We start from the raw sequence: 72,089 nt of genomic DNA, 5'->3' as shown, positions 1-72,089 counted from the left end.
CCTTAGCACCTTCTTTTTCCTCCTCTTCCTTATTCTCTTCCATGAGTTGACTCAATGCAAGAGGTTTTTGTGCTTGTTCTTGTTCTTCCTCTTCATCCTCTTCTTCTTCCTCCTCTGCTCCTTCTCGAAATTTAGCTTTTAGCTTTTCGACCAACTTATCTTTCCTCTTGAGTGTGGAATTAGTTTTCAACTCCATGATAATATTTGATTTTATTCCATCATAATTCCCAAATATTTTAGTAGTTTTGCCTATTTCTTCTAGTAGTAGTGTTGTGATGGTTATTGAAGCTTCATCAACATTAATCTCATACCCAAGTGGCTATAACCATTTGACCCTTGGTGTGGTAGCTTTTACATATGTATAATCAATGTCAACAAGAAAATATATGTCATTATAATATTTTTCAACTAAGGAAATAGGTATCATGAGTCTCTTCTTCATTGACTTTTTAAAGTCTTCAAAATAACCTATCATGATGGTTTCAAATTTTTCTCCCATCTAGTCAATAAACTCATTTATCTATACTATGATAGATCTGTTGGTCTTCCATCCAACTATACCAAAAGAGGGAAATGTATTCTGCACATAAAAGAATATATAGACAAGAATTGAACCAAATTTGCATTAAGCACTCTTGGTCTTCCTAATTGCTCCAAGATTTTTCATCAATTGTTGTAGTTGAAGCTCAACCAGATCATAAGTATGATCTTTCTTCACAATCTTATAGCCAACATCCATATCAATACATGGTACACTATTCAATCTACTAGATTGATAGAATTTATGAGAAATTACCCTTACAAAAAAGTTCAACAACGGATAAACAATAGTATCTATTATAATGCCTCTTTTATTCCATTTTGCTCCAATTTTTTTCTCTATTACTTCCTTAGAATCACTCCTTAGAGTCTTGGGCTGATCTAGGGTTGGGTAACTAGTAACCCTATGAATTATTCTTTTGGTAAGCTTAATTAGTCCATGTAGGGCCCATTTTTCGTTGCACCAAAAGCCATGACTGATAGTGAACATGGAACACCACATAATTAACCACCTCTGGGAAAGGGAGCACATCACATCACCCAACAATCTCCCCCTCGACGTGCATACCAGGTGCTTATGTGGGTCGAGAAGGCACCAAGGAGATTTGAACCCATGACTAGGCCAAAACCAAGCTCTGATACCAATTGTAGGGCCCATTTTCCATTGCACCAAAAGCCACTATTCCATTAAATTTTAAATACACTAGGAAAATCTAGGGCATGCATTAAACCCTTCTCAACAATTTTATACTCCTCCTTCAAAACACCATTTTCACATAATCTATTATATTCTTCTCTGATTTTTGTGTCTCTAATACCTCCTATTTTTCAATTATAACATTTCCTAATATCTTGTGCCAAAATAACATTTGGTGAGATCATTGACAAAGCACTAGAAGGAACTTATTTATAGGAAATGTTAGGATTGGCCTTAAATATTGGTTGTTTCACTTTATAACTAACAATCTAAACATTCAAAACCTCTTTCCCTTCTACATTTTTTGAGTTAGATGCCATTCTATCAAACTAGCATTTTATGAAAAAGTAAATTGCGAAGCTTGGCTTGTGATAAATACCTTGTGAAATCTATATGCTGGTGTGAAATCATTGCTAAATTCTCTACAAATACCTTGAACAAGTTTTTGAATCACCTTTCACTTTGCTTGCTCTTGCTTGAATTTGAAATGATAAATAATGAGCATAAATCAATCAAATACTCTTCAAAAACCTTGCATTTAATGTTGAGTGCTTACATAGCTGTAAGCTCAACATCAACTCAATTTTAGAATCACTTGGCATCCATTGAAATTTCCATCACTTAGCAATTACTATGAGTTCAACATCAACTATATAGTTTGGCAGCTTGGCATACATATGAAACTTTTCATCCTCTGTGACATCATGAAAAATTTAAAGATTTAGCTTGAATTTTCAACAACATCTTGCATCTTTATTCATGCTAATGTAGTCTTTTTAGTACTATCTCCTTTGGAATTGATGTATGATATTACACTTGAATATCAATCCCACATACCTCTTGATTACTTTGTTTGATGAGGTGTGATCACTTGACCCATTGGGTGAAGTGATCCCTTCTTCATTTGATGTACTGCAACCATCTTTCTTTTTCCATGTCTTGTTCATCTCATCTTTGATGTGTCCAACATCTACCTTTCCTTTTCCTTTATCAAATTCACAACTTGGTGCCTTTGACCTAGTTGGACAATGCTTACTCATGTGACCAATCTTCAAGCAGCTAAAACATGTAGTTTGACTTAACCATATTTTTTAGTTGCCACTGAAGTGTGTTCTAATATAGTTCTTAGGGATATGTCCATATTATTGACAATAATGACAGCTATGTCTTGTGTTATAATCCCAATTATAGGTGTTTCCATTGTTTCTTACCTTTGTTTGCCTATTTTATGGCCACATGGGTTTGGATATGCATTCAAAAGCTCTATGTCCATACTTCTGACAATTGTAGCAATATCCTTCAAATCATGGTGCATGCATAGTCCTAGTTCTACATTCATGTGCCTAATCACCTTGCTTGTTGCACTTATGACCATGAGTCATGTTCTTAAGCTTGAGATTTTGGTTTGTATTCTTTCTCCTGCACACATTAGTGGCATGTCCTTTCTTACTAGAAAAATGACAAGTGGGTTTGGATTTCTTACCTTTATTATTTCTTTCTTATGTAGCTTTGGATGATTCTCCTTCTTCTATGCTTGTGTAGCCAAATCCTGATGTATCATTGGGATCTAGGGGATCTCAATAATTGCTCAAAGTATTTGATGGCTTCATTTGTCTTGTTGAGGATTTTATCAAATTCCTTTTCTATTTTTAGATCACTTTGAAATTGTTCATTCTGCAACTTCAATGTAGTTATCTCAATGTCTTTGACATTTAGTTCATAGTTGACTTTCATCATTTGACTTAGCGTATCCAAATGCATGTTAGAAATTTTGGTCAATTATGTTGACTTATCTTCCAATCTATTTGCTAGAATTCTTTTGTCTTCTTCAATCATGGCCTTGTCTTCTATGGCTTTCTTCTTTTGTTCAACCACTTCACATACTAGTATGGCTTGTGATTCTTGCTCTAGCTTTAGATTTCTAATTTCCTTAGCTCATACTCTATTTTTTCCATTAGATCTACAACTACTAGGTCACATTCATTGGAGTCTCCATCTTCAAATAGCTTGCTAGTGTCTATCTCTTTGTACAGTGTGTCATTCTCTACAATAGAAATTTCTTTCCTTCTCTTTAAAGATTTCTTTAGCTCCTCTCTTGTCTCATCCAATTGATGTAGAATGAGTTGTATCTTAATTCCTTAGTTCTTAATAGTCTTTGCTAGCTTGTAGACTTCCATTTTAAGATCTTTCCTCAAAGTTGCAGAGCTTCCCTTTTAGAGAACAAGGCTCTAATACCAATGTTTCAATTACAAATGGGAAGAGAGTAAACTTCTAAGAGGGGGAGAGGGGTTGGTGAATCAGGAGTTTAAACTTGAACCCATGAAATTTTCACCATTCATTCATCACATGCACTAATATACTGAAATAACATGTAAAGCATATGCATCAATCATGTAAACATGTAATCAAACACACACACAACACGAGATATGATTACGTAGAAACCCTCCATGTGAGAAGGTAAAACTAGGGTGGGAATGACACCCACAAATATTCACTATTGTAGCAATAAAGTGTATATAATTAAGGTTACAATGGTTTGATCATGAATCATGGTCTACCCTATAAAAGGCTTGCTTTTTAAAGGCTTACAAAGATTGTTAAGTCCCACCTTGTTAGAGGGTTTCAACACCCTATTAGAAGTGTGCCTGGTTAGAGGAATTTAACTTACAATTAAGTAAGCATCCTATTAAAGCATTTCATACAGCCTATTAGGACTACTCTATTAAGAGATTTAACTGAAATCACTTGTTAAAATGTCTCAACATAGATCCTAGGATTGGCACTTTCTTGCCTAATAATAGATCACCTCTACCCAATGTCCAATTGATCCTTCATGATCTAATGTATGAATGTTGTATTCTTCTCTATCCTCTATTCATCTCTAACTAATTCTACAATTCATTACTTCTAAGTCACCTTGAATGCTTTGCAAACTATCTTGTTCACTCCTCCAATTTGATCATTCATCCCTTGTACATTCTTAAAAATTTAGGGCTTCATCCTCCTTAACAAGACCTAGGTGGATTAAGGTTAGGTATGAATCTATGGATGAGATTCATCCATATTGTCACTTAAACCTTCCCATTTTTTTATTGGCTACATGTAATTACATTGGGAATCCACATATAGATTCAGCCTCATCTGCAAAAGATCATAATTTGTCCTTAAGTTAGCTTGGGAATAGTTTACATAGTTGTTTGTGCCATTACAAAAAAATATGTCAAAACTATGCCACTCAACATATGAAGTTATTGATGCTTGGCATGCACTATATTTTTACTTCTGACTTGACACCTACATTACTTGGCATCAATTGTTTAATTGACACTTGAATCACTCAGCATGGTCTATCTGCTCGGCACCTAAGTGACTCAACACTCATTGCAACTTAGCATGGTCTAATATTTATATGTTGTTCTCAACATGTAATACTAGTTTGGCATGAACTAAGTAAATGGTTAAAGTGTGCTGACACTGACTTGTCAAAACCAATCTAAGATCAACATCACCATGAAGGGAAATTCGAATTCAAACTTGACAGGGATTTTAGAGGGTCAATATGTGCTCCCAAAGTGCCATTTTTGTGAAAATAAGCTACCCATATGATAGCATAACATGTTAGGGGCCTAAATTTGACCATTTTATTACTTAGCTAGCCTACATGACCCTTTAACCAATGCATTCTTCCACCAATTCGAAATTGGAGTTGTCACATGACTTTAACCTTTTCTTCACACTTAGTCAAGGTCCTATGTTTAGATGGGACAATAGTGTAAGAGAAAGTGGGATTCATGTTTTTCCAAAAATGGAGATAATGGGGTTGGAGGTCTTTTTAAAGGAGTTTGGACAAACTAGTGGGTGTTAACCTACTCTCTAAGTTTAGAGATAACTAGGGTTTTTTTGAAAAGGAGGAAAGACTAAGGATAAGGTAGCTCTTCACTAACTGTCATTTCCTTTATCTTGGACCAAGGTTGGTACCCATGCCATAAATCTCATTGCACTTGCTCAATAATGTTGTTCATGTTAATTTGGTGTTAAATTTTATGTAATGTGTTTGTGTTGAGATTTTTGGTATGTGCCACTGTTGTGATGGATTCCTCTTGTAGATTTTATTTTTTCTTTTGTGTGTATAAATGTTAATGGGTGTGAAGGCTTCACTCACCCTTGGGAGGAAGAGATGCCTTAGGTGAAGGGGTTAGTTTTGCTCAACATTGAAGTTGAGAGATTTCCCTATTGGAGAGGGTTTTGTTTGTTCATGGTGTATGGGTTCCATTGAAGCCATATGCCTTGGTTGTAAGTATGAGAGGTATACGTGTATTTATGTGATGAGGAGGATGTATTTGGATAGCCTTGAAGAGGAATTATGCAATTGAAAATGTATATGTGCATATGGATATGGCATTCTCCTCTTTGGAGAACCCACCTTCAACCACTGTTTCATGATTCTAATGGTGAATCATTGTGTTAAGCATTGGAAGGGAGTTTATGTGTTGTAACTATATTTTGTATGCCTTGTTGGTGCTTGAGTCTAACCTATTTTAGCCTTTTTCCCCTACTCAGTGGGTGGCTTAATAGAAGCCTAGGATGGGAGGTGAGCCTCCATGGTTCTTGTGTATATGTATTTTGTAGCTTTTGTGCTCATTAGATCCATGAAGAAATTAGGGTTACTACCTTGTATAGACAAAGAAAAAGATATGCCAATATGAAATGTATTTGAAAGGAGAAATCTTCCTTCATGTCATTGTGTATCATGTTTTGATGACAAGACCTCATTGTGGTTTTGTGTAATGTGTGGTAGAGGAAGAGTTACTCTTCAATGTATAATATTGTGAATATGAAATTGTGAGAAAAATGAAGTTGGAACTTGGATATGAGTAGTTGCATTTTTAAGATTTGATGTATGCACACAGTCTGTATTTTGATAGAAAGATTTTTTCATCATCATAGTTGTAAATGGAAGAAAAGAAAGAGGCTCACGTATAGGAATGATTACTACTTGATACCCATGTAGATGAAGAATTGATTTCAATGTTGATTTATGAATCAAAATAATAGATACATTTTCATAGATTGCTTATGTGAGAGATTCATTGTAATAGTTATTCTATTTAAAACTTAATTGATTCCATTGTAAGATTTCATGTTATATATTTTAATACAATAGAAATAAAAATTCTTTTGTTGCAATAGTCATGTGTATGCATGAGAAATATTTTTTTATGCTTCAAGTTAATAAGAAACTCTATATATGACTTATTCATCAATTGGAAACATATCTTTGACCTTGTGTATATGTTGTGTGCTAAACTATTGATTTTTTAAGCATAACCCTATAGATTAGATATATGCAAAAAAAAGAAGCATAAAACCCATAAAAAGAGCATGTCTGTAAATGTACATTAGCTCTCTGGATTTTGTATGGGAGGTGGGAAATAATTCCCCTCCCATTTACAAACCAATAAAATATTGAAGAAAATATTTCTTGGGATCCTCTTAATAGGAGACAAAATAATAAAATATCCTAAAACTTCATCTTAATCCGAATCAAAGAGTTCACTATGTCTTAAGGGAAGAAAGACTTAAGATAATATGTATTAAACAAAAGAAAAATATTGGGCAATTCCCATTCACATGCACCTTGGGCTTGAGGAACTTGATGTATATAAAATAAATTTATGTGTGAGTTACCCCTTTTGAGTTGGTAGCAACTACCCATTGTACCACCTCATACCCCATTCCCATCATCCAATGTAAGGCCAAGTCAGGCACAAGGGTCTAAATTGACCCCACCTTAGAGACCATGTATCCTTGGGAAATGCCAACATCATGTAATAGCCCCTCCACTAATTGCATGAGTAGAGATAAGGTGGCACATGAGTTTGAGAAGATAACAACACGGGGGTAGTTAAGAGGCCCTTGGGAGAAGTGCCAGACATAGACATTTGGGTGGGAAGGTAAGCTTCTGTGTAGATAGTAGGAGTTAAGAGGAGGCAATAATGTTAAGGATCATATAGGTAGCATGGGAGGAATGTGACATAAATTGGCTAGGGTGTATTTAGGAATGTTTAAGGTAAATATGTAATGGTAGGAGAAGGCAGTGTAAGAAGTTATATGGTTAGTTGTTAGATAGTGATCATATAGAAATTAAAACTATTTGTGTAATTTAGTAATTAGATATAAGTATATCTATATTTTTACCTCTACTATGTATGTTAAGTAAGTACATGTTAGTTTTGATTACGTAAAAATAGGTTTTAAAGGACCCAAAACCTTTGACAAAGTATCAAATAGAAACCAACTAAAGAGTTCAAAAAATAAAAGGCCTCAATAAAAAGAAAAACTAATACAGAAACATGAGGCCAAGTATAGCTATGCACAAAAAAACAACAAAAGGAAAGCAAAAGGACAACACCTAGACAACTATAGAGTTCTCAATAGGTCCGCTACTTGGTTTCCTAGAATGTTCATATTTTTTGTAGTGGCTGTGAGAAATGATTTAGAATAACTAAGAGGGGGGGTTAATAAGTTATTCAAGGTCCAAATGTCCAATTAAAACTTTTTCATCAAGTAAAGTGAGCCTATTAAACTATTCATACATCCAAGCTTAAACTTTTGTACTTAGCAAGTTACTATAAATCAACATGCACACATAAGACACAAAAGATCAACACATAACACAATGATTTACATGGAAACCCAATTTAGGAAAACCACCAGTAACATGTTACTCAATTCTCACTCTTTTGAAGTGATGCCCTATGAAAGGCCTACCCTATTAAAGGCTACAACACACTGTTAAATGGGACCTAGTTAAAAGATTTATCCACCCTATTAGAAGTGGGCCTAGTTAGAGGACTTTAGAACATTCACTTGGAATGCCACCTTGTTAAACAATTTACAAATGGCTAGAGAGTAACAATGAGGGTTTTTGACTTGATTACAGTTTACAACTTATCTTACAAATTTTAGGTCTTTGTTCAGCTCATAACATTGCCTGGATTTCAATCTCTGCAGCTTTGACAACTTGTTTCACCTTTCAAGCTTTGTCTCCTTGAGTCTTCATGCTTGATATACCAGTGCAATATCCTCTATGACCACTAATCAAAGTAGGTTCTCAATGCTCTATTCTTCCTTCTCCTCTTGATGTCTACTCCTTGACACCCTTCAACCACTTCGCAATTTTGGCACACTAGTAGCTCTTACTTCTTGGCCTATGACTCCTTAAATAGAAGTTTGGAATTGCTTTTTCTACTTGATTCTTCCTTCCTTTAATTCTAGTTCAAATGGATTAGGTAGGATTCGTTGAATCTAACCCACATCTTGTTCCTTCTAAAAACATCATGAAGAATCCTCTTGAATTTTCTCAAAAATGGTTTACATAAAATTATGTGCTTCCAGCTCATCATCCTTATCCTTCAACTAGTTCACAAAATTCAAGGTAACAAACTTGTTGGCTCAAATTTGGAAAATCTTTGACATTTTCAAGAATGCAACAACTTGGCACTATTGAAATTTTGGTGCTCGGCACATACTGTGTTACTTGGCATCAACTTAAGTTTTACTGATGCTTGACACCTACTGTGGATTCACTCAACATCCACTAATTTTTTTTGATGCTCAGTACCTGTTACTTTTCTCAGAACTTGAATACACTTGACTCCTTTTGTATCACTTGGCACACACTAAATTTTTCTTTTTTTCGGCACCAACTAAAAAATTTGCTCAGCACTCACTAATGAACTTAGTTAAGCTTTGTAGTCAACCATGTTTCGACTCATTCCTCCAATGTTTCTAAGTGTGACCAACCTTTGTATCTTCAAATATGTTATCAATACATCATTTAACCATTTTCTTAATTGATCCTTACACTTCATTACAAAACCATAACTCAACCTTTCCCTAAGGTGCTCTTGTTACATCTTGTTGATTAAATCATCTTCATCAATTAACTAAGTGATAGTACTTGGATCTTATAAGAAATTTTCATTCCAATAAATAGAAGCTTTGACATCAATGACAAAACAATTATTGAAAGCATTCTTTATCAACCATCTTCCTTCTTTGTAACAATCTCCCTCTTTGATAGTATTCATTTTTCAATCAGATTTCCAACAATCTCCCTCTTTGGCATTGATGGCAAACCAAATTGATCAACCAAGTTATCAAAATGCTAACTAGTTTAAAATAGTAAATCAAATGCCAAAAAGAAAACTTTATTCAAAATTATTCCTTCTATGAGCAACATAAACTAGCTTATGAATCCCTTTGAATTCTTTTAGTGATTAACTATCTTCTCCTTCTTTGTTCTACTATTCCTCTAATTGGTTATTGTCTGTACTAATTTCTCCCTCTGATCTGCTATTTGCTTTTGCATATTCATACATTTTTTTCTTTCTTCCATACCTAACTCCCTCTTACATTATTTCTTCCTCTCCATGCATTAATCATGTTTTGGTATTAGCTACTTCTCTCTCTCTATCCATAAATCTGATTCCTTTTTCTTGTTACTTCTCCATCTATCCAATTGAATGTTGTTCATCAATTTTTATTCATTCTCCCTCTTTTGACAAAAATGCTAAAGATATATTATTTTAGCTTCTTAACATGTAGGTGCAGGTACTCCAATTTCTCCCTTTGTCACCTTTCTTGTAACTGATTTGGAACTTCAACATTTTGATTACTTCAGGCATAATCCTAAAGTAATTATCCTCTGCATCAATTTATAATATGCCAACAATTAACTCATTTGATGCAGGGCAATCTTGCTTTATCTTAGGTAGCCTTGGCTATGGGTATCACCCCTAACTTACCTCTAAGATACTCAAAATAATCTTTAGGTAGTGCTTTTTTAAAGATGTTAGCAATCTATTCCTTTGAACTAACATATTCCATCCTTGCTTGTCTTCCACCAATTCTCTTACATAGTGATATTCGATTGCAATATGCTTTGTTTTGGCATGCATCACAAGATTCTTTGATATGTTGATGGTAATTGTATTATCACAATATAGTATCACAAGTTCACTTACCTCTTCCTTCATGCCTTGCAGTAGAATTTTAATCCATACAATATTAGTGTGGTTAATAGTAGCAACAACATATTTAGCTTCTATTGTGGACTGTGAGGTACAACTTTTCTTTTTTCTAAGAAGAGTGCTCCTCTACTGGTGCTCTTTTTGTCATCAATATTAGCTCCCCAATCTACATCAGTGTGGGCTCTTAACTCAAACTTTTCACTCTTCTTGTAATACAAACCAAAGTCATTAGTTCCTTTTAGGTACCTCAGTATTCTCTTTACTTCCATCAGATGATTTTCTCTTGGGTTAGTAGAAAATCTTGCCACTATTCCAACAACTAATGCAATGTCTAGTCTACTATGTACAACACACTGCAACTTCCCAATCATTGATCTATACATTGTTTGATTCACTTCAGCCAACTCATCATTCTTAGATAACTTATGTCTTGTTACCATTGGTGTATTGACTAGTTTTGAGTCTTCTAATCCAAATTTCTTGAGTATCTCATTGATGTATTTTGATTGGGTCACAAATATACCATGTTTTAGTTGATGTACTTGTAATCCAACAAAGAATTTTATTTCTCCAAACATTGACATCTCAAATTCATGTTTCATTTGATTAGAAAAATCTTTGTATAGGGCATCTTTTCCTCCAAATATTATATCATCAACAAAGATTTCTAATATTAGAATATCTTTACCTTTTTCTATCTTGATGTATAGTTTTTTGTTGTCATTTATTCTCTCAAATCCTATCTTGACAAGATATTTTTGTAGTCTCTCATACCATTGTCTAGGTGCTTGCTTCAAACCATTGAGTTCTTTATGCAATTTAAAAACCATATCCTTATTGTTGTCATCAACAAATCCCTCTAGTCATTCTATGTAGACTTCCTCTTCTAGCATACCATTCAGAAAAGTCGACTTGACATCCATTTAGTAGACTCTAAAACCTTTGTAAGTAGCATATGCAAGTAGTGTTCTTAATCCTTCCATTCTTGCAATAGGAGAAAATGTTTCACCATAGTCTAGTCATTCTTCTTGTGCATAACCTTTGTAGACTAGTCTAGCCTTGTTTCTTGTTATCTCATCATTCTCATCAAGCTTTTTTGTAAAAACTCATTCGGTACCAATTAAATTCTTGTCAACTAGTCTTAGAACTAGAGTCCAGGTTTTGTTCTTCACAATTTGATCTATCTCCTCTTCCATAGCTTTATGCCAATTATCATCTTGTAGTGCATCTTTCACTATTTTGGGCTCAATCTTACTCAATAGACATGATTCATTCCTTAGTCTATTCCTTGTCATTGGTCCAACTTCCTTATCACTAATGATTTTTTCTATAGGGTGATGTCTTCTCACATATCTAGATGGTCTTAGTTCTATCATTCTTTCCATGTTTGTTTCTTTAGTTTTAGAATCACTTTGCACATCATTGTCTAGTATTTCATTATCTCTTCCATGTGTGCTAATTTCAGAATTAAAATATGTATTTTTTTCATTCTGCAACTCAGCTTCTAAATCCAACTCGACATTCATTGGTTTGACTCGGTTGATATTGAAAATTGTTGCTAATTCCCAACTTGATTGGTAGCATCATCTTCAATAGACATTCCTTCATAAAAGTATACAAAATATCTATAATCTTCTATTTTCCTAAATTCATCAACTTGGACTTCTATATGTTAATCAAAATTTACATTTGCACTCTCCACAATCTTTCTAGTGTTATTATTCAAAAACTTATCTGCTTTACTTCTAGTGGAGTATCCAAGGAATATCCCTTCATCACTTTTTGCATCAAACTTGCCATTTCTAGTATCTTTAAAAATATAGAATTCACTACTAAATACTTTGAGATGTTTTACATTAGGTGAGTGACCATACCATAATTCAAAAGATGTTATATTTGTACCTTTCTCGACTTGTCCTTGATTCAGGGTGTAAACAATAGTACTTACAACTTCTCTCCAATACTTTAGAGCAACATTTTTCTCCATCATCAATGTTCTAGCACAATCTATTACTGACCTATTCCTTCTTTCTACAATGCCATTTTGTGGTGGAGTTCTTGGTGCTGATTTTTGTCTCTTGATTCCTTTTTCATTGCAACCTCAAATTCTTTTGATGTAAACTCTCCTCCTCTATTTGATCTCAAGCACTTCAGACTCTTTGATGTCTCCTTCTCAACTCTGGCCAAATACCACTTAAATATTTGAAATGCATCATATTTTTTCTTCAAGAACATGACATTCATCATCTTGGAGTAGTCATCCAAGAATATCATTATGTATTTGTCTCCTTGGTAGCTTTGTACTTCTATTGGGCCAGATAAGTTAGTATGCACTAACTCTAGTACTTCTTTGGAAGTGTAGGATTTTCTTTTAAAGCTTGACTTGGTCATTTTTCCTAGTTGACATTGTTTGCACATTGTATTTTTAGGTTTCTTCAGCTTAGGAAAACCTCTGACTTTCTTCATTTTGCTAATGCTAATTAGATTATCAAAGTTAACATGACACAATCTTTTATGCCATAACCACACATCATCAAATATAGCAACAAGATAGGTTGCATCTACCATATCTAGGTAAAACAAGTTACTCCTAATTTGTTCACCTTTTTCCTATCATATTTTCATCAGTATCATAGACTTTGGCAATTTTGTTTCCAAATTCTACTTTGCAACCTACATTGCCTAACTATGATACACTCAACAAATTATAGTTCAGTCCTTCAACATAGTATGCATTATCACATGAAATTTTCTCTGTAAGTTTGATAGAACCTTTTCCTTTGATTTGACATGGAGCATCATTACCAAATATAACACTATTTCCATCATACTAGGTAAAGGTAATAAACTTACTTTTTTCTCCTGTCATGTGATGTGAGCATCCACTATCTATGATCCATTTTTCATTCTTGATTACATAGGTTACCAGTTTTTTTGCCTCATCTTCATCTGATTCATCATTCATGGCTACATAGACTACTTCATCATCATTCTCATCATAATCTTCTTCAACAATGTAGCATCTTTTACCTTTTGTCCTTGTAATCTCAGCTATCATCTTCTCTTTTGTTCTTGTATTTTTTCCCTTCTTTGTAGTTCTTTTGTGTACACCTTACAGAAATATGTCCTACTTCATTGCAATTAAAATAAATGATATGTAGTTGACCTTTGAATTTACCTTTTCCTTTGTGGAATCTTCTTGCCAATAATGCTTTCAATTGTTCCACATCTTCCTCATTTGTGTTGTTGTCACTAGATGTAAATTTTTCTTTTCTACTCTTCTTCTTTGCTTTCACCTTCTTAGTATCTTTTAGTGATATCTTAACCTTGAAAGTTGATTCAAGATTCTTAGATCTATAGTTATCATAAGTGGACAACTCAAAAGTAGTAAGTCTTCCCACTATACCTTCAAAGGGAAACTAATTTCTTGGGAAACACCTTAGCTCTTGGATGCCTGAAACTCTAATCGTATAGATAGGGAGCAAAGTTCTTAAATATTTTCTATTGATATTGTCATCTTCCAAATGACCACCTATAATCCTTATTGCACTCACCACTTCTTTCATTCTAGATGCATATTGAGCAACATTCTCACCTTCCTCCATTTTCATGTCATCAAACTTCCCTCTGAGGCTTTCTCTCTTTGCTCTTTGAACATTCTGATATCCTCCATAGATATTTGATAGGGCTTTACACATCTTGAATGTAGAATCACATCCTTTGATGTCATCAAATTTAGCATAGTTGAGTGTAGAGGTAATCTCCAACATTTCCTGATTGTGCTTCTTCCTTTTGTTGAAATCATCTATAGAGAGGGGTTTATCTGGATCTACATGTTCCACTCCAATTGAGGTTTTTGCATAATCACCTATTGATCCAAGGTGTAGTTAATGAGGCTTTTCCATTTAGCAAAGTTGTCTTTTTTGAGCTTGGGAACTTCTCTCTTGGACATCTTGATCTTCTTGCTTCTAGTACCTTTAAACTAAACTAGCAAATGGCTCTGATACCAATTGTTAGAAATGATTTAGAATAATTGAGAGTGGGGGGGGGGGGGGAAAGGGGGGCAGTGAATCAATTATTCAAGGTCCAAATGTCAAATTCAAACTTTTTCATCAAGTAAAATGAGCCTATTAAATTGTTCATTCATCCAAGCTTAAACTTTCCTACTCAGAAAGTTACTATAAATCTACATGCATGCACACATAACACACAAAAGATCAACACATAGCACAATGATTTATTTGGAAACCCAATTTCAGAAAAAACCACCAATAACATGCTACTCAATTGATTCTCACTCTTCTGAAGTGATGCCCTATTAAAGGCTACAACACATTGTTAAATGTGACCTAGTTAAAGGATTTATCCACCTTGTTAGAAGTGGGCATGGTTTGAGGACTTTAGAAAATTCACTTGGAATGCCACCTTGTTAAAGGATTTACAAATGGTTATTAAACCAACCTAAGTCCATAGGAATTTACCCTAACTAATACAATTGCTAGAGAGTAACAATGAGGGGTTTTGACTTGATTACAATTTACAACTTATCTTACAGATTTCAAGTCTCTATTTAGCTCATAACATTGCCTAGCTTTTAGTCTCTACAGCTTTGACAGCCTTCTCCCCTTTCAAACTTTATCTCCTTGAGTCTTCATGCTCAATATACCAATGCAATCTCCTCTATGACCACTAATTGAAGCAAAGTCTCTATGCTCTATTCTTCCTTCTCCTCCTAATGTCTACTCCTTGACACCCTTCAACCACTTCACAATTTTGGCAGACCAGTAGCTCTTACTTCTTGGCCTATGACTCCTTAAATAGAAGTCTAGAATTTCTTTTCCCATTTGATTCTTCCCTCCTTTAATTCTAGTTTGAATGGATTACATAGGATTCATTGAATCTAACCCACATCTTGTTCCTTCTAGAAACACCATGAAGAATCCTCTTGAATTCGCTCAAAAATAGTATACATAAAATTATGTGCTTCTAGCTTATCATCCTTATCCTCCAATTGGTTCACAAAATTCAAGGTAACAAACTTGTTGGCTTAGATTTGGTGAATCTTTGAATTTTCCAATAATGCAGTAGCTCGGCCCTATTGAATTTTTTGGTGCTCAACACATACTCTATTACTTGGTATCAACTTAAGTTTTACTGATGCTCGACACCTACTATGGATTCACTTGGCATCCACTAAGTTTTTGTGATGCTCAACACCTATTACTTTGCTTGACACTTGGACATGCTTGGCTCTTTTTGTATCACTTGGCACACAATAAATTTTTCTTTCGCTCAACACTAACTAAAAAATCTCCTTGGCTTGAACTAGCTTGCTCGACACTCACTAATGAACTTAGTTAATCTTTTTAGTCAACCATATTTCAACTTATTCGTCCAATGTTTCTAAGTGTGACCAACCTCTATATCTTCAAATATGTTATCAATACATCATTTAATCATTTTGCTTCATTATAAAATCATAACTCAACCTTTCTCTTAGGTGCTCTTGTTACATCTTGTTGATTAAATCCTCTTCATCAATCAACTAAGTGATAGTACTTGGATCTTATAAGAAATTCTCATTCCAACAAATAGCAGGTTTAAAATCAATGACAAAACAATGATTGAAAACATTCTTTATCAACCATCTTCCTTCTTTGTAATAATCTCCCTCTTTGACAGTATGCATTTTTCAATTAGATTTCCAATAGTGGCTTTCATTTCCTCTAGCATTTTTGCTCCCCCACCTGCATTCTTCTTGGAGTTGGCTCTAGTGCACTTGCTTGGCCCCTAATCCTCATTCACAACAAATGAGTCAAATCCTCTAGTCTAATCTATCTTATTCAACAATGTATTGAAATTATCAACCATAGTTTTTAGCATGTTAAAAAATTTATCACCTAAATTCTTGATCATTTTCTCCATATTGCTCACTTTGTCTTCTAGGCTCTCCATCCTTTTCTAGATATCTTTATTAACCTGTTCCAAATTCCTATTTTTGGTTTTAATTAGAGGCACCCATTTAATTAAGTTTTTAACCTCCTTTGCATTACCAATGACTTATGAAAGCCTGTAAATATGATGGCCCAGCATGCACTCTCCCCTTGTTGTCTTATTGAGCTGCTCAAAATCCTTTGAGATCACTTGTATTTGTTGTTTAAGGACCCCAATCTCCTTCAAAATTAACCCTAGATTACCCATGATTCCCTTTAGGAATCCCTTCTCAACCTCCTTCCTATTATAGTGTTCCTACTCCCCTAGTCTAATGATGCCCAAATGCACCTCTTTTGGGACATTGTCCTCACCCTCATGTTGAGTCAACACTAGTTTTCTTTTTCTTTCCATCCTTTGAATTAATAGTCCATCATTAGAGGGAATTGAGATCCTATCCACATTCAAATCCTTATCACCTGAGCCCTTCCCTAATTCCTTTCTTCTAAGAACTCTTTCTCAGTTCCTCCTCGTAGTCACTATCCTAATCCTGCTCACTCCCCTTTCCTTTCTTTTTATTTTTAGAACTACTTCCAAAATCCCCTTTCACACTCTGCTTAACATCCCCCTCATCCCCTTCATCCTCAATGTCCTTATCTAGGTTCTCCTTTGAATCACTTCCCTCCATCTCATAATCAATCACTTTCTTACTCTGTTTAGGCCTATCCACCTTTTTGGACTTTAGAAGGTTCATAATGAGAACCATTAACCTCTCACAACAATCATGACCACCATCTGGGTCATTTTGGAAAGCCATAATGAAATTACCTAAAGATTGTCTAAGATAAAAAGGCAGATTTATCCTAATCCCATGCCTAAAATGATTAACTAACATGAAATGGTGGCCATAATTTTTTGTGAACTAACCGTCTAGAGTGAGATATTCAATAATCACAAACACCACAAATTGCCATAGCATGAAATGGAAGCTAGGTTAAAGTAGGAATTACCTACTTGAACCAGTCTATTGTGTTCTTTGGTAGAATCCACAAACTCATTGACTGTCCTATTAGACAACTTTCTATCCCAATAAAGATTGATGCCCTCAATCTCTAGACCTTTAGCTTTGGCTATGATTTCTTCAATCATCTCCATTCTTTGATTTTCCACTAAAATTGTCCCATCTCTCCAAGTCTTAATGAAATATCAAGTTATTGCAAGGTTGTTTCCTTTTAACTTCTCCATATAACCAATAAAGTTTCCTTGCTCAAGAATTTCCTATATATCCTTCTTATTCCTCCATTCTTTATAGCTAGCTAGTTCAATTCTTTTGTGTTTTCCTCCCATCTTGTTGTTTCAAAGATGAAAATTTTTTCGTCTCCAAAAAACCTTCTACAACTGAATGCAAAAATCAATATCATAGCCAAAACACATGGTGGCAAATAAGACCCACAATCTGTGTGGAATTAAGTGAAAGAACTCTATCCTTCTCATAAAAGCCCACTACATCCCAAATCTATCAAAAAAATAATTACTATTTTCTGATATGGTAATCATTAATGGACCACTTTTTCTTACTTTGAACATTGTCATGTTAAATCAGTAAGCACCCCTCTATGGGTATTGTATCATTATTGTTCCATATTACCTTTTCCTCACTCCGATAAGCCACATTGGCAACGCAGTCAGCAACTTGATTGATTTCTCTAAAATTATGACTACAATACAATTTTCAAAGAGTTGATAGGATCTTTGGCTTGATAAATAATATTATTCCAAGAAGACTTAGTAACTCCATTAAGGCAATTGATAATATTAAGGGAGCCCCCCTCAAGCCATATATTATTCAAATTCAAACTCCTTGCATAGATGAGACCATAAAGGGCCACATTAGCCTTAGCCACATGATTATTTTGAATACCAATAGGGATGGCCATACCCCCTATTCTATCTCCATTCTCATTCCTAATAATGACTCTACAACCCACAATTCTTGGGTTGCTCTTCGAGGCCCCATCAAAATTTATCTTATACCTACTAGTTTGTGGTGACTGATTAGGGAAGTACTATACATACTTGATAAATTATTTGGGTCATGACTGAAGTATGGCCAACATTTGGTTGACATGCTATCACCCTAAAGCAAAAAAAAAAACTTGTATAAAAGGGCTTAGGGTTAGAGATTGTTTCATAGTGATGATGTAAAAATTGGTTCTTGCAACGACATTGAATTATAAGGGATTATGGATTGTAATCAGGTTGTAATCATTGGATCGTAATAATATTAAACTTGTTGTTTGGTGGACATAGCCTAGGGATTGGGTGAACCTGTTAGAATAATAGATGGATTAACTAAGGGAGGGGGGAATCAGTTACTACAAAAACAATTCATAGATCCCTTAGATGTCTTAAATAACTAGTTACTACTAATACTTGGTGATCACTTCACAAAATGCTATAACTAGGTAGATTGATTTGTTACTAGTCTCCAAGCATTTATTATTATTAACATGCATGCAAAATTAAATAACATGAACATAAAGGACACTAGATTTAACATGGAAACCCAATATGGAAAAAACCACCAAGTAACTAGCTACCAATTTTCACTCTTCTGAAGTGAGCCCTGTTAGGAGCCAACCCGGTTAAAGGTTACAAAACACATTGTTAGGTGTTACCCTATTAGAGGATTTAACCAACCTGTTAAGAGTGGCCTTCCTAGAGGTCTTTAGAATAATTCAACTAAATTGTCACCTTGTTAGAGGATTTACAAAATGGTTGTTAAACCAACTTTGTTAAGAGATTTGAAATCACTGCTACAATGGTTAGAAAGTAACAATTAATTGACTTGAATAAGATGCAACTGAATTTGTTGAATACAGATCTCTATTCTACACTATTAGATCATTCTCAATCAAACATAACTTTTTTTCTCCTCAATGATCTCTAATCATCCTTCAAAATCCACTCTCACAATAATTAGTCCTTCTTCTCATTCACATTACATCAAATCCATCACACACACTTAGAATTCATAGATTGACTTCATATATATACCATTCAGATTATCAAGTTGGCTCATCCACAAGTTACATTTACCAATAAACCATACATCAATTAGCTACATGTATTATATTGAACAAATAAACTTTATTTCATAAACAACGAAATCCTTCATTGGCCGACCCTGATTAGTAAGTACTACTCCAAAAATAATTTCCTAAGTTAACCATCTCAACTCAATTAATACTGCAAAATCCTTTGGCTACCAAGTTGACTCGGTAAGAATTAAGTTTTCTTTGCCAACCATGAGAGCTTGGTAAGAACTATCTTTGCCATAATTCCCTTTGATGACTGAGTGAGCTTGGTAACAACTGAATTTCCTTAATTAACCTTGAAAGCTCGATAACAACTGTCTGTACAAGGTAAAGCCTGAGAACACTCGATAGACACTGTAAACTCTCTTTGCTAACCTTTTTGAACTTGGTAAACTTTATCTTTTTCCTTGCTAACCAGCTAAGCTTGGTAGACATTGATTGATAGCTGATATGACATTTGTGTAACATCAAAAACAACACACAATTGAACAATTGTATCAACAATCTCCCTCTTTGTCATTGATGGCAACACAACATGTCATAGCAGAATGAAATTTGAAAACAAATCTTTTCTGACAAAATGCTTCTCCTTCTTACATTTCATTCCAAAAAACTATAGTAATCTTCCTCTTTCACAGTAATCTCTCCTTCTTACATTTCATTCCAAAAAACTATAGTAATCTTCCTCTTTCATATTAATCTCTCCTTCTTACATAAACTCTCTTTTTGTTGCAAATTTTAGAAAGATATGATAGTACACTCTCCCTCTTTGATAGCACATGTGAAAGACAACAGAACTTAAATGAAATTCAATGTACCTTAAGTATTGATTCATATGCGATGTCTTCATTACTTTTCTGCATCAACTAATAAATCTTCAATTTTGTGCCTATTGATGCATCACTAAAATTGTATTTTAGTGAGCTTCAAATAGGGGAATGACCCCTAACTTACCTCTTAGGTACAAGAATGCATCCTTAGGTAAAGGTTTTGTGAATATGTCAGCAATTTGTTCCTTTGTATGGACATATTCCAATTTGATTTTCTTATCCTGCACTAATCCTCTGACAAAGTGATATTTTATTACAATATGCTTGGTTTTAGAATGCATCATTGAATTTTTGGATATGTTAATTGCACTTGTATTGTCACAAAACATAACAATAGGTTCTTTTATTTCTTCTTTCATACCTTCCAATAATTTTTTGAACCAAAAAATGTTTGAGTAGTTTACTGCTACAGCAACATATTTAGCCTCTGCTATGGACTAGGAAGTATAGTTTTTCTTTTTACTTGTCCAAGAAACCAACCTCTTTCCAAGAAAGAAAGCTCCTCCACTTGTACTATTTTTTTCATCAATGTTCCCTACCCAATCTGCATCAGTAAACACTTTTAAATCCAGATTTCCTCCAAGTTTATACCATAATCCATAATCTTCAGTTCCTTTCAAGTATCTCATGATCCTTTTGATTGCCATCATGTGATTTTCTTTTGGTTTTTCTGAGAATCTTGACACAATTCCTACTACAAGTGCAATGTCTAGTCTTGTATGCACTACATACTGCAACTTTCCAATCATACATCTATACAATGTCTAATCCACTTCCTTTGATTCATCATCTTTGTTAAGTTTCAATCCAATACACATAGGAGTCCCAACTAGTTTGCAGTCTTCCATACCAAAAAAATTCATTATATCCTTGATATGTTTAGATTGAGTGATGTAGATGCCATTCTTATTCTACTAAATTTGAAGTCCAACAAAGAATTTGATCTCACCAAACATTGACATTTCACATTCCTTATTCATTTGTTTTGAATTTTTTTTGCAAAGATCATCATTTCCTGTGAACAAAGTATCATCTACAAATATTTCTACCAAAAAAATCTTATTATATAGTCCTTCCTTGATATACAAGCTACTATTATCATTAGTTCTTTGAAAACCAATCTAAATAAGATAGTTATGTAGTCTTTCATACCATGCTCTAGGGGCTTGTTTTAGACCATACAAAGCTTTATACAATTTTCAGACCATGTCCCCTTTTTTTGGATCAACAAAACCTTTAGGTTGTTCAATGTAAACCTCTTCATCTAGTATACCATTGAGAAATGTTGACTTGACATCCATTTGATAAACTTTGAATCCCTTGTATGCAGCATATGCAAGTAAGGTTCTGACACCTTCCAATCTTGCAACAGGAGCAAAAGTCTTTCCATAATCAACACCTTCTTCTTGAGAGTATCCTTTGCATACAAGTCTAGCTTTGTTCCTTGACACCTTACCATCTTCATTTAACTTGTTTTTGAATACCCACTTAGTTCCAATCACATTTTTGTCTTTAGGCCTAGGTACAAGAGTCCATGTTTTATTTTTCTCTATCTATTCTATTTCTTCATTCATAGCTTCAATCCAACTTTCATTTTCTAGTGCATCTTTGACATTTCTTGGTTCAAAATCAGCAAGTAAACAAGTGCCTTTCAACTTATTTCTTGTCATAGTTCCTTTAGATTTATATCCAATGATCTGATCTAGAGCATGATGCCTTCTAACATACTTGGCTAATACAAGTTCCTTGCCTTTTGAACACTTTGCATTTTCAACCTCTTGCATTTCATCTTTAGGTTCTGGTTGCTTGGGCTTGATAGCTAGTAATTTGGTAGCTTCTGATTGTAACTCGGGTTCTTGCAACTTAGTAGGTATTGGCTTGGTTTGAACTTCCTCCAACTCAGTTACTAAAGACTCGAGAGTTGAAGATTCCTGATTGACAAGTGCATTTGGTACTATATCAGGTTCAATGTAAACAAATCTCCTATAGTCTTTTGGTTCTCTTCTACTTTCTTTTTCAGTTCTTTCTACAAACTCATCAAATCTCACATGTGCACTTTCTATGACTTTATGAGTAGAAAAATTCAAACATCTATATGCTTTACTTTTGCAAGAATATCCCAAAAATATTCCTTCATCACCCTTTACATCAAATTTACCTTTTCTAGATTCTTTCAAAATGTAATATTTTCTTCCAAATACTTTTAGGTAGCTTACATTTGGTTTGTAGCCATACCATAACTCATATGGGGTTTTGAATGAGTTCTTCAGTTGTAATAGGTTCAAGGTATGAACTATAGTGCTAATAGCTTCATTCCAGTATTTGATAGCAATGCTCTTTTCAATCATTAAGGTTCTTGCATAGTCCATGATAGATCCATTCCTTCTTTAAGATATTCCATTTTGTTTAGGGGTTCCAAGTGCTGAAACCTATCTTGTGATTCCCCTTTCAATGAAAAATTTATTGAACTTATGTGAAATGAATTCACCACCTCTGTCTAACCTTAAACATTTTAGTCTTTTACCTATTTCCTTTTCTACTTTGGCCAAGTACCATTTAAACTTTTCAAATGCTTCTAATTTTTCTCTTAGGTATAGGACAGTAATCATTCTTGAGTAATCATCAACAAAAAGAATGAAGAACTTTTCACCAGTATAACTTTCAATTCCAATAGGTCCACATAAATAAGTATGCACAATTTCTAAAACTTCTTCAAACTGATAGTTTTTTCTTTTAAAGCTAGTCTTTCCCATCTTTCCAATTTGACAATTCTTGCATAGACTAACCTCAGTTTATTTATGTTAGGAATGCCTCTTACTTTCCTAAATTTACTTATTTTTACCAAGTTATCAAAGTTCATATGAAATAACCTCCTATTTCATAATCGACTTTCTTCAACTTGAGCAATAAAACATGAACATTCACCAAGTTCAAGATAAAACAAGTTACCTTTTGTTTGAGTGCCTGATCCAATTAGCTTTCCTTTGCCATCTAGTAGTCTTTCTTTTCCATGTATGAATTCCACTTTGAACCCATTATTGATTAGTTGTCTCACACTCAATAGATTGTATTTTAGTCCATCTACCCAATATGCATTATCACATACAAGTTCTTTGGTTAGAGAGATTCTTCCTTTTCCTTTTATGCAACAAGGTTCATTATTGCCAAATCTCACACTGCCACCATCATAATCTTCAAAATGTTCAAATTTAGTTTTATCACTAGTCATGTGATGAGAGAAACCACTATCTATAATCCATATATCATTTTTGCTCACATGAGAAATAAGTGTCATTTCCTCATCATTATCAGATTCATTCTTTACAACAATGTAAACAATTTCATCTTCTTCTTCATCATTAGAATCATTAGAATCTTTAGCCATGAAACATGTTTTCTTACCTTTATCTCTAAATGATTTGTAGTCTTTCTTGCCATTGCACTTATGACTTTTCTTCTCATCCTTGTTCTGCTTATTTGGGCACCTAGCAGCAATATATCCAATTTCTTCACAAACAAAATAGATTAGAGGTACCTTACCTTTGTATTTCCCTTTTCTTCTTGAATATTTCCTTGCTAGCAGAGCTTCAACCACCTCAAGATCATTGTTTGAACTTTGTTCTAGTTCTTCATCACTGTCTGCCTAAGGATCCTTTGTCTTCTTGCCTTTCTCCTTGAGTGAAAGCTTGGCTTCAAATGCTGATTCAACATTCTTGCTAGCTGGAACATAATTGTCATAGTTATGTAGCTCAAATGTAGTCAATCTTCCAACTATGGCTTCTAAATTTATCTTGTGATTTGCTTCACATCTTCTTTCTTGAATTGCAAAAAATTTGATTGTATAAATAGGAAGTAGAGTTCTAAGAACTTTACTTATAACTATTTCCTCCCTCATATCTCCTCCAAATGCTTTGATTGCACTAACACATGCTTTAACTCTTTCAACATATTTTGCAATGTTTTTATCCTTTCTCATCCTCATTTGATCAAATTGTCCTCTCAAACTTTATGCCTTGGCTCTTCTTACATTGTCATCACCTCCATAAATCTCTTTCAGCTTGTTCCACATTTAAAAACATTTTTGCAATCTTTGATATCATCAAATTTTTCATAACTTAGGGCAGAAGCAATATCTATCATCATGTTGTGAATCTTCTTTTCAGAAATATCATTGACAGATAATGTACCAGCAGGTTCTGCATATTTTTCATCAAGCTACTTTAGTCCTGTATCACCAATAGAACCTAGATGAAGTCTCATCAACCCCTGACATGCTGAGAAGTTGTCCCTGTTAAGTCTTGGAATTTCCCTCTTATAAGACATCCTGACCTTTGGCTTAGATCCTTGAAATCTTTTCCTACAAGCACCAAAAGCTCTGATACCAATTGTTGGAATTATAGATGGAGTAACTAGGGGGGGGGAATTAGTTACTACAAAAACAATTCACATATCCCTTAGATGTCTTCAATAACTAGTTACTACGGATACTCGGTAATCACTTCACAAAATGCTATAACTAGGTAGATTGATTTGTTACTAGTCTCCAAGCATTTTTTATTATTAACATGCATGCAAAATTAAATAACATGAACATAAAGGACACCAGATTTAACATGGAAACCCAATATGAGAAAAACCACCAAGTAACTAGCTACCAATTTTCACTCTTCTGAAGTGAGCCCTATTAGGAGCCAACCCGGTTAAAGGTTACAAAACACACTATTAGGTGTGACCTTGTTAGAGGATTTAATCACCCTGTTAAGAGTGGCCTTCTTAGAGGTATTTAGAACAATTCAACTAAACTATCACCTTGTTAGAGGATTTAAAAAATGGCTATTAAACCAACTTTGTTAAGAGATTTGAAATCATGGCTACAATGGTTAGAAACTAATAATGAATTGACTTGAATAAGATGGAATTGAATTTGCTGATTACAGATCTCTATTCTACACTATTAGATCCTTCTCGATCAAATATAGCTTTGTTTCTCCTCAATGATCTTTGATCATTCTTCAAAATTTGCTCTCACAATAATTAGTCCTTCTTCTCATTCAGATTACATCAAATCAATCACACATACTTAGAATTCATAGCTTGACCTCATATATATACCATTTAGATTATCAAGTTGGCTCATTCACAAGTTACATTTACCAATAAACCATAAATCAGTTGGCTACATGTATTATATTGAACAAATAAACTTTATTTCAGTAACAATGAAATCCTTCATTGGCTGACCCTACTTGGTAAGTACTGCTGTAGAAATAATTTCTTGAGTTAACCATCTCAACTTGGTTAATACTACAAAATCCTTTGGCTACCGAATTGACTTGATAAGAACTAAGTTTTCTTCGCTAACCATGAGAGCTTGGTAAGAACTATCTTTATCATAATTCCCTTTGATGATCAAGTGAGCTCGATAACAACTGAATTTCCTTGATTAACCTTGAAAGCTTGGTAACAACTTTCTATACAAGGTAAAGCCTGAGAACACTCGATAGACACTGTAAACTTTCTTTGCTAACCTTCTGAACTTGGTAAACTTTTTCTTTTGCCTTGCTAACCAACTAAGCTCAGTAGACACTAACTAATAACTGATATGACATTTGTGTAACATCAAATACAACACACAATTAAACAATTGTATCAATAGCACCATGTTAAATCTTGGTGTCTTGTGTTCTTTTTCTATGTAATCTTTTTTTTTTCTATTATTGGTTATAGTTGCATGTAATTGTTATTTCTATCTGAGGTTTAATCCTAACAATACCAATCCATTAGGGGACAATCCCATCTAACTAGATCCCTAAGGTTAGAACCAATAAGTGTCAAGATGATATCCTTAAGATTCCAATTCTAAATCACCAAATCTTCCCATTCATTCTAAGATTGTTGACCTTTCCCACTGGATCTAACATTCTTAATCACCAAATTCTTAATCTTATAGAAAACCTTATCAAGATTTGATTTGATTCCCCTAAATACCCTATCATTTTGTTCCTTCCAAAAACCCTAGCAAAGGAATGGGAGAATAAAATCCCACTATTGAAAAACTAAGGCATTATCCTACACCATTTTGGTAGTGCAAGGTCATATGGTTGACTAACTCAGCATCATTTTTTCAAAGGTAACATTTATTAACAATATTGAACCCTCTCTTCAATAAGTTATCAAAATTCAAAAAAAATTCCTACAAGAGTATCCAAAAAATATGTTAGTTAGTGTATATATATTCTTAGTAATAATAATATTATTTGTTACTTAATATATATAAATATATTAAATACTATATATTCTTTTAATTCTATGCTTAACAATGAATTATAATCTATACATTGAGAGTATATAAATATAGTCTTAATATATAATTCAAGCTATTCTTCAATTAGCAAGATAAGTAGAAAGTTTTTTCAAATTGAAATGAATTTGTAAGTTAGTTAATATATTTGAATGTGAATGAAAAGAAAGCTAGTGGTGGTTCCATGTTAATGAAGTGGTAAAATTTATTAGATTAGAGATACAATTAGGATGTTGAAATGATGTGGATATTTAAGGGAAATATATGAAAATAATAGGAAATCATCGTAAGAGGTTATTAGTACTTAGGAAATAATTGTTGCTTCATGTAATGTCCATTACCATGAAATGCACTAATGATTTAGGGTAGATTATCATTTGGTTAAAGAATAAAAATTTCATAATCATCATCAACATATGATGCTAAGGCTTAACTAGAATGGATTAGCATAAGGATATTTAGTGGTTTTTATATCATAATTTTGGATCATAATTTATCCATCTAATGGTTATACTTCACTAATGTCATATATACTTAAGTTTAAAATTCTAGGTTGATATATCCAAACTTTTATATTAATGGTCATTTGCGATATAGGTTCAACTATACCACACCCTCATAATAGGTGCATGTGCATCTTGTAATTATAAGGAACCTTAAGAAATGCCTATAACCAAGTACAATTTCCCCATCAATTTAATTATTATTGGAATCCAAAGTATTAAATGAATAAGGTATCAATTTATAACACCAACAATATTGAAGCATTCAACTAATCATACCTTTAGAGCTGACCAGCCTATAACATCAATTCCAAGGTAGTGGTTGAAGTTTTATTCCCCTATGGACACAACTATTACTCATAGACCCTAAGTAGATGTATGCTAACACCTAATTAATCATGGTTCGAGTTGCAACATGCATGCGACAATATGTGTTTCCCAAATGTTAGCTAAATAAAATAATATTAATATTAATTAATTAATTAAAAAATATATATAAAAATTAATTTTAAAAATTGTTGTGTTTTTTCCCTATAAATTTTGGGCATGAAAAGCTAGTCCTACTATCTCTACCATTGATTCTATTCCTAGAATGCAAATAATAAGTGCCAGGATAGTTGAGACCCAGCCTCAACTAAGTACAATTTTTTTGAATAAAGGCAAAGAGAAAGAAAAAGAAATTGATCTTGATGAGGAGATTATTATTTTGAATTGGGATGTCTCCAATCTTAACCCTAATTAAATGCAAATATTTGGATAGCTTCTTTAGAAGAAAGCTACGTAGTAGAGGCTTAGAGAAGAAAGAAATAAAGAATTTCAAATAATTGAAGATGTAAAGAATATTATAATAGAGGCGCTAAACATAGAGGTTGACACTTCCCAACCAATTTTGATTCATTTAGTAGAGGTAGTCCATAAATTCCATGAATATTTGAATGGATAGGAGAAATTGTTACAGAGAGCAGAGAAGAAATTTGAGAATAAAATTTTGGAACTTATTACTCAAAATATTGCTACATCAAGTAGATCTATCTACTATTCTAGGTTCATTAGAGACTTCTTGTAACAATGTAACTTCATTATTTGGTAAAATCTATGATACATCAAGTTTCACCAAGGAAATAAGAGATAAACTATCCAAAATTGATGAAAATCTTGTTGATGTTTGAAAATGTTACCCATTTCCAATTACCCTAATGAGAACAAAACACATCTAGGGACAACTAACTACCATTTTCAACATGCCCATTCAGACACTAGGCCATCTATAAGGTATGACCCTTCTTCTTCTTCAGGCTCTGCAAAACCTAGGCGGGTGGACCTATAGATTATTTATATGGTACCAGTTATCAAAGCATACACTGAATCTATTATGAAGCAGATAAAACCCTTATTTCTCCTGATAACTCATGAAATAATATCAATCTATAGTAGCTAAATGTAGATCTAGGAACCTCATAAGCTGAGTGAGGGCATTCTATTATAGCTCTTCAACATGAAAGGGAAAAGCATTGATTATTGATGTTGATGTTCAACAAATCCTCAAACATGCAAAAAAACCTAATGATCCTATCTATGATCAGTGCCTAATCCATTGGGAAATTTCATGAATTGAAAACATACATTTGTGACATCAAGACATATTCTGTATACCCAGACATCAGATTTATCTAATCACCTTGTGATTCAGACATCAATGTTCATTCAGATCTCATTCTTACAAAATATCCTTCTCAAGTAACCAGCAACCTTGTTAAACATATCAAGCATTTACTTGGCCCTTTGATCCAACAGCAAAATACATCAAACATACAACCTAAAAGGGATGCAAATGGGTCTCAGATCTTTGTTCCAAAACCACATAAGACTTATAGATTTTTGAGACAGAAGACAAGAAATAGAATGAAGCTAGTGAAACTATTGCTCATATGTATTCATTTTCTTTGAAAATATACATTCAGGTGCATGAAATCAAAATATGAAACAATCTAACATCTTAGAACTATCTGTATTATCTTTACACTTGCTGTTCACATGAGAGAAATTTGCTAAAGGAAAATGGTGTCACAGTCATGGGAATGTAACTAGAACTGGATCCATGACCTTGGTATCACAATAATGTGCAGATTTTTCTCCAAAAGACAAGAACCAACTGGTTTCTTAGTAACAAAAATTGGAACCCCTAGAAATAATGAAAATAGAAAGATATAGAAAAGGAAAGAATCTCGGATTTGATCTTCAAGTGACAAGTGTCCATTTGAAATGTAATCCTCTGTAACTGAATAACTTCTTCCTTCCATCTCTCATTCTGATCTGATCTTGTTTCATCATTTCTATTACTAATTTGCAAAATATCTCTATTGAAATGATGAAACCTTTTTCAGTCACCAAAATATTTGATCAGCCTCATGAAATGCTATCAAAATTTGAGATTTTACTGAGTGAACACTATCAGAATTTGACCCAAACTGCATTTTTACCGCCTTTTAACCATATTCAGGTCATTACTTCCCTAGGAATCAAATCTGAACTTCCATACTTGAATATCATTGCAAGATAAGTACCTGACATAAATCCTCATGTAGCAAGAACCAATGGCATGTTGTGCAAAAACTAACCTTAGAATCAAAAAATTCAGACTTCCCTAATTCCGACAATATATGATAAGGCATACTTTGCCTTCTGAAAATGCCCAAAAAGTTGATTTGAAAAATGCTCCTCTATTACATAGCCTAGGTTTGCACATCTTTGTTTTTTAAATTTATTTTTGAACAATAAAATTCTAAAGTTAAAACTTTAGAATTAATCCTTTTGAAATTAAAAAACTCTGACGTGCAACTAAAATTGAGAAAATGATTAAAATATTTAATTTTTACTCTTCAACATTTTCCTTATCTTTTCAATCCGTAGTCAACTCTCTATTTGACCGATGCCACATGGCGCTCCATGATTGGTTGACCTCTCAAATGCAGTGCCACATCATCACTGGGCAGGCCCATGCCACGTGGTGGAATCCCACTTTCTCATATTTTTTAAATCCCTCGCATCTTCATAATGTGGGATTGCGCCGACTGTCAGATAGTGACACATGTCACAATCTGACGCATCCTATCAAGTTGCTCCTCATCGCCACCTCGCCGCCAGTCGGAACCCAATTGCCACATGTCCTAATTCTGCTTTCCCACATTATTTAACAAGTGCACAACTTGATAATGTGGGAATGCGAGCTTCCCATGATCTAACACATGTCAACATCTCGTGCGTCTGCTCATCAACTTGCCATGTCATCAGCTTTTTTTTTCGTTTAAAATTTTGCATAGACCCCACATCTTGATGATGTCATCCATGTGTATAGGGCCTCCACCACGGATTGCTACCTTTACAAAAGGCCTTTTTCTTAAGACATTCTTCATACTATTTGAGTTTATATTTAAACACTGAAAAAGGTCAACCCACAACCAATGTGGGATTAACTGCTTTAACACTTTCTTCTTGTCTACATTTTCACTACATGGGCTCATCACGCATCCTTCTGGTGCGAATTGCTCCAGCCTTGTTTATGTATTTTCCTGATTTGCAAAAAATGTAAAATTTTCTCTAGCAATATCCTCCATGGTCCCTTTTTAAAGAGGCAGCTTTTATGCCTGCCACTTCTTTGCATTGCGTGCTCTTTAATGCATTTGGCTTCTCTGTTTCTTATATCCATTGCCTTCTCCTTGCTGCGGCTTAAACACTCTCCATTTTTTAACTACAAATTGTTGCTCATTTGATGTCATGGGTCACTCCACATTTGGCATTGACTGGCTTCATCTTTCAAAAATGTTGAATCTTCACTTCCTTTTATAGGCATGGGTTCCTTTGGTTTGATTGTGTGTTCTCTTTTGAAAAGGCGTGAGTACATTTCTTAATTGTCAAGGCGTGATATCCTCACATGCTGATTGCATGAGGTCTTCTCTAACTGGTCTTTGATAGTGGCTTGGATCTTCTCTGAAAGGTGTCTTTCATTGCTACGGATTCAACTGTGGTGTTCTCCTATCTCCATATGCAGAAATATGGAGGGCCCTTCTTCATATTGTAGCTATGGCTCTATAATCTGGGTCCCCTTTCACAGTGGCTTGTTTCTCTTTGAAATTATGTGAGCTGCTTCAATTATGAGATCCTTTTTTTAAAAACATGGCTCCTCTTTAGTTCACTACCTTTAGTATTGTCCACAGAATTGAAAATATTAATCTTGCTCTCTTTGCATGAGGTCTGCGACTTTCATTTAACTAGTGGATTCCTTGCTTTGTTTGGTGCTATTTTTCCTCATGTGGACTCTTTTCTCTGGTCTAATGGCCTTTACTTTGTGTGTGCTTGGTCCTCTACTCCTCCTCTATCATATATACAGCATGAGAAAGCTACCATGTCCTCTTCAAAACCGAAGATGAACATATATATATTTCCCATTATGCTTGGAACTTGCCTTAGTCATGCACTTTACTAACTTTTCTGCAAGCAAAGCAATGGGCTCAGAAAATTTCAATGCTTCATAATTGGCCAAACATTAGGGATGTTGTATGTTGGATGGGACCTCTGATGCCAATCAATTTGCAAATGGAGATATCCGGATCACACCAGTATCAAGTAATTTAGGAAGAATCTTTTGTAGGTAGTAATCAACAAAAGACCAAGCCTTAATCCTGAAATTTAAGATGTTGCTTGTATTGTAGCCAAACTTCTCCATTAAATCTTGTGGGAGCTCTCTCACTATTTGCACATAATCTTTCAAAGTTCTTATGAAATGTCCCTCGTCATATATATCACCAAACTTTCTTGGATCTCGCCAAATACTGTTAGAAGTGGAATGTGGGAATCACAAGTGTTGCATTCAAAAGGCCTGCCAGTGCTACTGCATTGCAGATTGATGTGTGTTGCTGATTTAGGCCACCATTTTCTTCAATAATTATATAACCAGTAGAAGGTGGTAGTCCTCTACTCAATGTACAGTTTATACAAGGTATACATTCTTTTCCCTACCTTGTATATTTTTCAGATGCTAAATATATCAATGTGTTATTATTAAATCCCATACCTCTAAGCATCATGCCCACCTCCAATGGAGAAAGAGGACATTTCCCATTCTTCCCATTTATCCCAGGCCTAATGATGTGACCATTTCTAATGAACTTTCCCTTCCATCCTCTTTCACATGCAACATTCATCTCAAGCTTCATTATTTTCAATTCTTAGGCTTACTTTGTCTGATGGAATCAGCCGGACCCCAAAGTGGGTCTGGCTAAAAAAAAATTTTGTTTCTGAACAACAGACTCACAGACTGATCCATTGACATCCTCAAACTGACTGGAAATTAATTTTGAGCATTAATTGATCATTAAAAGCTCATTTTATCATCAATCTGCACTTTGTCAAATTTGTGCCAGATGGTCCTTTGACTCGCCTCAAAAATTGACCAAAACCATTGACCAGGCCTTGAAATTGAACATATTGAATCTCTGCTCCACCTTCTTACACCCTATCAGATCTCATCTCATGATGAATTCCCAGTCAAAATAAATTCAATGTCAAATTCGTCCTCTCAGATTTACCTGCAAGAAAACACGTCAGAAAACAATAAACTAGGTTTGGATTTGGCTCGAAAAATTGGGCAAATGGGCACATGGAAAGATGAAAACTGGGGTGTTGGTTCTTTGTTATGGGGATATTATGGATATGTGATTTGGGCTTATGAAAAATCACAGCGTACAAATGTCAGACGTCCAAAGTGGGCTACTTGGATTTTGTCAATCGAAACAATGACTAAAAAGTGATTTTTTTGAAATGGAATTGACCCGAAAAAATGTGCAAACAGATTCATCATGACTTGCAAACTGACACACTTGGGAGTATTTTTAGAGGACAATATAGGGGTGCAATCCATTTGACTCAACCAATCATCGATCAAGAGATACGACATCACGAATAGGGGTATTGATCAATCTAGAAATGCTAACACCAGTAAAAAGTCATAAATTGCATTCGCAATTACGTTTGAAAACTGATCAAACGGATTCATCAAGACTTAAAAATTGAAACATAACAAGTCTCTGACATCTATGATGCATGCAAAAGGAATTTCCACATTTTAGTCAACTGGTCAAAAGTTATAACATGTCAAATAGGGCTTCCCAGAATTATGTACAAAGTGCAAATGAATGAAAACAATAACTAACCAATTTTGAGGGGTTCAAAACCTAGTCAAACGGACTCAAAATGACTCAAAATCTGAAACATAGGTTCTTAGGTATGGACACTCAAGAAATCTCAAAGTGTCAAGTTATGACACATTTTTGGGTTAAAGATATTCAAAGAAAAACTTAGCCTCCTGTCGTTGTTTGACACTTTGGGTAAAAAGCAGATTTGTAAAATGCTCAAAACAAGATTTCACGAAATGGCTTAGAATATTAGTTTATGACCATGGAACACTTATACACGTTGAATGAAAGGTGCTAGAAGCATTAAACACCTCTTAGGGCTCAGATTGATAGCCAGGTACAAACTCACCAAAAAGCATTTATGGGGCTTGATTTCTCAAATTTTCAAAATGTGACTAAAAATGAAGCATGCAATTTTTAGTCCCAATAGTGGCTCTGTCTAGGGATGCATGCCCCTTGCGGGCATGGAAAGATTCCAGATCTCTGGGTGAAGCAGACCACACACCTGAACTTCAAAAACTCTCTCAAACAACTTTATTGAAAGCAAGGAAACAACTACAACTACTATATACACATGATGACCTCGGGCCACCAAACTTCAGCAAAATTGTTTACCTCTATCATATACCTAATTTTCATTCCTTTTCTCATGAGGTAAACTAAAATTACATCTCATATCAGTTTCACCAATCAGATACACATCCTAAAACTCCATACTTAGTAAAAATGAATCAACACCTTCACTTTCATAATGCATGTAAAACTAGATTCATCTTCTACAACTTGCTCATTATGAAAGTTTTGATCAGCATGCTTATAACTATCAAACTCAAACTGAAAATCCTCTTTATTTAATAAATTTTGCATGCTATCAACTTTGAATATGAATGCATCATATTCAACATGGAGAAAAGGATCACTCATACCTTGAATTTGCATATCCTTATGCACCACCAGATGATACTCAAATGAATACTTTGACTTTTACTCACACATGTCATTAACGTTAGAATTTGAAGCTAATCCACAATCTTCAAATGGTTCTCCACAATCAGCAAATAGATTAGTCTTCACATCAGAGAGTTCATCATAAAACTCATTGCAAGGTGCATACTGATTTTCAAAAAAAACTTCCTCAAACACCTTGTCATCTATCTCATCAGATGCCACATAATCCTCAGTTTCACTATCAAACTCGAAAAAATAACATTCTAATCTCTTATATCAGCAAGACAAGGTACCATCATCAAACTCATTCTCAACTAAATCTGAATTGTCCATGTGTTCTTCAAAAAGAGGATTGATAACTCCATGCAAAGCGCCATTGTATGTAAGGAAACTCAGGTGTAGAAACAGCTTCCTACAGTAATCTCATAAGGAAAGTATGATGCAAATCCTATTATAATCTTCTACACTTACAGATTCAATATCATGTAAACAGTAATATTGCAGCCAACCATGCATACAGTAAATAGATAGAGAAATAAACACATAACACAAAGATTTTCCAGTGGGGAAAAAACTTTTGGTAAAACAACCCCACCCCTTCAAAACCTGCACAATGTATTATCTTCAACATGAGATTACAATACACTTGCAATGCAAGTTCAACATCAACAACAGAAGACTCCAATAGCTACTCGCAGTACCAACAATACACCTTTTTCACATCGCATCTCTTCACAACCCTAAACACGCTTATAACATGCACTTCACTTTAGGGCTACTCCCAAAGGTAAACCATATTAGAGTTTTACCATTCTCTGAGAAAATAGGAACCCCAAACCCAACTATTGGGGTAGAGTGTATAGTACTCAAATATCTTAGTTGCCACATGTCCTCACCTATCATTGAATCTTCCTAACATAGCTCTTACGTGTCATAGGAATCCATCATAACCGTTTTAGTCATGATCTCCTTACACACAATTCAAGATGTCAACACATCAACATTATTTGCAAGAAATACATTTTACAAAACAAATAATAAGAATAGGAATTATACAAGGTTGAGACACCTTATTCCTAATATTCTCCCACTTGTCGAACACCTTGTAAGAGCAACAAGAACATAACACGAACTAAACACTATAGGCCAAAAGGCCCATAGACTCCAAACACCATCTGAACTTCTCAGTGCCCACTAGTTTCGTTAATGCATTTGCAACATTCTTCATAGTATCTACCTTTTCCAAATTTACCTTTCCATCTTCCACCATATCTCTCACAAAGTGATACTATGTGCTTCATTTTGGCATGGAAAGTTGGATTCTTCACAAGGAAAATAGCACTCTGACTATCACACCAAATAGTAATCTATTCTGCATCAACACCAACATCAAAACACAATCTCTTAAGCCAAATGGCTTCCTTAAAAGCATGAGTAGCAGCCATGTACTCAGCTTCTGTAGTGGACAAAGCAACCATAGTTTGTCTCTTGCTCATCCAACTAATGGCACCACCAAACATAGTGAACACATAAGCACTGGTGGATCTCTTGCGGTCAATATCACCTGCCCAATCTGAATCCACAAACCCATGAATACAAACTAAATGCAGAGATCTAGAAGAGTTACCATGATAACATATGGAGTAATCTGATGTACCCCTCAAATATCTAAATACTCGCTTAACTGCATCCCAATGTATCTGTCTAGGATTAGCCATAAATCGACTCAGGATTCCCACTGCTTGGGCAATGTCTGGTCTAGTACAGACCATAGCATACATAAGACTACCAACTACACTAGCGTAAGGTACTCTACTCGTGTCCTCCACCTCACGAGGAGATTTTGGACAATCATCTACAGATAACTTTGTTCCCACAGGAATAGTAACACATATTGGTCTACAATCAGCCATGCTGAACCTGTCCAACACAGGCTTCACATACTTACTCTGACTCAACCAAAGTTTTCTGTTAGACCTGTCTCTACTGATTTCCATACCCAAGATGTACCTATCTGCCACAAGATCTTTCATCTCAAATTGCACTAACAACTGAGATTTAAAATCAAAAATCATACCCTTACCCTTCCCAAACAACAACATATCATCAACATATAATGCAACAATAAGAAGGCGATCATTTTCAATTTTGAAATAAACACAATGATCTGATTTTGATCTTACAAATCCAATTGACAACACAAAGGCATCAAACTTAAGGTACCACATCCTAGGAGATTGCTTCAAACCATATAGAGATTTCTTTAATTTGCAAACTAAGGATTCTTTACCTTTAACAATGTAGTGCTCAGGCTGTGACATATAAATCTCTTCCTCCAAATCACCATGAAGGAAAGCTATCTTCACATCCATCTGTTCTATCTCTAAATCATATGATGCAGCAAGAGATAACAAAAATCGAATGGATGTAAACTTGACAATAGGAGAGAATATTTCACCATAATCTATTCCCTCTACCTGTGAATACCCCTTTGCAACCAATCTAGCTTTGTACCTTTCAACATTGCCATTTGCACAGAATTTCTTCTTGAACACCCATTTACAGCCAACAAATTTTCTCCCTTTAGGAAAAGGTACAAGGTCCCATGTTTTTTTTTCTTTAATGAAGCCATCTCATCATCCATAGCCTCAATCTAGGAACTTGCATCTTCCATGCCCAAAGCCTCTTTCATAGATCTAGGCTCATCAGTGTTAGTAATCAAAGCAAAAGCACAACTGGAATCTAACATAGAATAACCAAACCTTTCTGGTTGCTTTCTTTCTCTTGTGGATCTCCTCAAGGGCTAAGGTTGAGGTTGTTCTTCCTCTTCTTCTGAACTATCAGAGCTACAAAAGCTCTCCTCATTATTAGACCCAACATGCTCTCTCTGTTCAGTCTTCTCAGGGGTAGGAGGCAACTGAACAACATCTTTTCCTTTTCTTTTTCATCTAGTTGTAGCACAATAGGAGAAGATGTTAGCTCTCTAAAAATAACATTTCTACTATACAACACCTTACTAGTCACATGATCCCAAAGCTTGTATCCTTTCACACCAGCACTGTACTCGATGAAAATACATTTAACAGCTTTGTTTTCCAACTTAGATCTTTTCTCCATTGGAACATGTGCATAAGCTTCACAACCAAAAACACGAAGATGTCTAATTGAAGGCTTCTTACCAGACCACACCTCCATGGGTGTCTTACCAACAAGGGCTAATGTAGGAGATCTATCAACCAGATAGCAAGCAGTGGCCATAGCTTCGGCCCAAAACCATTGTTCTAAACTAGCTCCACTAAGCATACTCCTAGCCTTCTCCATCAGTGTCCTATTCATTCTTTCTGCAACTCCATTTTTTTGTGGGGTATACGAAGTTGTCTTATGCCTCTCAATACCTTGTTCCTTATAGAACTGTTCAAACTCCGCTGAGCAAAAATCACCACCATTGTCAGTTCTCACACACTTAATCTTCTTACTAGTTTGATTCTCTACAAGGGCTTTAAATTCCTTGAATCAACTAAAGAATTGTGTCTTAATTTTAAGGAAATAAATCCATGTCCTTCTACTGTAATCATCTATGAAAGATACAAAAAATACTGACTTGGAGATTGAAGGAACTTTTACAGGACCAAATACATCAGAATGAATAAGATCCAAAACATCAGAAGATTTGTGAGAACTAGAGTAAAACTGAACACGATTTTGTTTACCATATACACAGTGTTCACAAAAGTCAAACTTGAGATTGCAATCATTTAACCCCTCAATGAGATTTTTGTTTTTCAAGGTTCTGAGACCCTTCTCACCAATGTGACCAAATCTCAAATGCCACAACATTGTCTTTTCTGCAAGAAGCTTTCCTTCCAAAGTGTTTGCACCCTTAGGTACACTAGTTGCACTACCATCAGAACCACTAACCACAGTCTTCTTTACTGCTCATTCAGATGGTGGGGATGAAGTGATAGCTACTCTCTTCTTTGAAATAGAAGAACTATTACACTGAGAAATGTATGCATCAAGCTGAAACAAAGTACCTCCCCTAGTACCCTTAGCGAGCACCATAGCTCCTCTCATCATCTTACATCCATCTTTAGAAAAAAACAACTTGCACACCTACATCATTCAGCATACTTACAGATAATAGGTTTTGTGCCAAACTTGGAATGTGCATAACTCCATTGATTCCCTTTACTCATCCATTAGGAAATTTGATAGTGACCCTTCCATGTCCAACTATCTTTAGGTGAGAATCATCACCCAAGTACACCTTTCAACCATCAAACTCTTCATATCTTGAGAACCAGTTTTGATGAGAGGTCATGTGAAAAGATGCACCCGAGTCAACCAACCACACATCATCAGATGCATGGGCTACCAAAGCTACGATGAATGCATCGCCATCTTCTTGACATTTTTCAGAACCAGAATCTGAGGCTTTCTTCTTCTTCTTAGGCTCTTTACAGTCTTTACAAAAGTGCCCAGTCTTATTATAGTTCCAACATTTTGCCTTGGACTTATTGGAAGTATTTGACTTCCCACAAGATTTGGATATACCCTTATTGTTAGGCTTATTGTCATTTTTCTTTCCTCTTTCCATGGATCTCCCATGAACAACAAGGGCTTCTTTTACCAAAACGGAAGCCTTTCTCTCCATCTCCTCTGATAGCAGTGAAGACACCACATCATCCATTTTGAAAGTGACTAATGTGCTTCTGAGAGCCATCACAAGATGGTCCCATGAATTTGATAAAGAACACAAAAGTGTGTAGCAACAATCCTCCTCCTCTAACTTGACACAAGCTAATGTCAACTGTGCAACCAGTAGATTAAATGCATTTAAATGATCCATTAAGGATCCACCTTCCTCCATTCATAGAGAATACAACTTCTTCCTTAGGAAAAATTTGTTCACCAAAGATTTGGCCTGATACCTGGCCCCAAGTCTCTCCCATAAACTATATGCGGTTTTCTCTTCTAGAACATTCAAAAGGACTGCATCGGTTAAACAGAGTCTTATGAGACCCTTAGCTTTATGGTCTTTGATATCCCAATCTGCTTGAGCTATAGTTGCTGGTCTTGTAGCACTTGTAGTCACTTCCCATAGGTCATGATCTTCCAACATTTCTTCCATTTTGAGTTTCCACAACTCGAAATTAGTGCCATTAAATTTCTCCACCTCCATTCTTCCATATGATGAACTCACCATCTCAATCTGCAAATAAGATTTAGGATTCTCTGCACAAGACTCCCACTCAACTTGAGATTAGCTCAAAAAACCCTACCCAACAACTAGGATCAAAAGTTGATCAAGCTCTGATACCACTTGTAAGGAAACTCAGGTGCAACAATAGCTTCCTACACTAATCTCATAAGGAAAGTATGATGCAAATCCCATTAAAATCTTCTACACTTACAGATTCAATATCATGTAAACAACAATATTGCAGCCAACCATATATACAGAAAATAGACAGAGAAAGAAACACATAAGACAAAGATTTTCCAATGGGGAAAAACCTTTCAATAAAACAACCCCACCCCTTCAGAACCTACACACTGTATTATCTTCAACACTAGATTACAATACACTTGCAATGCAAGTTCAACATCAACAATAGAAGACTCCAGTAGCTACTCACAGTACGAACAATACACCTTTTTCGCTTTGCATCTCTTTGCAACCCTAAAAATGCTTATAACATGTGCTTCACTTTAGGGCTACTCCCAAAGTTAAACCGTATTAGGGTTTTACCATTCTTCGAATATCTTAGTTGCCACATGTCCTCACCTATCATTGAATCTTCCTAACATAGCTCTTATGTGTCATAGGAATCCATCATAACCATTTTAGTCATGATCTCTTTACACACAATTCAAGATGTCGACATATCAACATTATTTCCAAGAAATACATTTTACAAAACAAATAATAAGAATAGGAATTATACAAGGTTGAGACACCTTATTCCTAACATTGTAGACATTAGGACAAATGATGTGCTGATCAATATCAAACTACTCACCATATAACAAATTAGTGAAAACTTCAAAACCATCTCTAAAATCACTGTCATGGACACTTTCAACATATGAAGAAGAAAAATCAGAATCATCATTCGAAGACACATTATTAATTCTATTAACGAAGCATGTAGAATATAAATCAAAGTTACTTTCATTGTCTTCATGTAGGTGATTCAAATGTCTTGCAAGCAAATCATCATTTATCTTACCAATAGGTGCTGATGTATTAACCTTAGAATCAATAGTATACTGATCATCATTGCACACATCTTCAAGAAATTCTTCTACATAGTTAGGTAATACTTCCTTATGGATAACCTCTTTATCTTCATATTGTGTAGACAACTCTTCTTCACAACTTTCAACCTCAAACTGATTTGCACAATTTTGAACTAGAGATTCACTTTCAGATTTAAGAAAAGAATTCATACCTTTACTGACATAAGAGCACTCACTTTCATCATTGCTCTCTTCTTCCCAATTAGCATCTGATTCACATGAAGACAAACATGTGCTAACACTATCCTCTTCTTGACTTGAATAACCATTTTTCCATTTGTAAGAATCCCAAATAGGCTCTACGCTGATCACTATTTGTTTCCTTGGGTGTAATGATTGTTTTTTGGTTTGTTTTTGAATGTTTTAAGCTATTTTTGAGTTTTTGAGTTGATGAAAAGAAAATACCAATATTGAGAACTAATCTACCTAAAATTATAACTCAAATCTGATTATAATGCTAATCAAATTCATTTATTTAGATGGCTCCTAATGTTTGTACAATACTTATTGCTAGAAGAATACATTAAAACATCATCATTAATAGTTGAAAAGAAAACTTGATTTTTGTCTCCAATACGCAACCATGCTGCTGGTTGCTTCCTCCTTGGACAACGCCTATCAAAAACTGCAATATTAAATCTCTGATTTTTAATTCACTGTAGCATTGTACTGTTCACAGCACTGTAGTGCACTATTCATGGCAGCATTGTAGCATGTTACTGTTTGCAGTACTGTAGCGCACTGTTATAACCCCTTCCAACCTATAAATAGATTCATCCAATTCTTTCCTACTAAAACACAATATTGACTCTAGAATGAAGCCAACTCACAGGAAAAATTCAAGTGATATTTCACACCCTCAAATTACATCAACTCTGAAGATACTACGTCCTCTACAGTCTGAATTCTTCTCAAACTTGTAGAAATCCTTGTTGCCACAACTTCAAGAAATTTCACAAGGCAAAGTTTTTAAGCAATTCTCATAATTTTCTCTTGAAGGAAGACAAGGTTTTTTTATAAGGACTCCTCAACTCCAGAATGAGTCTCCACGCTCAATGTGGGATAAAAGATATAATAATAACATAAAAAATGTTATTACATTAAAACTTAGAAAATCCCTTTTAATTTTTCCATAAGCTTGGAGCCACAATTAATTGAAACAATGACCCCTTTTATGATATCATGACCCTCACTTAAGTTATATATTATAACTTAACAATATAGGCTCAAAACCAATAATGTTTATTTTAACTAAATAAACATTAATATCTCCATTATTACTCAACATTTTTTAATGTCATTTGGACTAGAAGCTAACATGGTAGAACTAAATATGACCATACCCCTTTTCTAAAAATAGTAGGGGTCTATCTTTATAACTCCAAAACTGCTAAAAATAGCCTGACCAAGTCAAACTCAAAGCAAAACTCATCATAAACAAAATCTGGCAACCCAGAAGAGTACTCTGCTCTGGTCCTTGGAAGATCTCCACATCAAGGTGACCCTCTATCCAATCTTATTAGCCTACAAGGGTCTCTGATAGGCATATCACCAGCTAAAGTGATGTCTCTAGCTAGAAGGGGACATCACAGTCCACCCTCCCTGAAATTGCTTGTCCTCAAGAAATCTCAACTTTGGATGCTGTAAAATCTCCTCACTCTCCCAAGTAGCATCCTCTACTGGCAAATCCTTCCACTTCACCAAATATTCCCGGATGGTACATCTCCTCAAGTTCGTATCTCTAAAATCAGTGATAGCCTCCGGTATCAAAACAAGTTTTCCCTCATCATCCAGGGGTGGTAGTACTATAGAAGGCATAATATGATGTCCTAGCGCCTTCTTGAGGCGCGACACATGGAAAAAATTGTGTACCTTGCTCTCTGCCGGCAAGTCTAACTTAAAGCCACCTCTCCCACTTTCCTGATAATCCTAAATGGACCATAGTATCATGGCTTGAGTTTCTCGGCACCACTCTTCTTGAGAGTGGGTTGACGATAAGGTTGCAACATAAGATACACCATGTCTCCAACCTCAAAAGTCTGCTCAGTCCTCTTCTGATCTACATACTGCTTTTGCTGATTTTGTGCCTTAGCTAGATTATCCTTGAGAGTCTTAACAAGGTCTTGACTCTCCTATAACAAATCACCTGCACTGGGCACTCTACTATCACTCAAAAGCATATCCATAAAATTAGGTGCCTCATACCCATACAGGGCCATAAAGGGTGACATCTGAATAGACATGTGATAAGTGGTATTGTGGCAATACTCATAGAGATAAATCCACTTTACCCATGCCCTCTATTGCCCTGCTATATAATTTTTGAGATATCCCTCCACCCATTTGTTTACTATCTCTATTTGACCATCTATCTAAGGGTGGTAGCTAGTACTCGGAGTGAGCTCTGTCGCACACAACCTGAATAGCTCCTGCCAAAAGTGACTCATAAACCTATTGTCTTTGTCACTTACAATGCTTTGAGGTAAGCCATGTAATCTGAATATCTCTTTGAAGAACAACTTTGCCACTCGTGTAGCAATGTATGTAGCAGTAATCAGAAAGAAGTGTGCAAACTTCATAAGGTGATTCACAACCACATATATGCAGTCCCTGCCTTGGGCTCTAGGCAGTCTTGTGATGAAGTCCATAGACAAACACTCCCACTTCCTATCAAGAATCAAAAGTGGCTGAAGTAAACTAGTTGAATAGGAGTGTTCTTGCTTATTCTACTGGCAAGTGGGGCACTTCCTAACATACTAAAGTACCTCTGCTTTGAGCCCTTTCCATGTGAATTTCTCTCTAATCTGTCGGTATGTCCTGTAGAAACTAGGATGTCCTACCATAGGTGAATCATGAAAAGATTTCAAAACCACCCTCCTCACTACTGATCCTGAGACCAAAAATATTTGTCCTTTGTCAATGATGAGTTCATTCACAAGGGTGTATCTGCTGTCCTGAAGTCCCATCTATGAATCCAGCTACCCAAGTGTCCTTTGCATACTCTACAAGGATCAAGTGTCTCCAATCCTCCGATATGTCTGTCAATAAGCTCAAATGGGGCCTACATGATAAGGCATCAGCAACTACATTCAGTGTCCCCTTAAAATATGTAATGTCAAAGTCATAGGACTGTAACTTGCTCACCCACTTTAGCTACCTATCATTGAGATCTCGCTGCCCCAAAAAGTGTCTTAGGCTATTATGGTCAGTTTTGATACAAAATTTGATACCTACCAAATATTGCCTAAATTTGGCCAAAGCATGCATAATGGCTAACATCTCCTTATCATATATGCTGAAGCTCCGCTCTGGCCCTCTCAATTTTCTGCTATCATAAGCAATAGGGTGCTTCTCCTACATAAGCACCGCTCCAATGCCCTCTCTGAAAGCATCACAATGTAGCTCAAAAGGTTTGCTGAAATTTGATAATGCTTACACTGGACAAGAAGTCATCAACTCCTTAAATTTATCAAAACACTCCTGTGCCTCAAAAGTCCACAAGAAAGCTCCCTTTCTCATCAAATATGTCAAGGGTATCGCATGCCTAGAATATCCATCCACAAACCTCCTGTAGAAACCATATAGTCCTAGAAAGCCCCTCAACTGTGTAAGGTTCACCGGTGAAGGCCACTCCACAATGGCAGGAATCTTTTTAGGATCCATGTGCACGCCCTTTGCATTGATGATGTGACCCAAGTACAAGAACTTTGTCATGCCCAAATCACACTTTGACTCCTTTGCATACAAGGATTCTCTGCCCAATATACCCAACACCATGTCCAAGTGAACCAAGTGCTCCTCCCAAGATCTACTATATACCAAGATATCATTGAAGAAGACAAGTAAAAATCTCCTCAACTGAGGATGGAAAACCCTACTCATTGTTGCCTAAAAAGTAGCAGGTGTGTTAGTTAACCCAAATGGCTTAACTACAAACTCAAAATGGCCACAATGACATCTAAAGGCTATCTTCTCGATGTCCTACTCTCTAACTCTGATCTGGTGATAACCTAATCTCAAATCTATCTTTGAGAAGAAGCAAGCTCCATGAAGCTCATCTATCAACTCATCGGTCCCGGGAATGGGGTACCTATTTTCAATCGTCTTCCTATTAAGCACTTTGTAATCAATGCACATCCTTAATGTCCCATCCTTCTTCTTTACTAACACCACTAAAGAAGCAAAAGGAGACTTACTTGGTCTAATGCAGCGCATAGCAAGTAACTCCTTTATGGTTTTCTCAATTTCATCCTTCAACCTCTTTGGATGCTTGTAAGGTGTAATCATGATGGGCTTAGCCCCCTCCTCTAACTCAATGATGTGCTCAATACCTCTGTCTGGTGGTCTACCTGGTGGAATGTCACTGAACACCTTAGAGTGTTTAACTCTAAGCTCCTGAATATCAAGAGGATATTCAATCTTATGTTGTCCCTCTTGTGATGGCATCGACATGCACTCTGCTGCCCACTCTACCTGATCATGTCGAATCAATCTAGCCATTCTCCGAAGAGAGACCATCTTGAGATCACTGTCCCTGATTTCCTTAAGAATATGTGTCTTCCCATTCACTTTAAACCTCATCTCCATCTCCTTGAGGTTAAGAGTGAACTCACCAATATCGTGAAACCAACTCATCCCAAGAACTATATCTGTATCTCCCATAGGTACAACATAAAAATCTTCCTTAGAGTCATAATTATTAACTTTCAATGGGAGTCCCGTGATCCTACAATCACATTTGAGGACATAGCCATTCGCTACCCTCACTCTAATTCCCCCAAACTCCTCTGTTTGTATGCCATGCTTCTCCACCATCCTAGCATCAATGAAATTATGAGTGGCACCTATATCAACCAAGGTTATGACTCACTTTCCAGCAAGTACTCCTCTCATCCAGAATGACACTTCTTGCTTAATACTAGTGAGATGAGCTTCGCTAAGTTGCCCATCTCCTTCCCCATCCTTGGACTCCATTTTAGACAAGTTTTCAGCCTTGTCTTCCTCTTTTTCACCATCTATTTCCTCTATATCAGACTGCTGATCTGAATTATCTGATTCTGATTCCTCATAGTATGCCCACATAACTTTGTTAGCTTTTCCCTTTGGCCTAAGAGGACAATCATGGTTTGCATCATAGGGTCCTTTATAGTAGAAACATATTTTTTTCTTCCTCAAATCTTCTAATGTTTCCCTGTCAAAAGGTGCTGGAGTTTTATCCTTAGAATCATTTTTAAAATCAGTCCTCTCTGGTTTTTTATAAAATGGTTTGTTATCCTTACTAGAAGATGCTCCTTTGGACTAAAATTTGTTTGTTGGGACTGCATGTTCCATACTTCTTGCCTTTTTCATCGCTTCCTATAAAGAAATAGGATCAAATTCCTTTATCCAACCTCTCAGTGGTTTGGATAGGCCCTCAATGAAAAGAACTATCAATCTATGCTCTGAAATGTTTGGCACCATGACTGCCAACTATTGAAATTCACTAATGAAATACTCCTAGTTGTCGATTTGTTTCAGCTGTGCTAAGTCCCAGAAGTAAATCTTTGGATCTTTCTTGTCAAATCTTTCAACCAACCTATCCACCAAGTCCTGGTATTCTGTCACTCGGTTATGCTAAAGTGTTACCATACCATGGTACCACCAATCATGTGCTACTCCCTCCAAATGCAAGGTGGCATATTTGATAGCTTCAATCTCTATCATTGGCCTTAGTACCAAAAATGTGTCAAGCTTATGAATCCAATCTTGAGCTATCATCTTACCACTCCCATCAAATGTAGGCATAGTAAGCTTGCCTATAGCCCTCTTTAGCTCACTATTTTGACCTCTAGGCCTCATATCCTTTCTGAGTGACCTGTAATTCTCTCTCCTCTAATTTACAAAGCATTCAAAGGTCATCCTCTCCCGAACCTGCAGAGCTAATAATTCCCATTCATCATTTGGAGCCATGAGTGCATCTGCGAATATGGGGTCTCATGTCACCTCCTCTATTAGAGCTTCTTCTGGCTCCTTTAGAAAAAATGTAGGGTGTGTAGGCCTATTAGCTATTTTGGAATGGGTCTATTGTGGTCTCTGATTACCTGTAGAACTCCTATTATCTCCCTATTCTCCTGGCTCCCCACCCAGCTCCCCATTTTGTCTAACAGGTGGGTTCATCCTTTCTACCATAGTAGTGAGTGCCTATAATGCCTGTGCCATTTGCTGCTGCCCTGTAACCATAGCATGGAAGAATTCTCTAGTATCCTGATCATCATTATTCCTCCTATTTCTAGGTGGACTACCATCATGCCTCTCTTCCATATTTCCTATTTCCTATAACAGTTCTCTTTCAATCAGAGCTCTCCTACGAGTGTGGTACTTGTGTGGTCCAATTTCCAGTGGCTGCATATGACTCCCCAAACCCTTAGGATGGTAGGAACTAGGATTTGATACCAATGTAAGAACCCCAAATAGGCTCTACGCTGATCACTATTTGTTTCCCTAGGTGTAATGATTTTTTTTGGTTTGTTTTTGAATGTTTTAAGCTATTTTTGGGTTTTTGAGTTGATGAAAAGAAAATACAAATATTGAAAACTAATCTACCTAAAATTATAACTCAAATATAATTATAATTCTAATCAAATTCATTTATTTAGATGGCTCCTAATTTTTGTACAATACTTATTGCTGGAAGAATACATTAAAACATTATCATTAATAGTTGAAAAAAAAACCTAATTTTTGTCTCCAATATGCAACCACGTTGCTGGTTGCTTCCTCCTTAGACAGTGCCTATCAAAAATTGAAATATTAAATCTCTAATTTTTAATTCACTATAGTGATGTACTATTCATAGCACTATAGTGCACTGTTCACGATGGCACTATAGCATGTTATTGTTCGTGGTACTATAGTGCACTGTTATAACCCCTTCCAACCTATAAACAGATTCATCCAATTCTTTCCTACTAAAACACAATATTGACTCCAGAATGAAGCCAACTCATAGGCAAAATTCAAGTGATATTTCACACCCTCAAATTGCATCAACTCTGAAGATGCTACATCCTCCATAGTCTGAATTCTTCTCAAACTTGTAGAAACCCTTGTTGCCACAACTTCAAGAAATTTTACAAGGCAAAGTTTTTAAGAAATTCTCATAACTTGCTCTTAAAGGAAGACACGGTTTGTTTATAAGGACTCCTCAACTCTAGAATGAGTCTCCATGCTCAATGTGGGATAAAAGATATAATAATAACATAAAAAATGTTATTACATTAAAACTTAGAAAATTCTTTTTAATTTTTCCGTAAGCTTCGACCCATAATTAATTGAAACAATGACCCCTTTTATGATATCATGACCCTCACTTAAGTTATATATTATAACTTAACAATATAGGCTCAAAAACAATAATGTTTATTTTAACTAAATAAACATTAATATCTCCATTATTACTCAACATTTTTTAATGTCATTTGGACTAGGAGCTAACATGATAGAACTGCATATGACCATACCCCTTTTCTAAAAATAGCAGGGGTCTATCTTTATAACTCCAAAACTGCTAAAAATAGCCTAACCAAGTCAAACTCAAAGCAAAACTCATCATAAACAAACTCTAGCAACCCAGAAGAGTACTTTTCTCTGGTCCTTGGAAGATCTCCACACGAAGGTGACCCTCTATCCAATCTTATTAGCCTACAAGGGTCTCTGATAGGCTAATCACCAACTAAAGCGATGTCTCTAGATAGAAGGGGACATCACACCATTGTCTTCACATGATGCTTCTTCACAATATGTTAGATCAGCAATTTCATCTTTATCACTTGATACATCACTTCCAGGTTCTTCATCCTCATACCAAAATAAATACCTTTCCTCTTCCTGATTCATTATGTTTTCAACACAATGCAAATCATCAACGAGAAAATGAATCACTGGATTTATATCTTGCATGCATAACTTATCAAGTGAATCAACTCTATCATCTACTGTCGTAATACCATGAACATGTGCATTCAATTCAGCACAAATGGAATGATTTCTTCTTTGCCACAAAGAGATTTCATGTTCACATGTTTTTATTTCTGAATCCTCAACAAAACTATTTAAAATAGCAGGGGTACTTATTTGCTGATTTGAAATTAAACATTCCTTATGAAATTGACTTGTGCCTTGCACCTCATCTTGTCGGCAAACATTCCTAGAGAAGTGACTCCTGGTTAAGCCATATTTTATGTTATTCTCAATATCTATCGCTGTCATGAATGCTTGATGCAAAGTCTTAAGTTCTTTATCTCTCAACAGATAGCTCATCTTCTTATCAAATGCACCAAGATAAACCACTAAACACATTTGATCATCCGGCTTGTAACTTTCAGGAATTTCATTTAAAACCTTTGCAAATCTGATATTAAATTCAGGAACTAACTCACCGTTCCTGATTTGAATTTTCAAAAACTTATCAAAATAATTAGAGATGCTTACTCTTTTCCCGAACTGCATCATGAAGGCTGACAATAATTCATCCTAGGATGAAATTGAACATGCTAGTAAAACTGAAAACTAGTCCCTAGCATCATCTTCTAAAGTCTGAACAAACAACTTCATCTGAACATCTTCATGACCAATTTCAAAATCACCCACCAAGTCATTGAATAACTGAACATGATAACTGGCTAAATTTTCATGGTTCCCACTAAACTTAGGCAAATACTTTCTGAGGTTACAAGGCATAGTATTCGAGAAACCATGAATACCATTAAAATTTAATGGCATATACCTCTTGGTAGAAATAGATCTAAAACTTTCACTAACAGGCTACATACTAGATGAGATGAAACTTGACATTCTTCAAACTCAAGACTCATTCACCATTAGACACTTTCAGAATTTATTAATTGCAGCAGATTTGGAGTTTTTTCTACCAATTCAAAGCTTCAAACATACTTTGACATATAAAACACTTTTGCTAAATCTACTTTCCACAAAGCATGTTGAACTGTACTAAACCAATCTCCTATGTAATGCTATAAACCATTTGATGGAGAAACTTTTGTGAATTTTTACTTTCATGTAAATAAATCACATGAGAATGGAAAATACCTTTTAATATGGATGCCTTCAACTACTTCAATGCTGAAAATAATGGTAGATTCAAATCTTAACTAGATTTATTAACACTTGCACTACATCTCGTTTGATTCTCTTACCCAGTGTCAAGAATTTGAAATGAATTCTTCAAATTTGCCTTCCCACTGTTGTTCCCTTCATAATACCTTCACACTTATGAAGCACTAGTGCAGAGATTTTACTTTGAGTCGCCACTCACTTAGTGAGAAAAGATTAACCAACTTGCAAAACAAAACAAGATGGTCTAGAACTTACAACTGGTATTTGCAAACTATATTCAACAACAAGGGAATTTCACATTCTTAACAAACTAAAAGAACATGACATTAACTCTGAATTTTGACAACAACTTATCAAAACTTCAAGTGACTTTGATATTACAAACTATTCAATTCAATTAAACTTCTGCTGTCGATGAATAAGAACACTGGGGGACATGAATCTTTAGAAAATAAATGGAAAACACTTCATGACCTTGCTATTTATACCAGAGATTCTAGTAGTTCTAACAATGAATTTCTTCATAGAATCCCTAGCAGAGTCACCATTTTGTTGGTGTTTGAAAATGTTACCCATTTCTAATTACCCTGATGAGAACAAAATACATCTAGGGGCAACTAACTCCCATTTTTAACATGCCCATTCAGACACTAGGCCAACTATAAGGCATGACCCTTGTTCTTCTTTAGGCTCTGCAAAACCTAGGCGGGTGGACCTACAGATTCTTTATATGGTACCAGTTATCAAAGCATACACTGAATCTATTATGAAGTAGATAAAACCCTTATTTCTCATGATAACTCATGAAATAACATCAATCTACAGTAGCTAAATGTAGATCTAGGAACCTCATAAGCTGAGTGAGGGCATTCTATTATAGCTCGTCAACATGAAAGGGAAAAGCATTGATTATTGATGTTGATGTTCAACAAATCCTCAAACATGAAAAAAAACCTAATGATTCTATCTATGATCAGTGCCTAATCCATTGACCAATTCCATGAATTGAAAACATACATTTGTGACTTCAAGACATATTCTGTAAACCCAGACATCAGATCTATCTAATCACCTTGTGATTCAAACATCAATGTTCATTTAGATCTCATTCTTACAAAATATCCTTCTCAAGTAACCATCAACCTTGTTAAACATATCAACCATTTACTTGGCCCTTTGGTCCAATAGTAAAATACATCAAACATACAACTTGAAAGGGATGCAAATGGGTCTCAGATCTTTGTTCCAAAACCACATAAGACTTACAGATTGCTGAGATAGGAGATAAGAAATAGAATGAAGCTAGTGAAACTATTGCTCATATGTATTCATTTTCTTTGAAAATATACATTCAGGTGCATGAAATCAAAACATGAAACAACCTAACATCTCAAAACTATCTGTATTATCTTTACACTTGCTATTCACATAAGAGAAATTTGTTGAAGGTAAATGGTGTCACAATCATGGGAATGCAACCAAAACTAGATCCATGACCTTGGTATCACAGTAATGTGAAGATTTTTCTCCAAAAGATTGGAACCAACTGGTTTCTCAGTAACAAAAACTAGAACCCCCAAAAAGAATGAAAGATAGAAAGATATAGCAAAGGAAAGAATCTCGGATTTGATCTTCAAGTGACAAGTGTCCATTTGAAATGCAATCCTCTATAATTGAATAACTTCTTCCTTCTATCTCCCATTTTGATTTGATCTTGTTTCATCATTTCTATTACTAATTTGCAAAATATCTCTATTGAAATGATGAAACCTTTTTGAGTCACCAAAATATTTGATTTGCCTCATGAAATGCTAGCAAAATTTGAGATTTTACTGAGTGAACACTATCAAAATTCGACCCAAACTACATTTTTATCACCTTTTAACCATATTTAGGTCATTACTTCTCTAGGAATAAAATCTAAACTTCCATACTTGAATATTGTTGCAAGATAAGTCCTTGACACAAATCCTCATGTAGTAGGAACCGATGGCACTCTGTGCAGAAACTAACCTCAAAATAGGAAAATTCAGACTTCCACGATTTCGGCAGTATATGATAAGGCATACTTTTGCCTTTCAAAAATGCCCAAAAAATCGATTTGAAAAATGCTCCTCTGTTACGAAACCTAGGTCTGCACATCTTTGTTTTTTAAATTTATTTTTGAAAAATAAAAATTCTAAAGTTAAAACTTTAGAATTAATGCTTTTGAAATTTAAAAACTCTGACGTGCAACTAAAACTGAGAAAATGATTAAAATATTTATTTTTTACTCTTTAACATTTTCCTCATCTTTTTAATCTATGGTCAACTCTCTGTTTGACCGATGCCACATGGTGCTCCATGATTGGTTGACCTCTCATATGCAGTACCATGTCATCACTGGGTGGGCCCGTGCCACATGGCAAAATCTTGCTTTCTCACATTTTTTAAATGCATTGCATCTTCATAATGCAAGATTGCGCTGACCATTAGATCATGATACGTGTCATGATCTAACACATCCTCTCAAGTTGCTCCTCATCACCACCTCGCCGCCAGTCGAGACCCACTTGCCATGCATCCTAATTCTACTTTCCCACATTATTTAACTAGTGTGTAACTTGATAATGTGAGAATGCGAGCTTCACACAATCTGACATGTGTCGGCATCTCGTGCGTCCGCTCATCAACTTGCCATGTCATCAGCTTTGTTTTTTTGTTTAAATTTTTGCATAGACCCCATGTCTTGATGATGTCATCCACGCGTATAGGGCCTCCACCACACATTGCTGCCTTTACAAAAGGCCTTTGTCTTAAGACATTCTTCATACTATTTGATTTTATATTTAAACACTGAAAAAGGTCAACCCACAACCAATGTGGGATTAAGTGCTTTAACGCTTTCTTCTTGTCTGCATTTTCATTGCATGGGCTCATCACGCATCCCTTTGGTGCAAATCGCTCCAACCTTGTTTATGTACTTGCCTGATCTGCAAAAAATGTAAAATTTTGTCTGGCAACAGCTTCCGTGGTCCCTTTTTAAAGAGGTAGCTTTTATGCCTGCCACTTCTTTGCATTGCATGCTCTTTAATGCATGTGGCTTCTCTGTTTCTTATATCCACTGCCTTCTCCTTTTTGTGGTTTAAACACTCTCCATTTTTTAACTGCAAATTGTTGCTCATTTGATGTTGTGGGTCACTCCACATTTGGCATTGACTGGCTTCATCTTTCAAAAATGTTGAATCTTCATTTCCTTTTACAGGTTTGGGTTCCTTTGGTTTGATTGCGTATTCTCTTTTGAAAAGGTGTGAGTACTTTTCTTAATTGTCAAGGCATGATATCCTCACATGGTGACTGCGTGAGGTCTTCTTTGATTGGTCTTTGACACTGGCTTGGATCTTCTTTGAAAGGCATCTTTCATTGTTGTGGATTCAATTGTGGTGTTCTCCTATCTCCATACACAGATATATGGAGGGCCCTTCTTCATATTGTACCTGTGGCTTTATAATCTATATCCCCTTTGACAACAACTTGTTTCTCTTTGAACTTACATGAGCTACTTCCATTGCAAGATCCTTTTTTTAAAAACATGGCTCCTCTTTAGTTCGCTGCCTTCATTATTGTCCATAGAATTGAAAAGATTAATCTTTCTCTCTCTGCATGAGGTCTGGGACTTTCATTTAACTAGTGGATTCCTTGCTTTGTTTGGTGCTATTTGTCCTCATGTGGACTCTTTTCTCTGGTCTAACAACCTTTTCTTTGTGTGAGCTTGGTCCTCTGCTCCTCTTGTATCATATATACAGCATGAGAAAGCTATCATGTCCTCTTCAAAATCAAAGATGAACAGATATATATTTCCCATTATGCTTGGAACTTGCCTTAGTCATGTGCTTTACTAACTTTTCTGCAAATAAAGCAATGGACTCAAAAAATTTCAATGCTTCATAATTGGCCAAACATCAGCGATGCTATATGTTGGATGGGACCTCTGATGCCAATCAATTTGCAAATGGAGATATCTGGATCACACCAGTATTGAGTAATTTAGGAAGAATCTTTTGCAGGTAGTAATCAACAGAAGACAAAGCCTTAATCCTAAAATTTAAGATATTGCTTGTATTGTAGCCAAAATTCTCCATTAAATCTTGTGGGAGCTCTGTCACTATTTGCACATCATCTTTCAAAGTTCTTGTGAAATGTCCCTCGTCATATATATCACCAAACTTACTTGGATCTCGCCAAATACTATTAAAGTGGAACATGGGAATCACAAGGGTTGCATTCAAAAGGCCTGCCAGCGCTACTGCATTGCAGATTGATGTGTGTTGCTGATTTAGGCCACCATTTGCTTCAATAATTATATAACCAATAGAAGATGGTAATCCTCTACTCAATGTACAGTTTATACAAGGTATCCATTCTTTTTCCTTCGTTGTATATTTTTCAGATGCTAAATATATCAATGTGTTATTATTAAATCCCATACCTCTAAGCATCATGCCCACCTCCAATGGAGAAAGAGGACATTTCTCATTCTTCCTATTTATCCCAGGCCTAATGATGTGACCCTTTCTAATGAACTTTCCCTTCCATCGTCTTTCACGTGCAGCATTCATCTCAAGCTTCATTATTTTCAATTCTTAGGCTTACTCTATATGATGGAATCAGCCGGACCCCAAAGTGGGTCTAGCTAAAAAAAAAATTCGTTTTTGAAAAACAGGCTCGCAGACTGATCCATTGACATCCTCAAACTAACTGGAAATTAATTTCAAGAATTAATTGATCATTAAAAGCTCATTTTATCATCAATCTGCACTTTTTCAAATTTGTGCCAGATGGTCCTTTGATTGGCCTAAAAAACTGACCAAAACCATTGACCTGGCCTTGAAATTGAACATATTGAATCTTTGCTGCACATTCTTAGACCCTATTAGATCTTGTCTCATGAAAAATTCCCAGTCACAATAAATTCAATGTCAAATTCGCCCTCTGAAATTTACCTGCAAGAAAACACATTAGAAAACAACAAACTGGGTTTGGATTTGGCTCGAAAAATTGGGCAAATGGGCACATGGAAAGACAAAAATTGGGGTGTTGGTTCTTTGTCATGAGGACATTATGGATATGTGATTTGGGCTTATGAAAAATCACAAGGCGCAAATGGCAGACGTCCAAAGTGGGCTACTTGGATTTTGTCAATTGGAACAATGACTGAAAAGTGATTTTTTGGAAATGGAATTGACCCAAAAAAATGTGCAAACAAATTTGTCATGACTTGCAAACTGACATACTTGGAGTATTTTTAGAGTAAAATACAAGGGTAAAATCCATTTGAGTCAACCAATCACAGATCAGGAGATACGACATCACAAATAAGGGTACTGATCAATCTGCAAATGTTGACACTAGTAAAAAGTCATAAATTGCATTTGGAATTATGTTTCAAAACTGATCAAATGGATTCGTCAAGACTTGAAAATTGAAACATTACAAGTCTTTGATGTCTATGATGCAACACAAAAGGAATTTCAACATTTTAGTCAACTGGTCAAAAGTTATAACACGTCAAATAGGGCTTCCCAGAAATATGTACAAAGTGCAAATGAATGAAACCAGTAACTGACCAACTTTGAGGGGTTCAAAACCTAGTCAAACAGACTCAAAACAACTCGAAATCTGAAACATAGGTTCTTAGGTATGGACACTCAACAATATCAAAGTGAAAAGTTATGACACATTTTTGGGTTAAAGATATTCAAAGGAAAACTCAACCTCCTATCACTGTTTGACACTTAGGGTAAAAAGCAGATTTGTAAAATACTCAAAACAAGATTTCACGAAATGGCTCAGAATATCAATTTATCACCATGGAACACTTAGACACGTTGAATGAAAGGTGCTAGAAGCATTAAACACCTCTTAGGGCTCAGATTGATAGTTGGGTACAAACTCACCAAAAAGCATTTATGGGGCTTGATTTCTCAAATTTTCAAAATGTGACTAAAAATGAAGCATGCAATTTTTGGTCCCAATAGATCTATAGGTAAGTGCAAAACAATTGAAACTTGACCCGAGTTACAACTATGCCCACTATTGAAAGATTAGATTCTTAACTAATATATAGGTAGAATTGCTAAGAGAAGAAGCCAAAATAAGAGCTATAGTGGTAGACATTTAGGGCATGATTCTCCCAAACATGTATGCATTGTAGAAGCATAATGCACATGCCAAAATGCTCATCCATGATAACAACTTCTCAATTTTAGATCATAGGATAGAACTTTTAGCAAAAGTTCAAGTTGCATTGCACACATGCAAGGTGTTGCAAGAAATTGGGACAAAACAATGATACTATTTTTAAAGGTACATTCAACTTTATTGTCACATTTTGGAATTATTGTATAGTATATAACATACATCTTTTGCATTAATGTCAAAAAGTGGGAGAAGATAAATATTGTAGAGAGGATGTATTTTATAAAGGGGAAGTATACATAAATAGGGAGAAAAAATATATATCAAATGTGAAGAGATGTAAAGTATATTGTATAGGTATATGGGGGAGCATTATATATCTATGAATACTCAAAGATACATCTTGTACAATTTTTTTTTTGAAAAATTAAAAAATAGAGTACTCTATCAAGTTGGAAATACAAGGTGATGAATAAAAGGTGTTCTTGAAATTTAGTTTTGACTAAAAAGTGTTTTTGTCACTAATGCCAAATGGGGAGATTTTTGAGATTATAGTCATGTTCATTATTAGTGAAACACACTTATTTAGATTGTAAGTATCTACCAAGCACATTGTATAGTTAATAGAGTTAACCAAGCTTTTTAGTATCTACCAAGTTCTATAGTTGCTACCAAATCCAAGGGATAGTATTCAATTTATACCAATAAATTTCTACCATAATGATGATCAATAGTGTAAACCAAGCTTCATAAGGCTTACCAAGTTCCTCAGTGCAAACCAAGTTGTGTAGTGCTTACAAAGTCTATAGTTATAGCAATGTGAATCTGGTGTTGACCAAGCCATTGAGTGTTAACCAAGTGATTTAGTTTATATTGAGCTTGTAGTGATAGCATTTACTGAGCCATACTGTATGAATCAAGTGATTAAGTTTATATGTTGGGTTTCACAGTATTCACTAAGTCACTAGTGCAAACTAAGTTTAGACTACTTGGAAGTGATCAATATTGGACTAAGCTTCTACATCTATTGAATGCATGATGATGCCAAGCATTGACTATGGATGCTAAGTATCAGAACCTCGCCAAGGTAGACTTCAGAACCTAAGTCCCTATAGTTTGGGCCAACTTTGTGTATTTTGTAAACTTGTATTGTAGCTAAATTTGTTGATTTGTAAATTGGATTGGTATATATGTCATGTATTGTATCACATCCAAAATATAGATATAAAGTAAGATATCAAGCTGAGAAGAGTAGAAGTGTGAAATACAAGTCTACAATAGTATAAGGAGTAGCAAAGATTTATCTATCATAGAAAGGTGATCATTACACCAAGGAATCTCATTTAGAAAACCAAGTTGTAGATCAAAGATCAGCCACTATTTCATCCTAATAGGTGGATCAGTTAAATCCTTTCAAAAGATAGACTTAATAGTCTTTTTTAAATCTCTTTATCAAGTGCATACTTTATTGTATTTTTATAAATCCTTTTGCAAGGTGGACCTAGTAGTCCTTATTGCTCCTAATAGGGTAGATCATCAAAAATGATCATTGTAAGCCTCAATAGGCTAAATTTATACTACAGTACTAAAGCTTGTGGGTATCATCCCCACCCCAATTGTACTTTCAATTTGGAAGGTTTCTAAGTCACCAAATTGTGTGTCAAAATGTTATGAATGTTTAATGGTTTCAGTTTTTCATGCATGTAATTAGATCAAAATACACATGAAGGATCAAAATGGTAAATAAAGATTAAGTTTTCTTGGTTATTGATTCACCTCTTCCCTCTCAGTAACTTAGCCTATCATATATATTTCCAACACTCTTGTCTAATCTCCACTCCTAATGAGTTGTCCATCAGCATCATAGATCTTATCTTTCTTATGTTCAACTTCAACCTTGTATCCTAGACTATTCAATTGTGACACACTCAACAGATTATAGTTATGTCCTTCTACATAGGAAGCATTGTCACACATGATCTTGTTTGTCAATCTTATTGATCCTTTAACTTTTGCTAGAAAGGGTGCATCATTACCAAATATAACACTATTTCCATTGTAATGCTCAAAGGAAATAAGCTTACTTTTATCACCAGTCATGTGATGAGAACATCCATTGTTAATGATCCATATTTTACCTTTGGTTACATAAGATACTAATGCAGTTGCCTCATCTTCATTTGAATCATCTTTTATAGAAACATTAACAACTTCATCATGACCATCTCATTCTTTATTAGATTCTTCTTCAAGAATGTAAAAAATTTTCCTTCCCTTTTCTTTATAGCCTTTGTTACTCTCATCTTTTCTACCTCTAAATGTTTCTTCATTTCTGTTATTTTACTTCACAAGACACCTTGCTGAAATATGACCAACTTCATTACAATTAAAACATATGATGGGTAACTTACCTTTGTCTTTTCCTTTGCCTCTACAAAATCTCCTAGCCAAAAGTGCTTCCAATTCTTCTAGATCTTCTCCATCTATGTCACTATCACTAGCATGATGGTTGACCTTTTTCTTTCCTTTAGGCTCCTTGATTGTTAGCTTAGCTTTGAAAGAAGAATCAATATTCTCATATTTGAAATTATCAAAATTTGAAATTTTAAAAGTAGTGAGTCTACCAACTAGTCCTTCAAGGTTTGATCACTACTAGGAGTACACCTTGGTTCTTATATCGGAGAGACACTAATAGCATAGATAAGTAGTAGGGTTCTCAATACTTTTTTGATCATAGTCTCATTTTTAACAACTCCATTTTCACCTCTGATTGCATATACAACATCTTTGATTCTTGCACAATAGTGGGCTATAGTCTCACCCTCTTGCATTCTCATTTCATCAAATTTTCCTCTCAAACTCTCTACTTTGGCTCTCAGCACATTCTTTTTTCCTCCATAGATCTTCTATAGGGCATCCTACATTCTTTTAGAAGTAGTACATGTTTTAATGTCTTCAAAATCTAATTATATTAGGGCAGATGTAGTCTCCAACATTGCCTAATTGTGTTCTTTCTTCTATTTGAGTTGTTCAGTAGTTGGGGCTCTAGTTAATTCAACATACTTAGTTGTGATGGTTTCTTGTGCATAACCTCCAAGTCCTCCTAGATGCAACTTCATCAAAAAAATCCATGCAAGAAATTTTTCCTTGTTTAACTTGGGCACCTCTTTTTTGTACATCATGATCTTTAGCTTTAAGTTCCTTCAAACTTTTTCCTTCAAAAGCACCAAATGCTCTTATACCAATTGTTGGAATGCTTTAGAATAACTGAGAGGGGGTGAATCAGTTATCCAAGGTCCAAATGTATAGAGTAAATTTTTTAGTACTTAACAAATAATTGTGCATGCATTGATCATCCAATATCTCAAACCATAATATATTACCATCCTGGGTCAAATGAACTTTAGAGAAATGTAAACATGAAATACCCCAAAATCATTCACACAATTTGACACAAGGATTTTATGTGGAAACCCAATTTGGGAAAAATTACTAGTAACATGCTACCAATTTTTACTCTTCTGAAGTGAGTTCTATGAAGAGCCAACCATGTTAAAGGTTACAATGCACATTGTTAAATGTATTCTTGATTAAAAGATTTCAATCACCCTATTAGAAGTGAGTCTTATTAGAGGACTTTAGAACATTCCATTAGAATGTCACCCTATTAAAGGATTTTCTCATGACTTTTAGGTCAACCTTAATGCAAAGGATTTATCTAGACCGATACAACTGTTAGAGAGTAACAATAAGACTTGATCTAATAAAAAAACTACTCACTTGTAGATTGCAAATATCTTATTCAGTCCTCCATTCTACTTGGCATTCAATCTCCTTCATCTCTAATAGCTTTTTTAACCTTAAATACTTCACCTCCTTAAGCCTTCTTCCTTAGTATGCCAACTGCAAACTCATCCCTTCAACCACCAAATGAAGAAACACCATAAGAAACCTTGTCTATCTTTGGTTGGCACTATATCACTTTTCTTTTGGCTTGTTATCTCCTTATATTGAGAATTTAGATATTTTTCTTCTTAACCACAATCATCCATCTTAGTGCTAGGTCATATTCATCGAATCTAACCTCTTTTCCATTTTGTTCCCTTCTAGAAATTTCTCTTACAATCCTCTTCAAACTCATCTCAAAATGGTTTATCATAAATTCTATGCCCCCATCTCATCATACTTATCTTGGACACACTCTTCACACAATTCAAGAAATCAATTTTGTCGGCTCAAATTCATCAAATCTTTGATCAAACTCATTTTACTGGCACTTGGTAATAACATGTTGTTTGCTCGATAATCACTATCTTCTGATGCTTGGTCAACACTAGGTTTCCTAGCATACACTAAGTATGTTCTAGTACTTGGCACATACTAAAATTCCTTCACTCAACACCTATTAGATTTTTCTTTTCTTAGCACATACTGAACTAGCTTTGCTAAGCTTCAAATAACTTTCTACTCAGCCTACTCTAACTTTCTTAGCTTCCACTCTTTACTTAGTTAGGCTTGGAAAACACATTTCTTTGCATAGCCTTCTTCTTGTCTTACCTCAAGTATCCTTTCACTCTAGCCTTAAGTAGATAACCAATACACTATATCATCAAAGTCTTACTTGGTCTTAGTGCTCCTCTAATACACCTTATAACTCAACCTTTCTCTAGGTACTCTTGTTATCCTTTCCTTTTAAATCCTCTTCATCAATCAATCAAATGATAAAGTTCAAACCAAATTGGCAAGTGTCTCACTAGCAAGTAGTAGGGTTGACATCAGTGACAAAATAATGATTATTCCATGATAAGTTTCATCAATCTTCCTCATTTTTGCACTTCAGCAATGACTACAAAATATACAAATGTAAGTTTTTTTTTTCTATTGTGCTCTTTTTATATATGTACTTATATAATTTAAATGTATGTATGTGTTATCAATAGAAAATTAGAGAACCTATATACCTCGTATTTACGTCTTAAGTACAACTTATGCAAATTTAAATATTTTAGGTGGATCCAACATCAACATATTGAGCAATTGCACATAGTGAGTGTACATTAAACATATTTATATAATATGGATACATCTTATAAATTTATGCTTTTAGTAACATTTCAATTTATGTATTTTAAAAAAAAAATTAGGACCTCATTTGAAGAAATATGTTCAACCAATTTTTTATTTCAATTGAAACATGTTGTAAACATTTAAAAATACAATTTCACTTCTATATACCTTATTTATATTTTGTTACATATATATGACTTCACTTGTTTTAAATATATGACTTCACTTTCTTTTTTTTTAAATATAAGAGTTTAGTTGTGTAAAATATAGGAGTTCACTTCTATTGAAAGCTATTGGTGTGCACTTGATATTAAATTCTTTGTCAATTTGTAACTACCTCCTATATTTTTTCATTAATTTTACATTCAAACATGTTTAAATTAATGTTCCTACATTTAATTAAAATTATTAAAATTATTGTTCATACCATATACTAAAAAAATGCGTCATAACATGAATAAAATGTGTCACAATAAACAAAATGAATCATATTTACAATATTTTACCATAAGAAGATACCATACACTAGTAGGATAACAAGTCCTAAAAATATATAACATGGTCTAATATGTGATAATATGATCTATGAAGTCAAAAAAATATAATGCAAATAACTGTCCTAATACAAAGTGTATGATAATATGTCATAAAAACACAATGTGAAGGTGCCAAAATACCTAATCTATATGATCTTTAGTCCTCTTTACTCCATGAAAAGAGGACTCAAATGGATCATCTGGTGTAACATGGCATGTCTCATCATGTGGTGCATCATGTGTCACATCCTATGTGGCATCCTAAGAAAACAATATGTACATGCTTAATTGAAATGGGTTTCAAAATCTAGTTTGAAAATAAAATAAATTGTGATGTGAATATCAGGATTTAACTGTGTGATTTTTGAGTCAAACTCGATGACCCATGTTTCATGAGTAGCTGGGTCATCGAGTTTGACTCAAAAATCACACAGTTAAATCCTGATATTCACATCACAATTTGACTAGCTGTGGAAATCATCTCCTACTTATCAATAAAATAAATATTTAGTACTTATTTAAAATTTTACCATGTGAGATAGGTGTCCCTTTGTAATAGGAGGAGGTGCACTGTCATAGCTACCAAATGTGGTAGTGGTCAAATCCTATAATAGATTACATAAATTTTAACAATTTGATAAAGATCATAATGAACTATGTATAAATAATAATATTGGCCTCAAAGGATGATGTTTGTACCTCCATTTGGTTTAGTCCTATACTCCCACCAACACTCATGGTGACATCCTCCTAAAATCATGGATACATCAACCTTGAGTCAAAATTCAAAGTACATGAATTACAAAGTAAAAATTATAAATTAAATAATTTACACTACATTTTTTTGAAATAAAATCATATGTATCATACTTGGTACTAGCTAGTGTCATAGTATGCATTTGAGGTTGAGCCTCACTACTAGAAGTGTAAACATGTCTAAAATGGCCAAAAGATGAATGACTCAAAAACATACTATACAGAGGCCTAGATGAAATTGTATGATTCATCACCTATTCATAAAACCAATATACATTATTATACATGAACTAAAGTTGAAGATAAGTTAATAACAATGTGTGCATAAAAATAGTAAAAAGTATTTTTCTTGGAAAGTTCATACCATAAGGATTTGAGGTTGTGCCTCACTAGTGGATGGATCAAACCTTATAGAAGCATCTAATTGTGTAACTAATGATAATCCCTAAAAAATAAAAATAAAAATAATAAATGGGCACATGTTATTAAATTTGAATTCTAGTGTACATTACTTTAATTTTAGTTCAAAGTACATACCATATGAGGGATGCCAAAATCTAAAGGTCTTGAAAAAAGACTATACTGTCTCCTAGGAGGAACAATATCATCCATCCTCTGTTAGTTGAAAATCAACATACATTAATATGGTTAATATAATTATGCATATGTAGAAAGTAAATAATAATGTACTTTATAAATTTTGATTAATTTTTTACTTGTTGCTCTTGATTATCTCCCTGCCCACAAAGAAGGTCAACAAATGACAACACATCAGTATCATCACTAGCACTACCATGCGAAGTACATGCCTCATCATAAAAATCACCAGTGTCAGCATCATGGGCATCTTGTATTGTACCTGCATTTCTTTTGGCACTTTTTCATATATCCCCACAATAGGTACAAATGTGTTGAAGGGGATGAATATCCCTCACCTACATCCATTGTTGTACTAAATTTCCTAAAAGGACACTCAATGAACTAAGAACATATGACACTTCTCAATGATGGAGAGACATTTGAAAAACTAGTGTAGGAAGAGGAACAAGAGTCTAAGGGCATCAATGATTCCTCATATTATCACTATTTTTTTCCCTAGGACTATCTTGAAGCATCCCTCCACCAACCCCCTAAAATGGTTTTATATCAAAATAATTGGATTTCAAACCTAATTTGAACTTTGCCCATAATTTCCTAAGAAAGTACATGGACACCTCATGTTTAGTGTGTGGTGGATGGCCAAATACTTTCCACCACCACTCCCAAAAACTCTCTAATGCAAGGTTATGTGCACCATCTAATAGAGATATGAGGCTTCTTGTCACTTATCTCTTCAATAGTCTTTAGGTTCTTAAATATCTTTGCAAATGTCCTTTATTTATTTTTAGTTTATGGACCTATCTATAAGATAGGTCATCAGAATAGAAGGCATGCATATCTTTTGTCCATATTCTAAAGTTATCTATGTCATAGTCTAAGCTCTTTATAGATTGTACAACTCTTTGCATGCTATATGCACTTCTAGTTGAGATAAAGTAGTTGTGGGGTAGATGGGTCTCATGCCTAAGATTATGTATGTCTTGCATAAGGTCACAGAGTTTGTATCTCATGCTCTCTTGCAACTCCTCTAGGGTAGATGGTGGAGGAGAACTAGGTGGTCATGGAGGTGGAGATGAGGGTGGGGGTGGAGATAAAGGGAGTGAGGGTGGGGGTGGGGTTGGGTCCTCCCCAAATATGTCATCCCTAAAATATAATCTGCATATATGTATACAACACAAAAATTCACAGAATTACTATTTAACTGAAAAATCTAATTACATGTTTATAAACTATTTAAACATGTTAAAATACATGTCATAGTTAGGGTAAGGGTTTGTGATTATGTAATGGAAACCTATTTTTCCATCTAGGTTGGTGCTACTACTTAGTGCTAGCGATAGGGTTTAGGTTATGACTAGGGTTTAACAGTTAACTTTATGATTCAAGTTAGCAGTATAGTTAGTGTTATGACTATGTTTACCCTTTTGGTTCTAAAGTGTTAGGGTTTATAACTTTATATATATTACATTTTAATATTTATGTGTTTATATTACATTTTCACTTTATTTGTACAAGTCTTTCTTTTCTTTATATAAATATTTCATAAAGTATTGAATTTTGAAAAATATAGAGATGATTGGGCTAGTGGTTTAGGAGATTACTGTATGCGCGAATATTCAACCTTTTCTAACACACACACTTCAACATGGTCTTTATTTGCGGATTCATCCCAGAATGAACATTGGATTGTTCATTCGAAAATCAATCGGCAAGGCGACCTGTTGCCTTCTATCTAAAGGGAATTGCTTGTTAGATATCCTCAGATTTGAGGTGTTTAAACAACCAGACCCTCTAAGAACGAAGGATTTAAGAAATGAAATTAATCTATATGATTGTGCAGATTAATCTAGAATGAGAAATGCATTCTAATCTATGAACAATTGAAACAAAACTAGATTAACCTATGCATATTAAGCTAAATGAATTTAAACTAAGAATGCAAGATGTATGGAAAAATGTGAGAAAATGTGAGTATGAATTTCAACAGAAATTCAATGCAAATTCTAATTCATCCTCTCTCAAAATGAAGAGATAAGGGTCTGTTAAATAGACTTTCCTAGAATCCATCAATGGTTGAGATCGATTTCAATCAATGGTCAGGATTAAAGATGAAGTTCAATCATAAAGGAAGATTCCCAAATTAAAGGGAGTTAACTAATTTAATTTGAGTAGAATAAGGAGTTAACTAATTTAATTTGAGTAGAATAAGGAGTTAACTAATTTAATTTGAGTAGAATAAGGAGTTAACTGATTTAATTCCTTTTTGATCAACAGTGAACTGGGAATTTCCCTTTTTGAACTGAAGAAGGATTTTGGAGAGATATTTAATTTAATAAAATGAGATATGCTCTCATAAATATATTTCCTATTTAATTAAATAATTTCATTTAATTAATTAGAGACACTTTCTTATTTAATTAAATAACTATATTTAATTAATTAGGAATTACTCCTATTTAATTAAATAAATTTGTTTAATTAATTAAAGAATAGCCTTCCATTTAATTAAATAATTTTCTTTAATTAATTAGAAATACCTTTCCCATTTAATTAAATAATTGCATTTAATTAATCAATTTAGGCGTAATTATTAAATTAAATAAATTTAATCCCATAGTACATTAGTCTTAGGAGATAATTTAATTTAATAAAGTATAAATACTTTTAAATTAAATTATAATTAAATCAAGTAGGTTTAATGTGACTAATATGAGTATGTACTATAGGAATTAAATAAGAAATGTGATGAATGCAGATTAGGGTCTTCTGCATTTGACAATTAAGTCAAGTAGCGAGTTAGATCATGAATGTGTCTAATGAAATAAGACTTTAGCAATTATCAAAATAGACTAGAATTGGTATCATGGCAATGAACCAATTTTGGGGTATTACATTTTTCCCCTCTTTGAATGAATGTGCAAGCAACACGTTCAATTCAAAGAAAATCAAAAAGTATGATGCACAGATCCAAAAAAAGAGAGATTGGTTCCAAAATTGATTCTACGGAGACCAATTGATGAGATTTTAAGGACTATCTCTAGAATAGAGCTTAATCCCAAGGAATCCAAGAAGAATACCTAGATACCTAAATTGAAATAGATAAGCTTTTAAGGATCATCTCCAGCATGAAGCTTAATCCTAAGGAATCTAGGTAGAACACCTAGATACCTAAGTTGAAATAGATAAGCTTTTAAGGATCATCTCCAGCACGAAGCTTAATCCTAAGGGATCCAGGTAGAACACCTAGATACCTAAGTTGATAAGATCTAACTACGAGTCACAGAATCATCCCTAGAACAAGGCTTGATCCTCAGAAGTTAGGGTTTAGACTGTCCCGATACTTGTCCATTAGACTCATATCAGAAATGTTATAAGATGTGATCAAATGATGAAAAGATGAAGTAGATGACAAGGATGCTAGAAAGAGGAGGACAAGATGCCCTGAGTAATGAGATGCCCCAAGTGAGAAGGACATAAAATGATAACCAGATGCCCCAAGAAATGAGACTCAAAATGAGTTGAAATTTAGTTCAATGATGTAATCATCTTGCCCCCTCGGGAGCAAAATCAAAAGATGACACACCAAAAGTATGATGTAAGGAGAGTGATGAAAGATACAGAAGAAATCCAAGGTTTAGTAGAATATAGAAGAGATTAGAATGATCAAAAGAAATATAAAGATATTAGAATGATTTGAAGAAATATAAAGAGATCAAAATGATCTTGAAGAAATATGAAGAGATCAGAATGATCTTGAAAAAATATGAAGAGATCAGAATGATCTAAAGAAATTTGGAGAGATCAGAATGATATGAAGAAATACAAAGAGATTAGAATTATTTGAAGAAATATAAAGAGATTAGAATGATCTGAAAAAATATAAAGAGATTAGAACTATCTGAAGAAATATGAAGAGATCAGAATGATCAAAAGAAATTTGGAGGTTGATCCGAAGTGATTTCAAGATCCAAAAAACCAAGTTTGAGTTGAAAAGATTCCAAGAATTGCAAAGTATCAAAAAGATTTGGATTGCACAAAAAAAATTTAAATGCATTTTGAGCCACTTAAGTGTGTCATATTTTGAATCTAATCCTAAAAAATGGGTTAAAAGCAACCAAAGTAGCCAAAAGGGTGATTAATCAATCATTTGTTTAGTTCGTGAAAGAACATGATACTTTGAAGAGATCAGCAATCCATCATCAGAGAAGGTGAAAGTAGATTTGCAATTGAATCGCATGCTTATGCAAGTGAAGTATGCAATGCAAGACTATGTTAAATGCAACCCTAGGTCTAGTTATCGAGCCTGATATTTAATCATCACTGGATATAGAACAAAGCTCATAGGTCATACAATTCCCACTAACATTGCAATCATGGAAATATGAATATAACATACATTATTGGTTTGTCAGGATTAAATGTAAGCATTCGAGGCACAAGCAGCTAGAATGACCAGAACATTTGTCCCTTTTAACATAGCAAGTCAACATAAGCATCAAAGCATAGACACAAGGATGACCTGAATGTTGCTGGCATAACAGACACACCAAACACATTAGAGATCCATCTTATGCTAAGTACTTAGTATTTATACTATCTACAATGACCCTTGCATTCATAACTTGAGACAGAAGTGTGCTAGATATACTCGTAGTGACCCATACGTTCACTTAATAGGAAAAGTATCAGTATGTACTATAGCATGAAGAGTTCACTCCAACAAACAAGGAGAAGAACCAATGTCATTGATGTATCTATATAAAAGGAGTCGAGGTACACACAGCCATCCAATATGAGATGGAGGCTCTTATAGTGGACACCATTTTTATAGGAATGTATCAACTTGTTGGAACTAAACCACAGACAGAAAGCCAAGAAAAGATCATGCCCCTAGTCATTAATTCTCTAGTTGAAGATGACATCATCAAGTTGCTCGAGGAGATATGATAAAGCAAAAACAAAGAAAACAAAGAAAAAGCTCAGCATATCCAAACAAGTATATCATTTTTGAGTTCAATGTTTTGGGATTGATGTCAAGTGTCAATATCTAGAATACATTTGAAAGAAATCTCTTCAATAGGGTGACAATAGTAGGCAGACACAGTTAGAATGACTGGTGACTAAGGTCAAAGAGGAATCTTCAATATGAAGAATATAAGAAAGACTAAGTGATATTAGGCAGACACAGCTAGGATGACTAGTGACTGATGCAAGAGAGATCTTCCATAAAGGAATCTGGAGACATAACCTAAGCAACAGTAGGCAAACACAGCTAAAACAACTGGTGAGCATTGCAAAAGAGATTCTATGAGGAGAATCTCAAAAAAGTGACACTTGCAACAATAGGCAGATGCAATGAGGACCATTGGTGACTATTGCGAAGCAGATTGTATGAGGAGAATCTCAAAAAGAGAGTGACATTGGTGACAGTAGGCAGATGTAGTGAGGACCACTGGTGACTATCATGAAGGAGATTCTATGAGAAGAATCTCAAAAAGAGAGTGACACTGGCGACAATAGGCAGACATAGTGAGGACCACTAGTGACTATCGTGAAGGAGATTCTATGAGGAGAATCTCAAAAAGAGTGACACTAGCGACAATAGGCAAATGCAGTGAGGACCACTGGTGACTATCACGAAGGAGATTCTATGAGGAGAATCTCAAAAAGAGAGTGACACTGGTGACAATAGGCGAACGTAGTGAGAACCACTGGTGACTTTCATGAAGGAGATTCTATGAGGAGAATATCAAAAAGAGAGTGACACTGGCGACAGTAGGTAGATGCAATGAGGACCACTGGTGACTGTCACAAAGGAGATTCTATGAGGAGAATCTCAAAAAGAGAGTGACACTAGCGATAGTAGGCAGACGCAGTAAGAACCACTGGTGACTATTGTGAAGGAGATTCTATGAGGAGAATCTCAAAAAGAGTGACACTAGCGATAGTAGGCAAATGCAGTGAGGACCACTGGTGACTGTCACAAAGGATATTCTATGAGGAGAATCTCAAAAAGAGAGTGACACTGGCGACAATAGGTAGATGCAGTGAGAACCACTGGTGACTATCACAAAGGAGATTCTATGAGGAGAATCTCAAAAAGAGTGACACTAGCGATAGTAGGCAGATGCAGTGAGGACCACTGGTGACTGTTGCAAAGGAGATTGTATGAGGAGAATCTCAAAAAGAGAGTGACACTGGTGATAGTAGGTAGACACAATGAGAACCACTGGTGATTTTCGCGAAGGAGATTCTATGAGGAGAATCTCAAAAATAGTGACACTAAAGTGGGAACGCCCCCGAGCTATGACAAGACTCAATCCATGGATACATGAGTAGAAAGAAGGAAAGTGAATGCATGAAAGCGACTATATAGAATAGCCAGAAGATCAAGATGGAGCATTGGGAACAAGAGGTGCCTGTTTACCAAGTTTTCACCTTCTTGGCAGGATTCTCTTTTTTTGCTACCATGATGTCTGTTTCCAAGTTTTCATCAATGGCACTATTTTTTGTTTTTCAATTTTTATTTTTATTTTTATTTTTTTTTGGTGTTACGAAGGCGCCTATTTGCTAGGTTTTCACTAGGGTAACAATTTTTTCAGGACTTATTTCCAATTTTTAGATTTTTTTCAAAGATTACTAGCTCTCAAGAAGGATCACTTTGATTTTGTTCTAGTGTCTAGCAAGGTGTAGCATGAGATGTTGTAGCAAGCGAGTGGATAAGAAGAGATGGAAAGGCAAGGAGTATGAAGCAATGAATGTTACCCTCAAGGAAAGTCTTCACAAGATTACCCAAGCTAGGGAAAAGGATATAACAATATGAGCTCATGGTGTAATGAAGGGTGTCATGTAAGTAATCCAAGAAAATGACCATGTTAAGAGATTGCCAAGAACTAAGTTTTCTTCTTTCTTTTGTTGATCAAGACCAAAGGGTTAACTGAATATGACAGAAAATTTTTGTTATGGAGGTTATGAGTGAATGACTTTGGAAATGATGACATCTGAAGGATAAGCAAGATCATGATAGGATGTCATGGATGGAAGAATTATGCATGATGCCTATTTATCGAGTTTTCATCATGGTACTTGTCCAAGGTGCCACAAGAAGTGGTTTTCACCATAGGATGGATTTATTTTTGTTTACTTTTGCTACCAAGGCACATGTTTCCAAGTTTTCACCAAGGTACTTTTTTTTTCTTTTTTTCTTTTTTCCTTTTTTTCTTTTTTGGATTTTTAGAGTTTTTGGAAAGAATTCAAGCCTTTCTCAAGTTAGATAGCACTCCTATAATGTAATTTATGATAAGCCAAGGCCATAGCAAGGTACACTCAAAGATGTTAATAAGGTAATGGAGGGAGATAGTAAAAAATATATACGGAGGACAAGGTTTAGGCTATGGATAAGATAAATGGGATGGAAGGATAAAAGGTGGAGGATAGAAGGTGGAGTGGATAGGGTAATGAAAGGGATGCATAAGGGGAGAAGAAAAAGTGAGCAAGATCAACATTGACACACAACTTGAAGGGTAGTGGAATGATGGAGAAGATATGGATGAAATATGATGAGGTTTAGATGTATGAGGTGGTAGAGTAATTTTGAAGGGAGATGGAGTGGAAGGTTTTGAAAACTTTCTAGGAAGATGTTGGGAAGAAGATGGAGTGAAAGCCTTTGGAAGCTTGAATGTCAATTTTGATTTGTTTTCAATATTTAAGTCCTTCAAAAGAGACTTGGGAATCCATATAGATTTTAATTTTTCATTAGATGCTTTGGAATGCATTTCTTCAATAACAGATTTAAGAACCCACATTTTCTTTTGTTGAGCTTTTTGAATAGTGGACCTTTGTAGTCTCTTTTGTGTATTTTTCTTCTTGAAATTCACATGTCGATTAGAGGAGACATAGTGAACTTTTGAGGATGGATTCATGCACTTTTGTTTGTGTTGATCATCCAAATTTCTTCCAAAAGACTTGGGATTTATGGATGAATGAGGCCAATATGACTGGTTTAGATGGAAAGGTGAATGTCAAGAGTTCAGGTATGTGCATCTTTGTTGGTCTTAAGGAAGGGTAGGAGGAATGTGTAATGAGCTAGTAGTGGCAATAGGAGATAGAGAAACATAAGGTCCCAATATGGATGGAAGACTTGAAGGTTTTAGTTTAGATGGGTAGGGACCAAGGATAGATTTAGAAGATGTGAATGAACCATGAGTATGGATATCAGCATCTTTAGAGTGAGCAATATGACCAAAGTCATCAATAGATTTATGAGTAACTGTTATAGGAGAAATACCTTTGACAAGAGTATTTAAAGTTTGAGCATAGTTAGGAAGTGAATGTAGCGAGGTAGAATAAGAGAGTGAGGGAATACTTTTCTCTTCAAAAGGAATTTTGGGCAACATAGGAAAAGTATCCTTCTCTTGGTCTTTTATAATCTCCTTAAGGATAGTGGAAGGAATATCTTGATCTTGCTTAGTAGAGGTTCATGACATGGGAGATGGAGGACTATGTGGCTCTTGAGATGGAGGCATGAGATCTTGGAAGACTTGAAAGGGGATGAAGGAATCTTGGTCTTGATCAACACTTGTTTCTTCATCATTTAAGTAGTCCTCTTGACATGAAACCAAATCCAAGGATGAGGGAGTATCTAAATTTGTATTCGAATATATTTCTAGAATCTCCATAATAGGCTCTTGAAGGGACAATGGAGGAATAGTTGGATTGGGGATAATAGGAGGAGCAACACATGGAGGTTTTGGATCTTTTCTTTGTGTAGTATGGGAGAGGTTTGCAGCTAAGTCAAGATTAGCTTTAGTTTCATTTAAAGGTAGTCCTTGAGGGTACACATAGTTAACTGGAGGAGTAGTGAGTTCTTTTCATGAATATGTGTTGGAAAGATGTGAAGTTGTGTTTGAACCTTTATTAGACATGGTTTCATGAGGTTGATCCTTCTTGAGAGTAGAATATTTAGTAATTGAGAGCTTAGATTTTTGAATTATACCATTGTCAAAGAGATCTTGGATCTTGTTTTTTAGCTCCTTACAATGGGAAGTTTAATGTAAATTATGTCTATGATAGTAACACTAGTTACTCATAAAGGAAACTCCTGCCAAAGTAAGCTTGGGTAAAGTGATGAGTTTTTCTTCAAGAAGTTCTTCCAAGGTTAATTCATAAGATTTTCCCAAAGGTGTGAAATGACACTTTGGTTTAGGTTCCCAAGGTTTGTTTTCAAAGATATTCCTAGATTTCTTGGCTATATGTGAGGTGTTCTCAGATGTCTTTGATTCAAGATCACAAGAATGTGATTTTTGGTTGTCATAGGAGAAAGAGAAAATTTCTCTCAAGGAGAATTTGTTCGATGATGTGTTTTCCTCTTCTTTTAGTCTTTGAAGTTGAGCACTTATCGTTTCAATTTGTTTCTTCATGTTTGTAATTAGAATCTCTTCTTCCTCACTAGGAATATTG

At 34.9% G+C, this 72,089-nt stretch overlaps 1 pseudogene; it reads right to left on the bottom strand.

Annotated features, from left to right (window-relative positions):
• Positions 1-16,750: 16,750 nt before the first annotated feature.
• Positions 16,751-54,104, bottom strand: LOC149564860 (O-fucosyltransferase 9 pseudogene; annotated as a pseudogene).
• Positions 54,105-72,089: the final 17,985 nt, after the last annotated feature.

Source organism: Cupressus sempervirens, chromosome 3 (genome assembly GCF_028749045.1).
Source record: "Cupressus sempervirens isolate cs-2001-9-10 chromosome 3, ASM2874904v1, whole genome shotgun sequence".
Classification (NCBI taxonomy): domain Eukaryota; kingdom Viridiplantae; phylum Streptophyta; class Pinopsida; order Cupressales; family Cupressaceae; genus Cupressus; species Cupressus sempervirens.
The sequence above is the reverse complement of the archived record's forward strand: the minus strand, read 5'-3'. Positions and strand labels throughout refer to the sequence as shown.